Here is a 72,089-nt window from a genome sequence, read left to right as displayed (position 1 = left end):
GTGAAGACCATAATAAAATATGATTAGGAATTCCAAAAAAAGTTCAACAAGGTTACAGACAACAAGGTCAGTACACAAAAATCAATTATAATCATAATGAAATTCAGGAAATGATTCCATTTAAAACAGCATCAAAAAGAAAACATATTTTGGAATAAACTTAACAAGCTAAGTGTAAGCTATATACTCAAAAAACTACAGAATTTATTAAAGAAAATTAATAAAATCCTAAATAAATGTAAAACCTTCATTGTTCATTGATAGAAGGGTAAATATTGTTAAGATAGCAATACTTTCCAACTGGATCTCTAGTATATGCAACCCCTATCAAAAGCCTAACTTTTCTTTCTTTCTTTTTAACCAAAATTGACAAGCTGATTCTAAACTTTGTATAAAATGCAATATATTCAGAACAGCCAAAATAATCTTGAAAATGAAAAATTATGTTAGTGTAGACATAGACTCATAATTCCTGATTTCAAAACTTACTAAAAAGTGATAGTATTTAAGATTTATAGTTTTAGTATAAGAATGATCATACAGGCCAATGGAATAGAATTGAATGTCCAGATATCAATGTTTAAATTTATGGTTGAGTGATATTATAATGTTGTGAAGTCAGTTCAACATGGAAAATTATTTTCATCAAATGTCTTGGGATGGTGGATATTCACATGTAACTTTTACTCCTCTCTCACATCACAAACATAATTGTTAACATACAACTAAATATAAGTGCTATAGAGACAAAATCTACAGAAGAGAAAATAGGAATACATCTTTGTGGCCCTAGGTTAAAAAAGGTTTCTAAAATATGACATCCGAAGCACAAGTGACAGAAGAAAATAATGGAATATATATATATATATATATTTTCCTTTTTGTCTTTTTTCATGACCGGCAACGGATCGCAACCCTCAGTGTCGCGCCCGTACCAGACCGGGACCGGCAACGGGATCGCAACCCTCGGTGTTGCGCCCGCACCTCGCTCAGCCAGTGAGCGGCCGGTCTGTATGTGGGATCCGAACCCTCGGCGGGAGCTACTGGGCCGGCCCCAATAATGGAATATATTAAACCTCATAAGAATTAAAATAATTTGTGATTTAAACTGCACCATTAGGGCCAACCCCATGGCTAACTCAGGAGAGTGCGGCGCTGGGAGCGCTGAGGCCGTGGGTTCGGATCCTATATAGGGATGGCTGGTGTGCTCACTGGCTGAGCGCAGTGTGGGTGACACCAAGCAAAGGGTTGCGATCGCCTTACCAGTCACAAAAAACAAAAACAAAAACACTGCACCATTGAAAGAAAACAAAAAATGGAAAAAAAAAATCTTTGGAAGTCATATATCTGATATGGGTCTATTATCCAGAATATATGAAAACATTTTATAACTCAAAAATAAGAAGGCAAATATCCCAATCAAAAAAGGGCAAACTATTTGAATAGACATTTCACCAAAGAAGCAATTGTCATGTAAAATAAGCACATAAAATGGTGTGCAACCCGTCATGTCATGTGGGATAAGTACATAGAGTTTTAACTGTTAATAAATACATGAATAAATAAAATGAGGAAAAATGCTCAACACCTTTTTTTCACTAGAAAAATTAAACAACCATGAGAAACACTTCACATATCTAAAAGACATACTGCTAAGTGAAAAAAATCACATTGAAAAAGAAAAACTACTGTGTAATTTTTATTTATATGACCCTCTGGAAAAGGCAAAAGTATAGAGATAGTAAATAGGTTAGTGGCTATTAGGAGCTTGGGAGAGACGGACGTGGAATAGGGGAAGTACATGGGGATTTCTTTAGGGCACTGGAATTACTCTTTATGGTAATGTAATGGTGGATGCAAAATACTGTTGTAAAAACAGAATTGTATACCACAAAGAATGAATCTAAGAGTATGCAAATTAAATACAGTATTAGCAGTTGGGGGATCCCAGAGAGAAACAGAAACTAAATAATTTAATGCTATTACAAATACATGAAATAACCTCACTGAAGGCAGGGAGGAAAGGGGACTGAATTAAGTAACTTAGGAAATAAGTGGTAAGTATTATAAGTAAAAAGGCCAAAAGATTTGTTTTAGCATTGAACTTTAGTTGGTGAAGTTGCTTCCTATGGGGGCAAATTACATTACCAATTACATTACCACTATACATGTATTTCAGAAGGTATGATATGTGAACACAGTCAACTTTCTCACTGTTAGAGCGGTAGGCTACATACAAATAAGTAGGAATGGGCAGATTCATTCATGTGATACTGAATTAGATCATGTTGTCTGGAGACATTAGGAGGAATTCATATTCAATTAAATATAGATACATATGAATGCACATTGAAATATATTTATAGATATGCATATATTCATGAGTCAGTACCCACAGATATGTTTATGTGTTCTGTCAGTCCACAAGGCCTTGAATCAACAAACACCTCGGTAGCAATGAGTATGCCTGGTTCTCAGATTTGCATTTCTAATTCCATTTTACAATAAAAGGAACGAGGGCTCTGTGAAGAAATGGAGGATACTAGGCTTGATCAGAGAATCAGTGCAATTATACTGGAGCACCTTGTAGTGCCAGAACAAGAGAAAAATGCTAAACTAAAACACACCCAACCAATCTACCATGCAACAACATCAAACCTCAATTTTGGGTGTATTTCAAAATGATATAGGAGCCAACAAAAACCCTTCCAATGGTCAACACTGGAGGGATTGGGCAACATAAATAAAGTAGGATAAGTAAGGTGTAAAATAAATGTTCACATTTGCAGACTGATATAAACAAATTATTGAATAAATTTATAATGAATGGAGGACAATAAATACATGCTCATGGTAAAGAGTCCAAATAAACTTTAAATATTCTGCCCATAACGTGGTGAAGCATGACTTCCCACTTCTTCAGTGGGTACCCTGAATAGTGACTTTATTCAAAAGATACAACATGGAAAGGGTGAAAAGAGTAATTTTATACTGGAGAAATCTGTTAGGGACTATGTCATCCAGATGATCACATTAACCTCCACAGTGATAAGTATGTTGAGAGGACAAGCCACTGATGTGATGTGATGAGAACAGCACCTCTGTCCATGGTCTTTCTCCTGAAAATTCACAAATCCAGTATAATCAGGAGAAAAACATCAGAGAAAGGGCCAATTAAATATGCAAATATCATTAAAGACAATACTGGAGAAATCTGTTAGGGACTATGTCATCCAGATGATCACATTAACCTCCACAGTGATAAGTATGTTGAGAGGACAAGCCACTGATGTGATGTGATGAGAACAGCACCTCTGTCCATGGTCTTTCTCCTGAAAATTCACAAATCCAGTATAATCAGGAGAAAAACATCAGAGAAAGGGCCAATTAAATATGCAAATATCATTAAAGACAAGAAAATGCTGAGAAACTGGCACAGAAAAAAAAAAAAAAAAAAAAACAAAAAAAAAAAAACTTAAGGAATAAGATAACTAGTTGCGATGTACTATTCTGGATAAAATCATGGAAAAAGAAAATGGATGTTAAGTGAAAACTAAGGAAATCTGAATAAAGTGTGAGTAGTTAATGATAGTGTATGATATTGGTTGGGTAATTGTGATAAATGTCTCATTAATGTAAGAGTTCAATGATAAAAATTAAATGTATGTTATATGAAATTCACTGTACTATATTTGCAATAGTTCTGTAAATCTAAAACAATTTTTAAATTAAAAAAAGTTTATTTTCTTGTAAAGTCACTGCCACAATTGAAGAACATTTTCAATACTGTCAATGCCTGCTTAGTGCATCTCCCCAATTTCATCATCTTTCTGTTAATGCTGAATGTAACTATCACAATTAACTCTCTTTTTCATTCCCTATTTTTATTTATTCTTTCCTCTCTCTGTACTGCATTTTTAAATGGCATATCATTCATCTTTCTAGTCTTCGAACTTAGATAATGTTAAGTTAATCCATATTCCTGGTCTAATCATAAGAAACCATCAGACAAATCCGTATGGTGGGACATTCTACAAAACACCTGTCTGATACTTTTAAAAAGGGTCAAGGTCATGATAAATAAATGAAGACTGAGAAACTGTTTCAGACTGAAGAGGACCTGATGTGGCAGGCTGACATCAAGATGACACCCAACATTCCCCACTTCTTTCTATGCACAGCATTGTATTCTAATCCCCTCTCCATGGGTGTGGTCAGGAACTGTGACTTGCTTTGAAACAGTAGAATACTGCAAATGTCGTAAACTCTCTCTTGGATGATTATGTTATGTAAGATTATGATTTTTGTCTTTCTAGAAAACACTCTCTTTTGATGGATTTTATGAAGCATTTTGCTATGTGGGAGAAGCCCACTTGACAAGAAACTTAATTCACCTTATGGTCAAGAGCCAGCAAGAAACTGGGGCTTTTTGTGGTAGCTTGCCCTAGAGTTTGCAATAGTACATTTAAAACTAATGCAAACCCCTTTTCACATAACACTATATAACTTAACAGGTAATGTGAGTACGTTACAATAACAAAATAATCCTGATTCATCTCTCATACTTTTGCATTTTTGTTGTTATTCACATCACATATATGTATGCCTACATGCACAATTACATGTATCTATACACATATTATTTATATATACACATAAGATATATATGTAAGCATACATAATCAAATATATTTTGCTATTATTGTTTTCATGAAACTGTCATCTGTTATAATAAATCAAGAAAATGAAAAATTCTTATACCACTATAAAAAATAAAAATGGTATGTAACTGATATGCTAAAAAAGTAGAATGGAATCATATAAAATGCCAAATTAAAATCACAAAAGATAGAAAATATGTGAAAGACAATAATAGAAAGAAAGAACAAGGATAACAAACATAAAAATGTAACAAATATGGTAGATAGTAATCCAACTACATCAATAATCACTTTGAAAGTCAGGGGTCTAAATACACCAATTAAAAGACAGAGATTGCCAGAGGGGATCAAAGGAGAAGATCTAACTATATGTTGTTTACAAGAAACCACTTTAAATATAAAGACACATATAAATTAAAGGTAAATGGGTGGGGGAAAATAGACTATGCTAAACTAATCAAAGAAAGAAAGAAAGAGTAGCTGTATTAATTTCAGACAGAGTAGACTTCAAAGCGAAGAAACTTAAAGGAATAAACTAGGGCATTACATAAAGTGGACAATTCTCCAACAAAACATAGAAGTCCTTAAAGTCTAAATGCTTAACAACAGAGCATCAAATAATGAGGCAAAAACTGACAAACTGCAAAGATAAATAGATTAATCCACTATTATATTTGGACACATCAACACCTCAATCAAAAATCAAGACATCTGGGGCCGACCCCGTGGTGCACTCGGGAGAGGACGGCGCTGGGAGCACAGCGGCGCTCCCGCCGCGGGTTCGGATCCTATATAGGGATGGCCGGTGCGCTCACTGGCTGAGCATGGTGCGGGCGACACCAAGCCAAGGGTTGAGATCCCCTAACTGGTCACAAAAGAGGAAAAAAAAAATCAAGACATCTGGTAGGCAGATTATAAGTGAGAACACAGCTTAACTGAACACCAGAAATCAAGTGGATATAATTGACATCTACAGACTACATCATCAACTACTACAGATTACACATTCTTTCTAAGCTCCCAAGGAACATTCACCAAGGAAGACCACATTCTGTACTATGAAACACACCTTAATGATTTTAAAAGAAAGAAAATCATATAACATATGCTCTCATACCAAAATGGAGTTAAATTAGAAATTGAAGGTTCACTGGAAAGGTAACTGAAAAATCCCCAAGTGCATGAGGATTAGAAAAGACATCTCTAAGTAACATATGGGTCACAGAATAAATCTCAAGAGAAATTTAAAACATATATTTTGGACTAAATGAAAAAGAAAACATAACATCAATGTTTATGGGATGCATTGAAAGCAGAGATTAGAGGGAAATCACTGAATGCTTATATTAGAAAAGAAAGATTTAAAATCAATAATCTAGTTCTCTACCTTAGGAACCTAGAAAAAGAAGAGCAAATTAAATCCAGAGTAAGTAAAAGAAAACACATGATATTGTAAACAGAGTTACAACAAAGAAAAAGTTAAAGCAACTGGATTTTTCAAAACGTAATGATAGTTTATCAGTTCTCAGAACACAGGAGTATCTAAAATTAACAGGGAAAACACAGTTCCCCAAACAGTACCCTTGCTTCAGGGTATGCAGAGGTAACTGACTTATGAAATGAGGAGCTATTAGTTTTCAGAAGTGATCGACCAAAGGAATGCTATTGTGGGATAATTTTAGTTGCTAAGTTGAACTGTGTATTTTTAAATTACTAAATAAATAGGCTTTTTAAGTTCTCACCACAAAAAAATAGTGGTAAAGTGATTAATATGTAAATTAGCTTGTTGAATCAGTCTACAATGTATGCATAGATCAAAAAATCACATTGTACTCCATAAATTTACCAAATTACTGTTATTAAAAATAAATAAGTTGGCAAAATTTTTTTTTTCCTTTTTGTCTTTTTTCGTGTCCGGCAACGGATCGCAACCCTCAGTGTCGTGCCCGTACCGGACCGGGACCGGCAACGGGATTGCAACCCTCGGTGTTGCGCCCACACCTCGCTCAGCCAGTGAGTGGGAACCGGTCTGTATGTGGGATCCGAACCCTCGGCAGGAGCGCTGCCGCACTCCCAAGCGGTGCACTGTAGCAGTGCGCCACCGGGCCGGCCCAAATTTTTAAACTATGAATAATCCACCAATAAGAAATTTAGGTAACTATTACTATGTACACAATGTAAAAGGACATGTGATAGAAAGAATGAAGTTCAAATATATGTAAAGGTCTGAAACACTAGAAATTCATGAGGTTTGTATAAGAATACTAAATAATATATAAAAGGACATGCAAACAAAAATCCATGACATGTGTATGTCCTCAGAGAAATGTCCTGTAAAGCCAGCTCGCCAACTGCTGCCCGCCTCCCCGTACCAGCTCCTGCCCCCTTGTCTGCCTCTTCTGTGTCACTGGATTGAGGTACCTTTCCTGTGCAGGTTGGGACCCCCTAATCCAGACCTTCATGTAAGGCTGCTTTTAGCCTCTGATGTGTGATCATCAGATGGTCATGAGCTTGGCCACTCTGAATTTTCTGTTCCTTGGATCACACCTACACCTGCAAAATGAATGAGGGAACCAGAATCTGCAGGTGTGAGGAATGGAAAAAGGGAAGCAAACAGGACCATCCAAGGTCCCTTTTCCTACCAGTCTGCCAGCTCCCCACTCCGCAGAATTTCCTCTGTGTTCTTCCTCCAAGAGGCTTCCTTGTCCTTCCCACTCCAGGTCTCACACATGTGCTCTGAGTTCCAAGTGTAGCTGTTCCACCTACAGTTTAGATTTCTGTGAATTTCTCTGAATCCCCACTGGACTGAAATTTCAGAGAATATGAAAACATTGTTTACTTTGTTCCCCTGTGAGCCCCACACAGGTAGGGATTAAAATGCAATACAGAAGATTCTTTGATAATCTAAAATGTCGTAAGCATAACATCATTTTATAGTACTCGTTAGCTGATAAGAGAAAATAAATTATAGATCGCAATTCCCCTCATACAAGATCATATTATAAAATTATGTGATGCCTGAAGACGTGTATACTATTTTCTGAGTGGCATATTCTTTTCTGAAAGCTGAACACATTTTAGTATTCACTAATCAGAAAGTAAGAAGTGAATACATATCTACATCGTGGGCCACCTGGACAAGGAAATGTCACGCAGTCATTTATGAAAACTGTGTGGAAGGAATCAGAAACATCAGCCAGTGTCTATAACTTTTGGGTAAGAGAAAATCAAAGAATATTATGAAATCCATTCTTGCATAGTAATAAAATATATGGTCTCTCTGTTCAGAAAGTAAGTCTCAGGGTTCTGCGTACACAAATCAATGCTTCATGAAAATCACAATTAATACAAAATAAACCATATAATGGAAACATTCACACCTCTGTAAAGGCATGAGATTCTGAGCAAATTTTGTCTTGTGGTTCCCAGAAAAGTCTGTTTCTCAACTAATAGTATTTTAGAGGAAATTTCTGGAAAACACTAAATCAGAGAATGTGTGACATCTGTCTTTCCTAGTAAAAGTGAAAAATAAAAAGTGATGATAAAAATGATTCAGTCTATTAAAGAGCGATGCTTAAAAAACAATGATTCACTGCATGTTATCAAATGACTAGAAAGATCAAATGTTCACATCACAAAGAAATGATCATTTTTTGCAACGATGAATATGCTAATTACCTTACTTAGATTTTCAGACATTGTATACATGTACTGAAATATAACTGTACCTCAGAAATATGTATGATCAATATGTTTCAATAAAAATTATTTTAAAAAGAAAAGGAAATAATTGAAGAAATTTTGAAAATATTATGAACATGGGAATGAGGTGTCTTTTTGATATATTGATTTAATTTCCTTTGAGCATATACCCAGTAGTGAGATAGCTGGGTCATAAGGTAGGTCTATTTTTAGTTCTATGAGGAACCTTCATACTGTTGTCCACAGTGGCTGTACCACTTTACATTTCCACCAACAATGCAGGAGTTCCTTTTTCTCCTCATCCTCACAAGCATTTATTTTCTGTCTTATTTACAATAGCCATTCTTACTGGGGTGAGATGACATCTCACTGTGGTTTTAATTTTCATTTCCCTAATGATTAGTGATGTTGAGCACTTTTTCATGTGCCTGTTTGCCATTTGTACATCCTCTTGAGAAATGTTTGTTCAGGTTCTTTGCCCATTTAGCCAAGAGATGGAATGAATCTAAATGCCCATCAATGGATGAATGGATTTAAAAAGTGTGGTATATATACACAATGGAATACTATTAAGCTATAAAAAATGATATCATTTGAAGCAACATGGATACAAGCAGAAACAATCATGTTAAGTGAATTAAATCAGGCACAGGAACACAAAAACACATGATCTCACTCTTATGTGGGATCTGAAAAAAAAATTGTGTTTTTAAAAGTATAGAGTAGAATAGTGGTCATCAGAAACCAGGAGGAGAGTACGAAGTGGGGTTGGGGTAGGAGAAGGGGAGGACTAAGGGGTCCAAAATTATGCTGTCTACCCTAAGTGAATCGTTGTGCTATGTATGCACGTACAGCACAGATGCATGTACATCAGATGCACGCCACAAATATGTACAAGTAAATATGTACAAGTAAAATAAAAATATATGATTTGAATGCTTCATTAAGTACAGGGTGAAAGACATTAATACACTATTCAAAATTTGGTTTTAGATGATGTTTATGTAATTTTTTTAAAAAAGGAAAATTATATACAAATGTTAAAGACATTTGCAAGCCAAAACAAAAACCAAGGACAAATATTACAAGTCAAGGCTGAAAGTGGCAACATGTCATCGGTCAGTAGACAGAATGAACGCTGAACAAACTCAGTCTTTATACAAGAGAACTGAATGCCCCACTAGCCCCTGAGGGACGGCAGGGAGCAGTTGGCCTTGCCCATGCAGACCCCACAGAGAGGATCTGAGCTCAGCTGTGCCCGCCGTGGCCTTGACCTTAGTGGGTAATTATGAGGAGGAAGACCACAACCACTGGGTACTCAGCACTTCAGCAGGAGGCAGCCCAGGGTGTCTCTACAGACTCCTATCCTGCTTGCTGTTGCCATTGGAGAGGAAAGATCCCCAGGATCCAGGAAGTAGAGAAAGGAAATTAGGAATTACATTGAACGAAGTTCCCTGAAAATTTACTAAATATATAATAATGGGAGTGGTGAAGGGGACTGCCTGAGATTCACAAAGACATTAGAGACATAAGCTTCAACAGCAATGTTCTGAAGTTGTAAACCCTCCTCTTTATTATTCCCCGTGGGGAATAATAAAGCTGGAAATATCGTCGTAGGTGCAAGTCACATCGGTTTTCATTTTTCTCTGTCTTTATTACAGGGAAACATAGTGATTAAGATAATGGGTTCTGGGCCGGCCCGGTGGCGCACTGATACAGTGCGCCGCTTGAGAGCGCGGTGGCGCTCCCGCCGAGGGTTCGGATCCCACATACAGACCGGCCGCTCACTGGCTGAGCGAGGTGCAGGTGCGACACCGAGGGATGCGATCCCGTTGCCGGTCCCGGTCTGGTACGGGCACGACACTGAGGGTTGCGATCCGTTGCCGGTCACGAAAAAAGACAAAAAGGAAAAAAAAAAAAAGATAATGGGTTCTGGAGGTGAAATTCTTGTGTAAAATGAACTATTTTAATAATAAGAAGGCGTGGTATTTTCCCAGAGATAGAGAAATAAACCAATGAAAAAAAGAAAAGGTTTCTACTCTTCTCTCTTTTCATTACAGAATAGCACAGTGGTTAAGGGAATGGGCTCTGGAGGGGCAATTATTGTGTTAAATGAACTCCCTTAAAACAAGATAGTGTGATATTTGCACAAAGAATAAAATCAACAAAGAAAAGAGGGCTCAAAAACTGATACATGCATTTGTAAGCACATAATTCATAAGAAATTTATTGGAGTATAGATTAATTTTCAGTAAATATCCCAGGATACTGTATAACCATTAGGAAAAACAAAATCTACCTTTAAACTCACATTACACACAAGATCAATTCAAGATAGAATATAAATCTAAATCTCTACCTATCTATGTATATGTTATATATATTATATATACATATATTTAAATACAGTATTTAAAACCTAATTTAGGAAAATAATTTCATGACCATGAGTTTCAAAAATAATTCTTGAACTAAACCTCGAAGGTATTTACCATACAAGAGAAAAGATATTCTCTCAGATCTGATGTGAGCAAGGACTCTGGAGACAGACTGAGTCAAGCTTAAGGTTCTTCTATTCCCTTCTTGCAGCTTCAGCTCAGATTCAGAACTGAACCATGGAAATGGTAATAGTGCTCCCTCTTCAAATGTTGGGAGGTTTGAATGAACTCATAATACATAAAATGTGTGGCTATTAGTAGCTTTAAATTAAACACTAAGTCAGTACTTGCTAATGCTGACACTTTATTACAAGTAACTGCATGATGTATCATTTGTGTCAATTGTAAAATGCATCATTATTTGATGTCATAGTGAAAGAACATAACCATTGACAAGCTATGACATGCATACTTCTTACTACTTAGAATTTTTATCTCATAACTATTGAGAAAATAACTCTTTTGAACTTATATAAATGTAAACATTTGTCTTTCATCACTTCTATGATTAAATGAGACGGAAAATAAAAGCAAAATACATCAATAAAGGTATTCTAAATTCTTCTCATTCAGATTAAACACTTCTGAAACACTGTTCAATGTATCCATAACTTTCACCACATTATCATCATCTCTGCTAATCAGAAGCTTTGTTGATACCACGTTTCTTATGAGATTACTACTCTCTGTGAGATTTTCTAAACTACTGACACCTGCTCTGCAAGTTTTGATTTTGATGATATCTTCAGATGATATCGGAAGATTTTAACACCAAGTCTGTGTATGTACAAATGGGGTCAATTACATTACGACTGCCTTATGGCACAGTGTTTTCACAATATCAATTTTAAGATGTAAATATATTTAAAAGATGTGAAAATGTGCACTAAAGAATCAACGGAATACACTATTTTTCTCTATTACTGCCCATTTCTCATGGTGGCTCATTGACTGTATCCTGATCTATTTTGAGGAAATATGCTTAAATATAATTTTATATTAGTTAACCAACCCCATTTACCTTCTACCTGGAGATTAGAGATATTTGAACTAGCAGTGGCCTACTGGAATTCCTGTTTTAATGGTTGGAGTGAATTCCTTGGCATTCGTTTTGAATATAGGTGACAGATGCTCACACCAAAAGCTGGGTTCAGTAATTTATGACACAGTGCCCTGCCTTCCACCACTTCCAAGTTCTAATGTGGTCGATCCACATAGTCTCATCACACAACTCCTCTTTCTGACCACTCTGTATAAGACAGACAGATACAACATTTGACTCGACCACGGAATCCCATGCAGACAGCCCTCAGTGAACTCCGCTCAATCACAGAGTGACTTCACAAACCTCATGCACTTGCCAAGAGAAACCTGTTTGGGTAATGTCCTGGAAACCAATGAAGACTTCACCTACAGGTTCCTCATTCTGTCTGTCTCTTGATCTGGTACCACACTCCCCTTTCCTTGCTGGCTGTGGGTGTGCATCCAAGACAGACCCCACATCCCCTTTCCATTGACCCTCCGAGGCACGCTGCCCTCTTCTCTGTGGGATGTGTAAGTAATATGCTGCTTCTGTTATTTCATGCATTTTGTCGATTTGCTTCCTGTGCCTGAACTGGCCAACACACCACAACCTAAATTCTTTCTCATTCAAGGCTCTCCTAGAGAGTGGCTATCTTGGTAGGACTAAACGGGTCACATGTCACATACGAGGTCTGACCACAGGGAGTACGCCAGTATAAACAAGTTTCTGGTGAAAAGGACAGCTGGTTTGGGTCAGACACTTAGGCATTTGACTGTCTAATGGGATAAAGATGTATCCCATGGAAGGCACATCATAAACATCCACAACCAAGTTCCCTAAAGTGTCACCGGGCAGGGCTAGAGTGTATAGCCACTGTCCAGAGATAAACCTCAAGAATAAATTAAACATAGCAAAAATGAAATACATGTGGAGAGGTAATCTTATAAACTATGTTTCAAAAATCAATTGAGAAGGGAGATAAAAATGCCAAACAGTTACTTGAAAGTTTGCCCTGGAGTGGTAGCTCTGACTTAAAAAAAAAAAGTCTGTACAGTGAGCATTTCTGACCTACTTTTAGAAATATGAGCAAGGCTCCCTGTAGGCTGCATTCAAAATCCAATTCTCCAATCCAAAACAATTGGATATCTGTCTTTTTCTGCTTTCCCATTTGTCTTTCTAGTCACGTGGATGATGACTATACAAATCACACTATGAACAGTCACTGTGGATGTAGATGCATCATGCATTTCATAAGTGTTTTGCTCCACCCACTTGTCACTCTAGTTAGCTCTACTTTTAGGTACTCGTAAAATGAAATAGGCTTTGTGTTCCCTGATAAATATATACAACATGAATTAAAAAACTCACATAATTTAAAATTTCAGATGCTGTGTTTATGTGCACCTAGACTTTCAAGGTCCAAGAAGGCTCAATTAAGTTAACAGCAGGTGCTGATCTGAAATATGAGTTGTTCATCCACTGAGCTCCAGCTTCCATTCAGACTGGAGTGTGAAGACAGGGTGATGGGCTCTTGCCTCATGATGTGGTCTACTTACAGTGGCAACTTTCTGAGAATTCTGATGGCCACTGCGGTTTCAGTGAAATATGATTACAGGTGGTTTAGAAGGTTGTCAGAAATTATATCTTCTCTGCTATCAGAGAGTAATATTTGGGGACTCCGTGCTCAGCACTGTGTCCTCTGAGCCTGTGACATCGTGTTAGTATAGTTCTGTGTCTACCCCTGTCCTCTTCTAACTCTAAGTACTTAGAGCTCATTGACTCTCCTGCGACTTCAAATGGGTCACTCCTTGTCCACATCTACTTATGTCTCCTTCAAACTCTGCTTTTCCTTTATAGAAATTCTTATTATAATGAAAGGAACAGAATAAAACACCATGCTTTAAGATGTCAGTTCCAACAAAGCTATCCTTTTTCAGGTGAAGTATGAACTTGGAGGGGTGAAAAGGTTTTCTGAATTACAAACACCCAAAATAATAGCAACTGAATATCTGCTATCCCAATCTCAGAAGTAAGAGACGTGGTCCAAGACAGCTGAATTTGTCCCTCTAGCTCTCCAGGTTGCAGGAGACAGTTTTCTCACTGAAGCTATGAATGTGATGTTAAGAATGTACCCCACAATTATGGATCATAATAGCAAGAGCCTTGACTTTGTTTAAATCCTTGGGAGTGCACCATGCAGCCCATGGCTTTGTACGTTCTGTAGACACAGTTCCTGGACACGAGAGAGCTGTGGGCTGTGAATAGGCAGCTGTGTGGGGAGAAGTGGACAGTCCTCCCTGCTGTGGGATTCTCTATTTAGCCAGCACATGTGCAGAGTCATCATTCAGCCTGTGTCCATCTCTTAGATAACTACATGGAGGGCTGGGGATATGTTGTTTCCTGCTTGTTCTTTTGTTTCTTTGTTTGTTTGAACAGGCTTTCTTTACCTGTGCACAACACATTCTGAATCACTACCTTGCTTTCACCCTCAACACCTCATGTGTAAGGGTTCATATCTCTCGGGCTGCATGAGCAGCAACTGGACTAAACCCCCACAGTTATAATTGGACCCAGCTCAAGTGTTACCTTGAGATCGTCCCTATTCAGTTTTCTTTGATCTTGGGCGATGGGTAATATAACTCCACAATATGAGTGTCAACAGAATACATGGTCCCAAAGATTGATGATGGAATCTGGAGAATGAAAAAAAACTTAATTATCACAGAGTTTTTCAAAGGTTTATAGGTACAGTTGTGCCTTGAAAACTTGCAGAAGAATCCTGAACCATGAAAACACTTTCCTAAATGTAGAAATGTGATTTCTGTTCCCTGTCATTAACATTTATCAATCCAGTATAACCATGAGAAAATATCATAGAAATAATAAATGAGGGATGTCAAAATCATCAAAACAAGGAAAGTCTGAGAAACTCACAGCCAAAGGAGCTTAAGGAGACATGACATCTAAATGTGATGTAGTATTATAGACGGGATTCTGGAAGAATAAATGGACATTAAGTGAAGACAATGGATGTGTGAATAAAGTCTGTATGTTAGTTAATCATAATGCTTGACATATGCCCATTAAAGTCACTGCCAATCTTAATAAACAGAACATTAGAATATGGTTGATACCCTGATTACACTCCCTCATTCCATCCTCTTCCTTCCCCACTGAAGGCAACTATTATTTCGAATTGTCTGTTTGTCCTTCCTTTATTTTTCTTTACTATTGTCCTAAGTTTGCATTTAAGTAATATACTGCATAGTTTTATCAAACATAGATAAATGCGCCTAGTTAATCTATATACTAGTCAAATAATGAGATATTATCAAAGAAAACCATATTGTGGGATATTCTACAAAATGCCTGGCCAATACGTTCAAATGGGTCAAAATCATGAAAACTAAGTGAAGATTGAGAAATTGTTGCAGATTGGAAAGGACCTGATGTGTTGCCTAATGATCCCCACCTCTTGGAATGCTCAACCTTGTATTCTAATGCTCTCTCTGTGAGTGTGGTCAGGAACTGAGACTTGCTTGAAATCAACAGAATACTGTAAAGGTGATGGGATGTCACAGAAGACTGTGATTTCTGTCTTGCTAGCAAACTCTCTCCCTTGATGGCTTTGATGACACATCTGTCTTGTGGGAGACGCCAACATGACAAGGAACTGAGGGTAGCCTCTGGCCAATAGCCAGCAAGGAACTGAGACCATGGTCCAACAGCCTGTTCTACAGTTTATAATGTACATTTGCAAGTAACCCAAGCCCCTTTTCATATAAGAGTGTATCACGTCAGAGGTACTGTGACATGATAGCAAGTAACAAAATTTGTATAATAACAAAATAATCCTATTTTTCCATCTTGTGCCTGGTATTATGGCTGTCACTCATTTTATTTATATGAGGGTACTTTAAAAAGTTTGTGGAAAAATCAAACTGCATGACAAAACAAATCTCCCTGTGAACTTTTTGAAACATCCTCATATATATGGGCATAATCAAATACATTGTTGTCGTCACTGTTATCAATAAACTGCTATTTATTAGATCATTTCATAATATGAAAAATGAGACTTTTTATTCTGTAGGGCAACCACTAAAAAAAGTTAAAAAAGTAAAAAAAAAAAAGAATTGTAACTGATATGCTAAGAAAGAAGAGAAAATGGAATCATGTAGAATGCTAAATTAATACCATAAAAGGGAAAAAATGAGTGGAATTCAAAAATAAGAACAAGGACAACACATAGAAAACAGTATCAAACAATGTAGATCTTAATACAAATATAAATATAATCACTTTGAATATCAATAGTCCAAATGCACCAATGAAAGGACAGAGGTTGTAAAATGGATTGAAAAGAAAAATCAACTATATGTTGTGTACAAGAGACCCACATTAGATATAAAGGCACACAAAGATTAAAAGTAAATGGATGCAACAAAGTAGAACATGCTAACACTAATAATAAGAAAGCAGAAGTACCTGTATCAAGTTCAGACAGTACGGACTTTAAAGCAAGGTAAAGGGGTAATCTCTCATAAGAAGTAACCATCTTTAAAAAGTGTGCACCTAGCAACAGTGGATCAAATTATGAGGCCCTAAACCTGACAGAACTGCAAGGAGAAATAGATGAATCCCCTACTGTCATTGGAGACTTCAAAACCCCCTATTAGAAATGGACTGATCCAGCTGGCAGAGTATCAGTAAGAACGTAGTTGAGCTCAACAGCAGCACCAGTCAACTGGATTAACTGACATCTACAGACTACTTCATTTAACAAGGGCAGAATGCACATTCTTCTCAAGCCCACATGAACCATTCACCAAGAGATCATGTTCTTTTCAAAAACAAAAAACAAAAACTTAGCAATTTAAGATAATCAAAATGATAAAGATGTCTGCTCTGAGACCACAACAGCATTAAAGTAGACACCAACAATGAGTGTCATCAAGAAAGATAGAAATCGCACAGATTATTAAGAAATGCCCCACTGCCATCACTCTTTATACCACAGGATGTGAAGTGAAGATACCCACAATTCTGGATCAAAATCTGCTTCAGAACCATGAAAGCCAAAACATCAAGATATTTGTGAATTAATTTATGAATTAATTTCAATATTTATGTCATTTTACGTGGATGAAATGTATGCTTTTGTAATTCTAAAAAATTTTTCTTTTTTTTTTTTTAAAAAGATGACCGGTAAGGGGATCTTAACCCTTGACTTGGTGTTGTCAGCACCATGCTCACCCAGTGAGCAAACTGGCCATCCCTATATGGGATCCGAACCCGTGGCCTTGGTGTTATCAGCACCGCACTCTCCCGAGTGAGCCACAGGCCGGCCCTAAAAAATTTTTTTGAATAAGTATAAAATAGGTTATGTGTATAATAGTTTAATTAAAAGAGATATTATCCTTTCTTTTAGATCCACCTTAAATCTTTGAGTTATTGACATACATGGAAGACCCCATGGAAACCCCTGTAGACACTGCTCTGACGGATTCTGACCTATCCTTTAGTGATACAAATGCCAGTTCACTTACCTGTCTTTTTTTTTTTTTTTTTGTGATCGGTAAGGGGATCGTAACCCTTGGCTTGGTGTCTACCACATCGTGCTCAGCCAGTGAGCGCACCGGCCATCCCTATATAGGATCCGAACCCATGGCCTCAGCGCTACCAGCACCGCTGCGCTCCCAGCGCCACACTCTCCCGAGTGAGCCACGGGGCTGGCCCTACCTGTCTTTCTCCGTGAGTTTCATTCACACTGTTCCTTATTCATTATAATACTGCCAACCAGAAGCAGACAGCCAGGGTACAGTAATGGTTGTGTAACTGCTGGAAGAATGAATCAAGTTGTGGAAAAAATTACACGGATTGTATATGCCTTACCACATGCAGAAACAAAAAAAATTAACAAAATATATAAATCAGTGGTTTGCAAGACACTGTACCTTAAGTAATGAAGGACAGTGACACCTGAGAGACGTGAAACAATGACATGAGACTTATTACATCCTTGGGTTACCACACTGAGAGAGTTTCCTGGAGGTGGTGTGGCAAGGATGTTGGCATACTCTGAGTGGAGAAGATGAAACCAAGGGTCTGGAAAACAAAGTGGCTGAACTTCATCAGGTCATTCTCCACATCCAGTGTTAAGAGACAGAGTGATCATGCCAGCGCCATGGAGACAGGGATGCCTTGTGCCATTATTTCTCTACTGAGACACAGGTCACAGAACTAAGGGAGCAGTCCAGGAAAAGGCAGGCAAAGATGCAAGTAAAAAACATTTGAATGAACATGGCCTTCAATCCTTTCATCTTATTCCTGACTGCAAAAAGACACAACACAACCATCCTGCAACAAGCCCAAGGATGAAGGATGACCCATTAGAGATAAAGTATGTGATGTATAAAAGTGGGTTGAACCATCATACCTGGGTCTTAACCTGCTTTTTGTGTGATTTCTCATTATGTTGGCTGATAAACTTACATTATGAAATAAGTCAAATAGAGGTCTAAATTTATATGAGTAGACTGGGATTATCATGTAAAGAAGGAGAAACCAGTAAGGCTAATCTCCTCTACTTGTTTCTCCAGGAAACCTCCAGTTTCCTTTAAGCTTGGGGATAATTTTGTCTCTGCCCTTCACTGCATAAATGCAGTCAATGTAGTTTTCATGGAGTACAGGGTTCCTCTTTATGTGCAATGAAATTAAGATTGATGGTGTTGGAATCTAATTCAACAATACGAGGGCATGCCAAAAAGTTCGTGGAAAAATAGAATTTAAATGTAATATGAATTTTTCCATAAAATTTTTGAAGTACACTTGTAAAGAGGATGGGTTATTATTATTATTACTATTTTTTTATTTTTTTAAATTTTTAACCAAGATCCGGCCGTGAAATTCTCTGCATACAGTATTGAAGCTGATAGACCCTGACAGCAGTATTTCCTGGCAAAACAAATTCCCATCTATTAATTTGGAGTAAAAGTAACCATAAACTAACAATGTTTTTGCTGTATTTGTTGCTACCATCTCATAAATCTGAAAGAAATTTCTCCCAAATAGTTGACAGAGCATTCCACTGAGAATTTAATTACTTACATAACAGACTGCTATTGGGTACAAGAGACTCACTCTGTAGGAATGCTTACTTACAAGAGAACATGTTACCTTCAACACAGTCATGCTGGCATTAGAGCCCCCAACATTGCAGGCCATAAGTAAATTCAAGTCTACTTGTTTCTGCTCTCTTCTTGCTTTTGTGTCTTTTAGTAGTTTCAGGGTGAGGAAATCCCATTTTCACTAGTCAGGACACTCAGCCTTCTCTTCTCATACAAACTCTGCCAGAGATGTGTGAAAGCTTGAGACCAAAAACAATGAACATCAATGAATAAGCTCAGTAATAGAAATGTAAGTTAACAAAAATGGTAACCTAAAATAGTCATGAGCATGAGAACATTTTGGAAACACTATACTACTTGGTAAAAGAAAATAAGTAAAAGGTTGCAATTCCCTTTTTATAAGACCAGAACATAAAAACATATGACACCTGGAGATATACATACATATTTTCTGAGTGGCATTTTTCACGTAACCAAAAACAACTTTAGTACTTAATCATCAAAGAGTAAGAAAACACACATATTTATATTACGACCCTCTGAACAAGGAAATGTCACGCGTGAGGTGAAAGGTGAATCTACTGTTACACTTGGAGACTTCAACACCTGCCTACTAAAAATGAACAGATTCGGCAGGCAAAAAAACAGTAAGGACAGAGTTGAACTCAATAGCACCATCAATCGGCTCGATATGATTGATATCCATTGACTTTTTCATCCAACAACAGCAGAATGCGTATTCTTCTGAAGGCCACATGGACCATCCATCAAGATAGATCACATTCTTGGATATCACACAATATCTGCTCTCAGACCACAATGGAATTAAACTAGAAATCAGTAACAAAAAGGTAACTAGAAGATCCTGAAATACATGCAGGTTAAACACACTTCAAGTAACACACGGGTCAATCAATAAGAAATCTCAACAGGTAGTACAAAATATTTTGGACTAAATGAAAACGCATTTCCTCAGAATCTGCGGGATGTGACAAAGCAGAGCTGAGCGGGAAATTTATAGCACTGAATGCACATGTTAGGAGAGAAGAAATGTCCAAAATCTGTCAGCAATCTAAAATTAATGAATACATGTGTTAGAAAAGAAACAATCTAAAATCAAAATAAGTCTAAGTTTCAACCACAGTAATCATAAAAGAAGAGCATATTATGCAAATTAAACAGAAGAAAATATATAATGTTGTAAAGACAGTAAAAAATAAATAGAAGAGATAAAGCAACCGGATTTTTCAAATGAATATCGTTAGCCTAACAGTTTCCAGAACATAAAAGGATCCAAAATCAGCAGGAAATACTCCACATTTCTCTGAAAAGAGAAGACAAATTTTCAGAAATGATCAATCAAAGGCATACTAATGCGGGGTAATTTCATCTGTTTACTGAGCCAGTGAATAAATAATAATCCAGCAACAAGAAATGTAACTAACTATTGGTACTTACACAATGTAAAAGGAGGCATGCGCTAAAAGTGCAAAAATTTGTTACGCTCAGAGGCACCGGAGAAAATCATGAGAGAACACGTAAGAGGACATGCAGACACAGATGGGTGACGATGATTAAGTTTGCGGAGGATTGTCCTGTAAAGACCCGACCACGCCGCCTGCTCCTCACCCTTCCCTGCCGGTTCAGCCTGGATCACCGCGCTCAGGTCCCCTCTCTGCGCAGCTGCGGACCCCCCTTTTCAGCAGCTTCCTGTTAGGCTGCTCCAGCCTCAGATGTTTGGACACCAGGTGGCAGAGTGAGCTGGCCGCTGTGTATTTTCTGACCCACAGATCCCACGTACACCTGCGAAATTGCAAAATGACTGAGAGGAAAAGAACGTGCACTCATGTGGGGTGGGTGTCTGAGAGATGGGGAAAGAGGCGAACAGGAGCACCCACGGTCCCTGATACTGTCAGTCAGTCGCCTGGAGGTCCGGTCTGCCCCTCTCCACCCTCGCTCCTCCCCAGACACAACTCCCCCTGGTGATGATCAGGTACCTTCTCAGTGCACAGAGACCGTTCTCTCTCCTTCCGTCTTCTTGACAGGCAGATCTCATGGGCTGGGATAAGGTTTCCAGGAACAAGACCCAGACACTCAAAGCCCCTCCACGCAGAACGCGCTGCTCTGCAGCTGCCCCTCCGTCACTTCATGCCTGTCCTCTCTCACTGCCCAGACCCACCAAGGTCTGCCGTTCCTGCTTCTGCCACCCTCACCTGTCCCTGTCCCAGCGCCCTTCACATCGACGGCCTCTTCCCACGCCCTGGCCTGTGCCACGGACACACGTTTCCTCTCCTCTTTCCCTCCCCTGTGTGCTTGACTCGCTGCTCCTCACCCTGCAGATTCTCCTCCGTGTTCCTCCTCCAAGAGGCTTCCTCGTCCTTCCCATTCCAGGTCTCAACTGGGCTGAGTTCCAAATGCATCTTGTCCACCTGCAGTGCAGTGTCTGTGATGTTCTCGAATCCCCACTGGAGTGAAATATAAGAGAACATGAAAACGCTGTCTGTGCTGTTCCCCTGTGAGCCCCACAAAGGTAGTGGAAAAAGAGCAACACAGAAGATTCTACTTTATGTTAATTTTCACACATGTATTAATAAATCGCTCCAATTCCTCACCTATATTTTTGCCTAGTTGCCAATAATCTCCATCTCTATTTCAGTCTGAAGAGGGTTTGAACTTGATTATTAAAGTGTTTCTTCTGTTCTCAGGACAGGACGTGAACCCTGACTCCCCCTCAGCCTCTTTTCCCGTCTTCTCATTCTCAAACGACTGTACAGACCCCCTCCTGGGCCCTGCTGCTTCTCACCCCATCTGCACCTCTTCTTACCTCCTCAACAGTTTTCCCTCTTAAAAAATCTTCTTCTCTGGATTCAATTTTACCAATATGACCCCACTGATACATATTTCCAAATCCTTATTAGTTCCCTTATTTCACCAATTTTAGTATGTGTGCTCTTCAAATTTTATCCCAAACACTTTACCCCGGTGGCAGCCATGACATGGTTTTCATTGTCTGCGCATGGAGGAACTTCTCTTGAAATCTTCTGGTATCTCCTAATGCCACCTGCATCGATACTTGCAGAATCAGTGTTAACAGAAAAGGCAGAAATCACACTGACAATGGTGTAGCTAAACTCCAGAAAAAAAGCAAAGACACAAGGAGAAGCCATTTGAATGAATGTGACCTTCCACTCTTTCACTGTATTTCGGACTACAAAAAGACAGAGATGTTTATATGGCACCACCATCTTGTGACAAGCCCAAGGAAACAAAGGAAATTACATGTCTAAGGAGGTTGAACTACTTTACGTGGACCCGAAATGACATTTCTTATGATTTTTGTTATGAGTAGCTGATAAAATTAGTACCTTATTAATTAATTTAAATAGAGCTTTTGATTTATAAGAACAGAAGACAATTATCATCAAAATAAAGAAGAAACCAGTGAGTCTTATTTCCTCTATTTGTTTGCTCAGAAAACATCCAGTTTCCATTAATTTAGGGAATCATCTTGCCTCTGCTTTTCACTACACAAATGCCATAGTGTATGTAGTTGGCATGGAATATAGGGTTTCTTTTCATATGAACTTAAATTAAGACAAATTATGCCAGAATTTAATTCAAAAATAATCTTTCGCCAAGATCTGGTCTTGAAATTCTCTGTGTACAGTACATTATTACAGCCCAGAGACCCTGTATGAAGCCATGCCTCGATAAACAAATGCCCATCTATCAATTTGGACTAAAAGTACCCTTAAATTATCAATGTTCTTGCTCTGTTGTTTGCTATTATATCATAAATCTTGAGCAAATACTACCACCAACAACCACAACAGTTTTCATACCATTAGATTGATGATTTTGTTACTTCCATAACAGCATATGCTACTGAGTATAAGAGATGCACCCGGTAGGAATGCTTACTTACAAAAGAATGTGTTCCTCTCAACACGGTCATGCTGGGACTCTCCACCTTGCAGGCCTTGTTTGCCTGTTGGCGTCCTGAACTGTTTCCACCATCCTTTTGCTTTTGTGTTTTCTGGTGGTTTCAGAGGAGGAAATCTCTGTTCATCCCAGGCTGAGGAATCTCATCTTCACTAGCCAGGACACTCAGCCATCTATTCACACACAAACTACGTCAGAGGAGAGCCCAAGGTTCAGGCTAAAACAATGGAAGTCAACACAGCAGCTAAACAATTGAAATGCGAGTACATTATTGACTAAGTAAACAAAAATCATAATGTATAGGGGTCACAAGCATGAAAACTTTTGAAATATTATGATAGATAATAAAAAAAAAATAAGACTGCAATTTCCTTTTCCACAAGACCATATTACAAAAGTGTGTGCTGCCAGGAGATGAATGTTCACATTTTCCAAGTGGCATTATTTTCCCTGAAAACTGAAAACACTTTTAGTTCATTCAACAAAAAGAAAGAAAATAATATCTATATTATGGGCCATCTATCTGTATAAGGAAAAACCATGCAGACATTTACAAAAATGAGGTAAAAGGAATCAAGAACTCTAGCCAATGTCTGTCGCTGTTGGGTAAGGAGAAAACCAAACGATATGAAGAAGTTCACAGTTGCACAGTAACAACGTGGCTGGGCTGGGTATTCCAAGAAATTTTCTGGAAAACATTAAAACAGAATGTGTAACGTGTATTTCCTAATAAAAGTGATAGTCCCATTCAACTTAGTAAAGACTGATGCTTGAAAAGATAAAAATAATTGAAAAGTTTATTTGAGAAGTGATTATGAATGCATTTTTAGGGCAAGCATGAAAGGCATTACACAATACAAAACTACAAATTTGGTTATCAGTGATGTTTATGTGACCAAAAGGAAGTAAATGTATGTACAAGTATTAGAAAGATGTGCATGCCAATACAAAAAAACAGGAAGATATGTCACAAGACAAGGCCTGAGCAGTCACTTGTCTTTGGTCAACAAGCAGAATTATTGTTGAACAAACTGAATCTTTATGCAAAACAAAAACAAAAACAAAAAAACCCCCAAAACTTAGTTCTCCAAGCGACCCCAGATCGAGATGTGAGCAGCTGGCCTTGCCCAAGCAGACAGCACAGCCAGGCTCTGAGCTCTGCTGCACAAAGTGCGGCTGTGCCGTGGTGGGCATGGTGTGCATGGTGCTGAGGAGGAAGACCACACCCACTGTGGGGGGGGGGGCACCTGTGCTTCTGTGCGAAGCTCCCAGGGATGCTTCTCCCGGTTTTTGCCCTACTTGCTCTTGCTGGCAGAGTAACAATTCCCCAAGCCTCCAGAAAGCAGGGAAGGAAAATGAGGAGGCTGAGACTAAATTAAACTCAGTGAGAAGGCACTAAAGAAATAAAGTGGGGAGTGTGTGAGGGGATTGCCAAGATTCACAAGGACATTAAAGACATAAACTGTCAACAGCAAGGTGCAAAATCTTCCTTTTTGTTGGAGATACAGCTGGGAAGATTGGTGTAGGTACAACGCATGCAGGCTTTCACTCTTCTCTGTCTTCATTGTAGAAATGCGCTCTGGTGGGAAAATTTTTTAAGTGAACTCTCTTAATAAAAGAGATAGAAAAATAAATAACGAAAAAAAGGAAAGACAGGGCCGGCCCGTGGCTCACTCGGGAGAGTGCGGTGCTGATAACACCAAGGCCCCGGGTTCGGATCCCAAATAGGGATGGCCGGTTAGCTCACTGGGTGAGCATGGTGCTGACAACACCAAGTCAAGGGTTAAGATCCCCTTACTGGTCATCTTTTTTTTTTAAAAAAAGGAAAGACAGATCAAAAACAGATGCATGCAAATATAAGCAAATACACATATAAGCAAACAGATATATAAGCAAATAATTTGTAAAATAGAACAATGTGGTAAGATGAATTTTCAATAAATGTTATAGGAAATTGAATATTCATGATGGGGAAATAAAATCTGACCTTTGCCTTCAGATTACACACAAAATCAATTCTAGGCGAATTACAGACCTAAACATAAAAATAATCCAATACAGTATTTAGGGCCTAATTTAGGAAAATAACTACATGACCATGGAATAGGGTAAGAAGTTGGAAACTAAACCTAGGAAATATGTTTCATAATAATGACATAGTAACATAGCTGGTGTGAGCAAAGATTCTGGGGACAGACCCAGTCAAGCTCAAGATTCTATTCCTTTCCAGCACGGCTTTAGCTCAGATGCAGAACTGGACCATGGGAGTGGTAATAGTGACTACTTATTGAGATGTTGTGAAGACTGAATGAACTAATGATACATAATGCATGTAGACTGACAGCAGGTCTATACTAACTACTAATCAGTATTTGTTAATACTGACAGTTTTTTTCTAAGCAATTTCAGGATGTACTATCATTCACATCAATTGTAAGATGTATCATTACTTTATACATCACAGTGGAAGAATAAAACTACCAACAATCTATGGCACCATTAAGTCTTATAATTTATTTTTTTTATTTTATAATTATTGAAAAAACTATCTTCAACTTATATAAATGTGGAAATTTGTCATATCAATCCTGTGATTTCATGATATGGGAACTATAAGAAAAATACATTAACAAAAATATTCCAGAAATTTCTCCTATTCAGAGACAAATTCTGCAGAATCAGTTTTTAACTCATCCTGCCCATGATTTTCGCCACATTATCATCATATGTGCTAATAAGATACTGTGGTGATGCTGCATTTCTTGTGAGGGTCCTCATGCTTCTCTCTGTAAGATTATCTTCACGACCTACTGACACCCCCTCTGCAAATTTTGATGTTGCTAACATCATCAGAATGTGTCAAATAGACAGGTTTTAGACCAAGTTCGTGCATGTGCTCATGAGACAATCACATTATGACTGCCTTCTGGACAGTAATGCTTTTACAATATCAATTTTAAGATGCATTTCTATTATAGAGATATAAAATGTGCACTATAGGATCAATAGAATACACTATGTTTTCTCAGAGACTGCCGATTTTTCAGTGTAAAATGGTGGTTTGTCTGTTGTATTCTAATCTCTTATTGAGGAAACCTGCTTAAATATAGTTTGATATAAGGTGACCAACTCTATCTACCTTCCACCTAGGGATTAGAGCTGTTAGAGGTACTAGTGGCCTACTGAAATTTCTATTTGAAATGCTGCAGTGAATTCCTATAATTTTATATTGCCTTGACATCCATTTTGAATATAGGTTTAAATTGCTCATACCAGAAGCAGGATTTAGCCATGCATGACACAGTTTCCAGTTCTCTCCCCACTCTCAGCTGCCCAATGTGGTGGATACAGACATCTCCTTATACAACTGCCCCTGGTGACCACTGTCTCTGGGACAGCTGGATACATGCTTGCTTCATCCCACTGATCTCCACACGTCACATAGACTATTCAATTGTCCTGCAGTGACCACCTCTCAGTCTCACTGTGATGCCACACATCTCGAACATTTTTGTCATAAACCCACCAATTAGAACTCTTCCAGGGAAGCCTGTATGGGTAATGCCTTGTCCCTCAGGTCCCTCACTCTGTCTCTCTCTCTCTTGCTCCACACCAGCTGGTTGGTCGTGCCTGTCCCAGATGGCTTCTTCTTCAGGTTGGTCCTGTGAGGCTGCTACCCTCTTCTCTGAGACCTGTGAGTAACACTCCGCTTCTGTTACATCATGTTTTCTGTTGAGTTGCCTCCTCTGTGTCTCACCTGACCAACACACCTGAACCTAACCTCTTTCCCATTCAGGGCTCTCCTAGAGAGTGTCTATCTCAGTCTAAAAAAGTGGATAGAGGTCAGACAAGAGCCATGAGGGTTTCTGCCAGTATAAACATGTTTCCTATGAGAGGGACACTTGGTCACAGGTCAGACACTTAGGCATTAGGCCATCTGCCAGGATAAAGAAGTGTCCCATGAAAGGCACACTGTGAACATCCATGACCAAATCTGGTGGGTACCATGAAGGAACAGCCAGGGATTTCTCAGATAGAGGTCTCAAGACCAAATTAGAAAGGAAAAACACACACACACACACACACACACACACACAAAACACATATGGAAAGGTAATCTTATAAACCATGGTCCAAAAAACCTTTTGAGAAGGAAGATAGAGATGTCAAAAAGTTAATTGAAAGTGTGGACTAGAGTGGTAGTTTTAGAAGACTTTGAAAAAGCTGTATCTTGAGAATTTCTGCCCTAATCGCAGACATATGAGTAATGCTCCCTCTAAGCTCTGGTCCAAATCCAATTATTCAATCCAGAACAATTGTCTATCTCTCTTTTTCTTATTTCCCATTCGTCCTTCTAATCACATCAATGGTGATCATACAAATCACTTAATCGTCAGTTACTGCAGAAGTAGATACACTGGGGCTTTCATAAAATGTTTTGCTTTGCCTACTTGCTACTCTGACTAACTCTAATTTTGGGTACTTGGAAATTGGAATGGGCTTTGGTGGTCCCTGATGAATACATTTAATTTAGAAGAAAATCTTGTAATTCATGATTTTGGATATTTACTGTGTACGCATCTAGAATGTCAGGTTCCAGGAAGGCTCAATTAAGTGAACAGCATATGAGCCTGGTTCACATATATGAGCCACTCCTTTGCTGGACTTTGTTTCTATTCAGGCAGAATGTGGAGACATAGTGGTGGGTTCTTGCCTCATCGTGTGCTCTGACTCTGGGATGTTTGCAATGGCATGTTTCTAAGAGTTCTGGTGGGCAGACCAGACTCTCTGAAATCAAATAATGTTTGGTTCAGCAGGTTGTGGGAAACCACTTTTTCCTCGCTGTCATAGAGTGATGTTTGGGAACTTGGTGCTCAACACTGCGTCCTCTGTCTGTGACATCATGTTAGTACAGTTCTGTGTCTATCATCTGTACCCTCTTAACCCTGAGCACTCAGAGCTCACTGGGAGGGATGATATTGGGGGTAAATATCGTGATGGGTTTTTAAAGTATGCATTAATGTAAAAAGGAAAAGGGGATTTGACAAGTCACTTAGCTATTATAAGAACTCCAATTAAAATTAAATAAACAGAATAATCTCTCCATTTTAAGATGATTAATTTAATCAAGCTTATCCTTTTTCGAGGAATGAAATAAGAGCTTGGAGGGGTAAGAAGTTTCCCTGAATGAAAAATGCTCAAATAACAGCACCTATATCTGCTGTCCTGATCTCAGAAGTGAGAAAAGTGGTCCAGGTCAACTTTCTCTCACTCCAGGTCTCCAGGCCACAGGGACTCATTTTCTCACTTAAGCTACAAATGTGGGGAGAATATATCCCATAATTACATACCATAAAATCAATAGTCTTGATGGTATGAAGGTCCATGGAAGTGCCACATGCAGTCCCATGACTTCATAAGATTTGCAAACACAGTTCCTGGACACAACCCTGGTGGTGCCCAGCAGAGTGCTGTGGGCGGTGCACAGGGAGCTGTGTGGGAGGAGTGGACAGTCCTCCCTGCTGTGTGATTCTCTGTTTATCCAGCACATGTGCAGAGTCATCATTCAGCCTGTGTCTACCTGTTAGATCACTGCATGGAGGTTTGGGCATATGTGGTATCTGCTTGGTCTTTTTTTTCTTTTTCTTTTTCACTCTAGCATTTCTCCATCTGTGCACAACACAGTCATTCACTTGCCTTCACCTGCCAAAATCCTCAGGTCAAAATGTTCATTTCCACATGTTTAAGCAGAGGCTGGCTTAAATCATCATGTTTTCATTTTCTTTTTCTTCACACAGTCCACTTGCTATAATAACAATACCTGTGTTGTGGCATTGGAGTTGGGCAATGAATAATATACTGCCACAATATGAGTGTAAACCGAATGAGTGGTCAAAGAAGTCTAGATAATTGAAAAAAAGTAATAATTATCACAGTTTCCTCAAAGGTTTGAAGGTTGAATTGCCTTTAAAAAACTTAGGGAAGAATATTTGCCAAAAACAACAACAAAAAAACCTCTCTGCTAAATGCAAAAATGTGATTGATGTTGATTGATGTTTCCTGTCACTAATATTTCTCAATATTGACTTCTAATGTCCAGCAGGCATTTCTTCCGGAAAGTCTTAGTCTACAGATATAGTGCCCGAGGATGTCTGAAAATGGGGCTTTCTGGGTTATCTGAGGCACAGGCACCTGGTCTCTGAAGACATGGTTACTGACCCTCGAACTAGTGACTGGATAAATAGGAAGTACGATGGGGAAAAAGGAAAAGGAGGAGAGAGCATCCGCGGAGCTTGCGCACGTTTTTGTGATGTAAGTGCACCTGTGTTTGGAATGGTGGATACCTAAGGAAACATGTTCTGCTGTGCTCTGTCTACAGGTCCATTCACCTTCCAACTCTGAGGTTTTTTGCTTACGTCTTTGTTATTGCAGGTTTTTTTTAAAAAAACAATTCTATGTTGAAATAATTTCAGATATAAAGAATGTTGAAAAGACAGTATGAAGACTTTTATACACCCTTCAGCTTCCTGTAATGTTAACATCTTATATAACCATAGTATATTTATGAAAACTGAGAAATCGACCATATCACAAAACTATTAACTATGAAATTTCTTCATATTTTACCAGGTTTTATAATGTCACTTATTTGTTCCAGGATCCAACCTAGAATACCTGATTACATTCAGTTGTCAGTTGTATTATTTATTTATGCATAACAAATTACCTATAACTTAGTGACTTAAATCCAAACACACATATTATCTTACAGTTTCTCTGACTGGGGAATCCAGATGTAGATGCCCACCAAGTCCGAGGTATCAACGGAAGACTCAGTGGAAAAGAATAGTCTTCCAAGCTCACATGACTGTTGGTAACATTTAGGTCCCTGTCCCGGTTGAGAAGACTTCACTGCTGCAATATTCCAAACATATAAACAGTTAAAAAGAGAATAGAATAGATTACTCCTCAACTCATTCTATAAGCCAGTTTACAATGATACCACAACTAGACAAAGACATTACAAGAAAAAAACAATACAGGCAAATCCCATAGAGGCAAAAATCCTTAAGGAAATACTAGCAAAGCAAATTCTACAACATATTAAAGGATTATACACTACAACCAAGGGAATTTATCCCAAGAATGCAAGTTTGGTTAAGTATTAAACAAATTGGGTATAAAAGGGAACATTCTTAAGCTAAAAAGAGCATCCACAGAAAACTCACGTAACTTTGTGCATCTATCTTCAAAAGCTCACATTTTCCCAAAGATAAGAAATAATACAAAGGTGCCAACTCTCATCACTTCCATTCATCATTACTCTGGAGGCTGTAAATAGGTAATTTGGGCAAGAAAAATTAACACGAAGCACCCAGATTGGAAAAGAAGTCAAACTGCCTCTATTTGCAAATGATATGATTTTGTTTATATTTATCATTCTGTGTCTGGCTTATTTTACTTAACATAATGACCTCCACTTCCAGCTAGGTTGCTGCAAATAGCAGGAATTGGTTATTTATTGTGTAAATATAGAACATTTTCTTTCCTCATTAATCTGTTGATGGACACTTAGGTTGATTCTATATCTTGGCTGTGTGAATAGTGCTGCAATAAACATGGGTGCATTCTCATGAAAGTAGAGAGTAGAATAGTGCTAACCAGAAACTGGGAAGGCGGGTGGAGGATGGGAAGAGGTTGGGCAATGGATACAAAGTTACAATTACATGGGAGGAATAAATTCCAGTGTCCCAGTACACAGTAGTGTGACTATAGTTAACAATAATATATTGTATATTTCACAATAGCAACAAGAAAGGATTTTGAAATGTTCTCACCACAAAGAAATGATAAATATCAGAAGCGACAGATATGCTAATTATTCTAACTTGATTACTACATATTGTGTGCATGCACTGAAACATCACACTGTACCCCATAAACATGAACAATTATCATGTGTAAATTAAACATAAATAATTTAATGAAATTAAAAATAAACAAGGAAAGAATACCCTAAGGAATCTGCTAAAATATAATTAAAATGTCAAAAAAAATCAGCAAGGTTGTAGAATACATAGTCATTATTAAAAAATGCAATGATATTTCTATACTCTTATCAATTAAGAATCTAAAAATGAAAATAAGAAAAGAAATTAATTTAAACTAGAATCAAGAAAGAAAAATACTTACAAATAAATTTAAGAAAATAAGTGTAACATATGTACACTGAGAACTACATAAATTTTGAAAGTAATTAAAAGAAAGTAAAATTGAAAAAATGCCCCAAGTTCATTGATCAGAAGGCTTAACATTGTCAAAATGGCAATATTTTCCAAAGGAATTTACAGATTCAATGCAGTCCCTATTGAAAGCCCAGCTGTGTCATTTTTTTTTGTAGTAATTAACAAGCTAATTCTAAAATTCTTATAGAAATGCAAAAGATCTGGAATAGTCAAAAAAATCCTGAAAAAAAAAAAAGAACAAAGTTGGATACTTGATTCACACTTCATGACTTCAAAACTTAACTACAAAGTGTTAGTAAAAAACACATTGTGATACTGGTATAAGGACAGATATACAGGTCAATGGAATAGACTGTGGCCAAAAATCAACCCTTACATTTATGGTGAACTGATTTTACAAGGTTGCCAAGGCAATTCAATCAGGAAAACAATTTATTTCAACAAATATTGCTGGAACAAATGGATATACACATGTAAGTTGAACTCTTCCCTCACACCACATACATGATTGACTTAAAATGGATCACAGAGCAAAGCGCAAGAGCTAAAACTACAAAACCCATTGAAGAGAATATATGAATCAATCTTGGCAGACTTGGTTTAAACAATAGTTTTTATGATATGTCACCAAAAACACAAGTGGCAGAAAAAAATAGATATACTGAAATTAATCAGAATTAAAATTATTTGTGAATCAAAGTATATCATCAAAAAGTGAAAATGCAACCCAAAAGATGGGACAAAATATTTGCAAACTCTATAGCTGGTAAAGGTGTATTATCCAGAATATATAAAAGATTCTTACAACTCAAATAAAAAAGGCACATATCCCAATTAAAAATAGGTAAATTATTTGAATAGACATTTCTTCGAAGAAGCCATAGTCATGTCCAATAAACACATAAAAATATGCTCAATAGTTTTAGTCCTTAGGGAAATGCCAATCCAAACAACCATGAGATACACTTCACAAATCATGAGATACACTTCTTAAAGGCCTGTTGCTAAGTGAGAGAATCAAGTTTGAAAAGACTACATATTTCGTAATTCCATTTATATGTCACTCTGGAAGAGGCAAAACTATGGAGATAGTAAACACACTAGAGGTTAGCAAAGGCTTGGAAAACAGGAAGGTAAAATAGGCAAAATACAGGGGATTTTCTTAGGGCAGTGAAAATATTCCTTGTGACATACTAATAGTGGATACAAGATGTTTTTGAAATCCTAGAGAAATTTATAAAACAAAGAATAAACATAAATGTATACAAATTAAATATATGTATTTATGTGTGTGTGTATATGTATATATATATTTATATTTAGCAGGTTGGGGGAACCTCAGGAAGGACCCAGGAAGTAATGCTGACAAAATTATAGACCTGTATTACAAATGCATGAAATAACCTCACTGAAGGTAGTGGGGAAAATGGGGCTGACTCAAGTAACTCAGGAAATAAGTGGCAATTCTAAGTCTAAAGGACAAAGAAGATAGACTTAAGCAATTTATTTAATTATAAAGCTGTTCAGCATGGGGATATGGATTACCAATTCAGAAACCACTATGCATCTATTTTGGGATTGAATAATTAAGTTATTGGAGCCAATTTTCTCACTGTTCAGAGTAGGAGGCTATGTACAATTAAGTGGGAATGGGTAGACTGATCACATATTACTGGACTATATCATGTGCTGCTGGAGACACTAGTTGGAATTCACCTTAAACTTAATATAGGTATATATGGACACATGAAGAAATAGTTATAGAAATGTGCATAAGTGTGAGTAAGACACACAGATATATTTCTTTGCTCTGTCAGCTAAGGCTTGGAATGAACAGATGCCCCAGAAGTGATGAATACATCTGGTATCCAGATCTTAGTATCTAATACCACTCTCCAATAAAAGGAACCAAGTCTCCTTGAAGCAACTGTAGATAGCAATGTTGAACACAGAATGAACATCACTAGATTGAAGCACCTTGTAGTTCCAGAAAGTAAGAAAATGCTAAACAACAACACAACCCACCATCCAAACAAACAAAATCACATCAAAATAATGTAGATATTTCAAAATGTTACAGGAGCCAAAAGAAGGACTTTCCAGAGGTCAGCACTGGAACAATTTGAGCAATAAAATAAATAAGTACCAGAGTGTAAAATAAATATCCATGATTCCATACTGATATCGATAAATGAATCAATAAAAATAAAAAATGGTGGAGAATGCACAAATTATCCGTGCTAAAGAATTCCAAATATTTGTAGATTCTCTGTCCATAAGGAGGTGAAATATAACTCTCAATTTCTTAAGTATGTGTGTGCATAGTGACTATTCAAAAACTGCAACATGGAAAGGGAAAAAAGAGTAATTTGACAGTGAAAAAATATGATCAAAAATATTTCATCCAGGTGATCAAATTAATTTCAAAAGTGATAAATCGTGTTGATAGTACATACCCTTGATATGATCTGATGATAACGTCTTTTCCTGTCCATGGTCTTCCTCCCCAAAACACTTAAATCCAGTCTAATCGTGAGAAAAACATAACAGAAATTTCAAATGAGGGATGTCAGCGTCATCAGAAACAAGGAAAATTTGAGAAACTGTTACAGCCAAAAGGAGACTAAGCAGCCATGATATCTAAATGTGATGAGGTGTCCTCGATGAGATCGTGGAGTAGAAAATGAACATTAAGTGAAAAGTAAAGAAGTCTGAATAGTGCGTGAGTTTTAGTTAATCATATTGTATAATACTATTTCATTAATTGTGACAAATTTCCCACACTAATGTAAAAGGTCACTAATATGAGAAACTGTTTTGAGGGTATACAGAAATCGTCTGTACTATATTCGTTTTTGCAATTGTTCTATAAATCTAAAACTATTTTTAATTTTAAAAAGTTTATTTATTTAAAATCACTGTTGACCTTAAAAAACAGAACATTAGCAACAATGTTGATGCCTCCTAAGCACATTGCCCCAATTTCATAGTCCTCTTTACTCAGTTACTTTGAATTCTCTATTTGTCCCTTATTTTTCTTTATTTTTCTCTCTAAGTTTATATTTCTAAATAATATACTGTTCAGTTTGTTTTGCCTTCAAACATATAGAAATGTGTCTCTAAATTAATCCATATCTCTAGTTTAATTATAAGAAGCCATCCCACAAATCCAAATTGTAGGAAATTCTACAAAATACTTGACCAATACTTTTCAAAAGGGTCAAGGACATGAAAAACAAGTGAAGACTGAGAAACTGTTGCAGATTGGACAGGACCTCATGTAGGAAGAAGACCCAAAGATGGCACCCAACGATCCCCACCTCTTGGTATACACAGCCTTGTATTCTAATGAACTCCCTGTAAGTGTGGGCAGAACAATGACTTGTCTGAAACAACAGAGTAATGCAAATATGATGGGATGTCATCTGGATGATTATGTTACATAAGATCGTGATTTCTGTCTTGCTAACAAACTCTCTCCCCTAATGACTTTAATGAAGCATCTGTCATGGGAGAAGCCAACATGGCAAGGAACTGAGTGCAGCCTCTGATCAACAGCCAGCAAGGAACTGAGGCCCTGGTCCAACACCCTGTTCTATAGTTTACAATTTACGTTTACAGCAAATCCAAGCCTTCTTTCAAATATCACCATATCACTTTCCAAACAGTGTGAGTACATTTTAATAAAAATGTTACATATATAGCATATATAACATAATACTTACACATATATGATACTTAATGTAATAAATATATGATATATATGTAAATATGCATAATCAAATACATGTTTTTCTTATTATTTTCAACCAGCTCATATCTGCTAGACCAATTAACAATAGGAAAAGTAAAAGTATTTTTTTCTATAGAACTACTAAAAAAAGTGTAAAAATATAACTGATATATTAAAAAAGGAGAGAAATGGAATTATATAAATTATTCAATTAAAACCACACAAAACAGAAAGAGCAAATACAAAAATAGGAGCAAAAACATAGACAGCAAATACAAAACAGTAACTGGCATGGTTGATATTAATCCAATTACATCAATAATCACTGCATGTCAATGTTCTAAATGCACCAATTAAAATCACAGACTGTCAGAGTATATGGGGGGCAAAAAAGGACCCAAATACATGTTGTCTACAAAAAACCCACTTTAAATATGAAAACACATAAATTATCCACAAATGGATGGAACAAAACATACCTTTCAGTTTTAGAAAGGAAGGAAGAGTGAAAAGCAATCATCTAAGTTTCGACTTTATGAATCTAGAGAAAGAAGAGAAATTAAATGCAAAGTAGGCATAAGAAATTATATGGTAAAGACAGTAAAAACAAAGTAAAAGATAGAGCAACTGGATTTTTCAAACGAATATTGGAAGCTTAATAGTTCCCAGAACAGAGAAGTCCAAAATTAATAAGGAATACACGACACCCCAGACAGAATCCTTGCTGAAGCGCATGCAGAGGTGTCTCCCTCCAGAAATGAGGAGATGCTATTCTTTAGAAATGATTAACCAAACGCATACAATGTGCGGCAGTTCCCTTTGTTTTACAAAGAGCAATACTTTAAATATGAATAATTCACCAATAGGAAATTTAGGTATTGCTACAAATAAAATGTATAAGGGAATATGTCATAGAAGAACTTCAAAATGCACGATACACTCTGTCACGCGAGAAAATTGTACGGTTTGTATTAGGTTATCAAAGAACACGTAAGAGGACAGGCAGACACAGACGTATGAACTTGTGCATGGATGCGGAGAAACGCCCCGTGAAGGCCAGCCCGCTGCCCACCGCCCGCCTCGGCCCACCGACTCCAGTGCCTACCTCAGGGCCCGCTGCCCGCCTCACCTGCGCGGCCCCCTGGAGCCCCTTCTCTGCGCAGCCGCGGAGACGCGCGCTCTCGCCCCGTCACCCGCAGTTTCCTGTTAGGCTGCTCTCAGAAGCTGCTTGCGGACAGTAGGTGGCGTCCTGGGCCTGCCGCTCTGAATTTTCTAGTGCACGGATGCCACATACACCTGAGAAATGTCTGAGGGACTCAAGGTGGGTGGGTGTCTGAGCGATGGGGGATGGGAGGCGAACAGAAGTATCCAAGGTCCCTGAGCCTGCCCACCCATCAGCCTGGGGGTCCTCCCTGCCCCTCTCTACCCTCCCTTCTCCCCAGACACAACCTCTCCTGGTAATGCCCAGGGACCTCCCCAGTGGACAGGGAAAGTCCTCAGTCCTTCTGTCTTCCCGGCAGGCAGACCTCGTGGGCTGGGGTGAGGATTCCAGGAACAAGACCCCGACACTCAAAGCCCCTCCACGTAGAACGCACGCCTGTGCAGCTGTCCCTGCGTCACTTCCTGCCTGTCCTCTCTCACTGCCCAATCCCACCAATGTCTACCCTTCCTGCTCCTGCCACCGTCACCTGTCCCTGTCCCAGCGTCCTTCACATCCACGGTCTCTTCCCACGCCCTGGTCTGTGCCACGGACACACGTTTCCTCTCCTCTTTCCCTCCCCTGTGCACTTGACTCGCTGCTCCTCACCCTGCAGAGGCTCCTCCGTGTTCCTCCTCCAAGAGGCTTCCTCGTCCTTCCCATTCCAGGTCTCCTGCCTGTGTTCTGAGTTCCAAGTGCAGCTCTTGCACCTGCAGAGCAGTGTCAGTGACGTTTTCCGAATCTCCACTGGAGTGAAATTTCAGAGACTATGAAAACGTTGTCTATGTTGATCCCCTGTGAGCCCCCCACATGTACTGGACAAATAACAACACAGAAGATTCTCCTTTACGTTGAATTTCGCCCATGAATTAATGAATCTCTCAATATCCTCACTTATATTCCTGCCTATTTGCCAACAATAACTTCTCTCTTTCAATACGAAGAGGGTTTGAACTTGAAAACTAACGTGTTTCTTTTGTTACCTTCTGTTCTCAAGACAGGACATGAACCCTGACTCCCCCTCAAGTCTCTCCTCCCTGTTCCCCATTCTCAAACCACCCTACAGACCCTCTTATGGGTCCTGCTGCTTCTTACCCCATCTGCACCTCTTCTTTACTGCTAGATGGTTTTGCATTCCTAGACCAAGTAAAATCTTGTTCTCCAAGATTCACCTCTACTCATTCACCTCTAATGTGGCCCCCTTGGTAAATATTTTTTGTAAAATTCTTATTAGTTACCATATTTCACCAATTTTATTATGTGCATTTGTTTTTTCAAATTTTATCATAATCTCTGTTAGTATACTGGCAGCCATGACATGGTTTCTGTTGTCTACACATGGATGAACTTATCCTGTGGTCACCTGGTAAGATCACCTGCATCAACATTTGCAAAATGGATGTCAACAGTTAAGGTGTAAATCACACAGATAAAGGTTAAGCTTCTTTAATTATGACATGTCCATTGCCATTATTCTTCATATGACAGTGGAGGTATTAAAATACCCATGACTCTGAATCAAAATCTGATTCATAACAATAATTACTATAATGTAAAGGGCTGGCCAGTTACCTCACTCGGGAAAGTGTGGTACCAATAACACCACGGTCAACTGTTCAGATCCCCATACTGGTCAGCCACAAAAACAAAACAAAACAAAAAAGAATATAACTACATTTGTGAATTCGTTTACAAATTAATTTAGTTTTTGATTTTAAATTTACGTGAATAAAATTTATGCCTTCATAATTCTAGAAGGGCTTTTAAAATAAGTCTAAAATAAGGCTCTTATGTGTATAATCTTTCATTCATCGACATGCAGTGGCCGAACCCCATCAAGACTCCTACAGACACTGTGCTTAATCAATTATGTCCTTCCCTTTAGCTTTAGAAATGCCAGCTTGTTCACTTGTACGTTTTTCTATGTCGGTTTTATTACATTGTTTTTTATTCACCTTAATATTGCCAACTAGGAACATACAGCCAGGTAAATAGTAATGATTGAGAAGGAAGAATATATCAAAATGCCCTGAAAAAACTAACAACTATCACGTCTTAGCACAGGTAAAAGCAAAAAAAAAAAAAAATTAACAAAATATGTAAATAATGGTTTGCAAGATAGCATATATCAAACAATAAAGGACAGTGCTACCTGAGAGATGCAAAACAATGACATGAGCTTTACTGTTGCCTCAGGTTGCTGCTTTGAGAGCACTTCCAGACTGTGGTGTGATAAGGATCTTGGCAGACCTTCTTAGTTGAAATGATGGACTGAGAGTGTGGACAAATAAGATAGCCCAATTTTCTAGACCAGAGGTCTGGAGAAGAGAGAATTGCTCAGAGAAGAAACTCTGGAGGGCCGGCCTGTGGCTCACTCGGGAGAGTGTGGTGCTGATAACACCAAGGCCCCGGGTTCGGATCCCATATAGGGATGGCTGGTTGGCTCACTGGGTGAGCGTGGTGCTGACAACACCAAGTCAAGAGTTAAGATCCCCTTACCGGTCATCTTTAAAAAAAAAAAAAAAAAAAAAAAACTCTGGAGATTGGCAAAGAATACTGCAATGCATCTGGGTTTAGAAACTGAGGCTACAGAATTACCCGAAAGGATTGGACATGCCTCATGCTCACATGTGGTTGGGAATAAAGCCTCTTTCCATTATACAGACTGGTAAACTTTCAGGAAACAATTGGTCCTAGGTTATATACAGCATATGAGTCCCCCTAACTAATATGTTATATCTTGACCCACAGTCAAGATGTGAAAGAATAAAGCTGTTTCCAAGAAATGCCCCAGAGCAATGCTCAAGTATATTTACTGGGGGCCAACCCCGTGGCTCACTTGGGAGAGTGCGGCGCTGGGAGCGCAGCAGCGCTGGGAGCGCGAGGGCGCGGGTTCGGATCCTATATAGGGATGGCCGGTGGGTGCGCTCACTGGCTGATCACGGTGCAGGCAACACCAAGCCAAGGGTTACGACCCCCTTACCGGTCACCAAAATAAATAAATAAATAAATAAATAAAATAATAATAATAATATTATATTTACTGGAATACACAATGTACACACGCAACCCAACAACATAAAACTTACAATATCTAGCATTTAGTAAATAGTTACAAGGCATTCAAAGTAACATAGAAATATGATTCACCATGAGGAGATAATTTAATCATTTGAAACTGACCCAGAAGTGACAATTTTGCAAAAGTCAGAAAGGGAGAAATGGAATGATAGAATTTTAAGGCTCTTATACATTGCATAAAGTGGTAGAATATCACTTGAAAGTAAACTCTGATAAGTTAAATATGCAAAAATTAGACCCTAAATCAACCACTAGAGTAATAAAACAAAAAGTTATAGACAATAAGCTAAAAAATGAGACAAAACTGAATATTTAAACATACTATATTATTCCAAAAGAAGGCAGGTAAAAAAAAAAGAGTCAAAGATTATTTTATTGTTTGCTGTTGTTGTTGTTGGTTTTGGCATCTGGATTGTTTTCACATGGTTATTGTAAAGTTAAAGGGTCCAAATACATAAACTCAAAAACAGATCGTCAGATTGGATATAAAAGCAAGAGCCAACTAATTACATGTTGTCTGCAGAAATGCCTTTTAAATATAAATGTATAGATAGATTAAAGGTAAAAGCATATACAAATATATGCCATTGTAACAAATGAGAACTTTTATGGTTATATTAATAAAGTCAAAGTAGATTTTATATCAAAATAGTACCAGGCATAAAGAAGATTATTTCATAATATATGTCAATTTATTAAGAGGACATAGTAATTTTAGTGTTTTAGCACCAAATAACTGATCTTCAAAAGGTAAAAAGTAAAAACAGAAGAACCTAAAGGATCAATTGACAAATTCAAAATTACACCTGAAAATTCAATTCCCCACTGTCACTGTTTAGTAGAAATAGAGGAAAAAATATCAGTAAGAATAGAGAATATTTAAACAACACTATTATGTAATCGATTTAACTGCATTTATAGATTTATGTGTTCCACCGAGTTCACACAGAACATTTACCAAGATAGACCATATTCTGGGACAATAAAGTCTAAATAAATTTAGAAAGATTCATGGCATAAAAATTCTCACATTCATTCTGGATAAAGTCTGTTAGCAAAGCAGGAATAATCCAAAGTCCAATGAAAGGAACATCCTCAACCTGATAAAAACTATTTATCAAAAATCTACAGCAAACTTCATACTTAATGTAAAAGACTGATGCTTTTTCTTTAGGATTTGAACAAGGCAAAGCTATCCATTCTCATCACTACTTCAACATAGTACTAGATGTATCAGCTAGTGTAAACAGGGAGAGAGAGAGAGAGAGAGAGAGAGAGAGAGAGAGAGAGAGAGAGACGGAGGGAGGGAGGGAGGGAGTGAATGCCGGAGGGAAAGTTATACAGATCAGAAAAGAAATGAGATTATTTGCAGATGACATGATGTCTATGTAGACAATTTCAAAGAACTCCTAGAATAAATAAGTGAGTTTAGCCAGGTTACAGGTATAAAGTAAATACAGAATGTGCATGAGCATGGGTTTGTGTGTTCCTGCCTGTGTGTGTGTATAGTGAGAAGAACAATAGGAATCTCAAATTAAAAACACAATACCACAAACAATAACCAAAAAAAAGAAGAGAAGAAGAAACTTAGGTTTAAATTTTAAAAACCATGTGCATGGTATTTATACTGAAAATTACAGAACACATGAAAAAAAAAAAGACCTACATAAGGGAAAATACACCCCTTCTTCATAGAATAGAAAACTCAACACAGCAAATATGTCAGTTTTTTCTGCAATTGACTTACAGATGTAAAGAAATTCCTATCAAAAGCCAGAATATTTTTTGTAGATATTATCATTCTAAAATTTATATCAAAAGACAATGTACTAAAACAGCTAAAACAATTTTGAAAAGAAACAATAAATGGGAGGAATCACACTAGTGATTTTAAGACTTAGTGTGTAACTACATCAGTTAAGACATTGTAGTATTGTGGAGGAAAATATATGTATTTAAAAGTGGGATAGAATAGAGTATAGATATAAACCTAGACAATAATAGTCAGGGTTTTTATTTGACAAAGGCACAAAAGGCATTCAGTGGAGTAATATATTTTAAATAGATGGTATTGGTTGTATATCCAAAACACACACACACACACACACACACACAATTGCCCTCAACTCACACCTCACATTTTATGTAAAAATGAACTTAAATGGATCATTTATCTAAATTTAAGATGTAAAACTAAAATTTTTATAAAGAAAATGTAGGAGAAAAATTTTATATAAGAAAGTATAGGCAATTTATTGATCTAAAGTTAGGAGAAGAGATCTTAGATACGATGCCAAAAGTTGATCCATAGAAGAATGAACTATTTCAAAATTAAGTACTTATGCTTTGTGAAAGATAATGTTATGAGAATGAAAAGTCAAGGTCAAAAATGGGTGAAAATATTTACAAGTCATATATTAGACAAAGGACTCAGTAAGAAAACAATGTATTTAAAAATGGGAAAGTCTTGAACAGACATTTCACCAAAGAGAAGATATAGATGGCACGTCATTAACGATTAGGGAAATTCAAATTAAAGCCACTATGAGAGACTATCACATCTACTGAAATGGACAAAATATTTTTTTTTTCCTTTTTGTCTTTTTTACTGATCGGTAACAGGATCGCAACCCTCGGTGTCGCGCCCGTACCGGGGACCGGCAACGGGATCGCAACCCTCGGTGTTGCGCCCGCACCGCGCTCAGCCAGTGAGCAGGAACCGGTATCCACATGGGATCCGAACCCTTGGAACTCTCCAGTGCGCCACCGGCCGGCCCTGGACAAAATAATTTTAAAGAGGCAATACCAAGTGGTTGGAGGAATATATGATGGCACAACAACTCTGGAAAACAGTTTGTCAGTTTATTATAAGTCAAAAATACTCCTACCATTTGTCCTATAAATCTCTCTCTAGGACATTTACCCTAGAGAAATAAAACTTATATTCACACAAAAACTGTACATAAACATTCACAGCAACTTTATCTGTAATGTCCAAAATGATGAAAATTACCCAGATGTCCTTCAGTGAGTGAAGCAATAAACAGTGATACATCCACACAATGGAATACTCAGAAATAAACAAGAATACACTATTGCAGCAACTGGTTGCACAAAAATATACATATTGGTTGTTACACAAATATATACATGTGGTGTGTGTGTGTGTATATACCACATATATAATATATATAATATATTGTGATGGCTCTTACACAAATATATACACGTGATAAATTTCCATGTATATGCGCAAATGCACAGGAGCAGTCTTCAAAAAGTTTATGGGAAATGTGTATTAGGAAAAAACTATGCATGTATTTCAAAAAAAATTTACACCAGTATTAACTTGTACTTAATTTTTTATAACATATCTGAACAGAATCTAGTTTTAGGCACTAAGAAGGATAAGACATCAATTTGAAAAGAGCATGTATTGGAGTAACATGAGTTCTGCTAAAACTGAAATATTAAATTTAGGGTGAAGCTTGGGTGGAAGAATGGTGAAATCATGATGCTTCATAATAAGTTTACGAAGACAATGTCTTCTATGTGTTAAATGTGTCCCCCAAAGGATGATGTATTGGAAACTTAATCTACATGGTAACAGTATTAAGAAAGTGAAAAATCCTATTATAGTAATTGAAAGGTTGGGTATTTAAGATATGATTAGATTGTGAGGACCCTGTGCTCACAAATGGATTAATTCATTCATAGAGTAATTGGTTGATGGTTTAATGGGTGGTGATGGGTGTGGTTATGATGGCTTTAAAAGGAGAGGAAGTGTGGAAGTTAGCTCTCTCTTGCTCAACCCATTCTCCCCATGTGACACTCTGTGTCTCTGTGGAGAGTCACCACCAATAAAAAGGCCCTCACCAGATGTGCACCTGGACCTTGGACTTGTCAGCCTCCAAAATTGAAAGAAATAAATTATATATTTTTAAAAAATAAATTACCTCATTTCAGGTGTTCTGTTATAAAAAACAGAAATGGACTAAAGCAATGTCTCAAATAAATCAATTTACAAATGGATAACTCCTTTAAAAAGGGATGAGAAGATACTGAAGATGAAGCTTGCAGTGTCAGACCATCCATATCAATTTGCAAGGAAACAATCTTGTCTGTGCTCTAACTGAAGAGGAATGACGATTAACAGCAGAAACAATAGTCAACACCGTAGACATCTCAATTGGTTTAGCCTACAGAATTCTGTCTGAAAAATTACAGTTGAGCAAACTTTCTGCTCAATGGGTGCCAAAACCGTTGCAACCAGATCAGTTGCAGACAAAAGCAGAGCTTTCTTTTTTTTTTTTTCCTTTTTGTCTTTTTTCGTGTCCGGCAACGGATCGCAACCCTCAGTGTCACGCCTGTACCGGACCGGGACCGGCAACAGGATCGCAACCCTCGGTGTTGCGCCCGCACCTTGCTCAGCCAGTGAGCGGGAACTGGTCTGTATGTGGGATCCGAACCCTCGGCAGGAGTGCCGCCGCGCTCCCAAGCGGAGCACTGTAGCAGTGCGCCACTGGGCCAGCCCTAAAAGCAGAGCTTTCAATGGAAATTTTAAACAAGTGGGATCAAGTTTTTGAAGCATTTTCTCAAATAATTTTAACAGGACATGAAAAATGGCCTTACCAGTATGATCCTGAAGACAAAGCACAATCAAAACCATGGGTACCAAGAGGTAGAAGTGGTCAGTGAAAGCAAAAGTGGACCAGCCAAGAATAAAGGTCATGGCAGTGGTTTTTGGGGATGATCAAGGAATTTTGTTGACTTTCTGGAAAGCCAAAGAATGATTACATCTGCTTATTATGAGAGAACTGTGAGAAAGTTGGCCAAACCTTTAGCAGGAAAACACCCAGGAAAGCTTCAGCAGAGAGTCCTCCACCATGACAATGCTCCTGCTCTTTCCTCTCATAAAACAAGAGCAATTTGGGGAAAGTTTCAATGGGAAGTCATTAGGCATCCACCCTACAATCCTTACTTGACTCCTTATGACTTCTTTTTGTTTCCTAATCTTAGAAAAATATTTAAAGGGCACCCATTTTTCCTCAGTTAATAGTGTAAAAAAACCCAAACTACATTGACATGGTTAAATCACCAGGACCTCAGCTCTTCAGGGATGGGCTGAATGGCTGGTATCATCACTTACAAAATTGTCTTGAACTTGATGGAGGTTATGTTGAGAAATGAAGTTTATACATACATACATACATGTATGTATGTGTATATATACATACATACATACATATATATATAAATTCCATTTATCCACAAACCTTTTAAAGTCCCCTCACATATGAGTACATATAAAAACTGGGGAAAGCTGAAGATGTTGTGTAGTTTAGTTAATAGTATTACACCAATGTCAATTTCCTGGTTTTGATAATTGTACTGTACTTATATGAGACGTTATAATTGGGGGACTATGTAAAAGGTACACGATAATTCTGTTTTTATCGCTCAGGTGTGTCATGTTTAAATACAGCTTTCAGTTACATTATGCTAAGCATATTCTCAGCAAGAACTGACATGAGCTTTGTGTGCTCAATTCCTTAGTAATTTCATTCTCTCAAGTGCACTAAACATATACTTTGAACAAGATAAACTTTTCTCACTTCAAGACCTCAATTAGCAATGTGGCCTTTGATACCAAATTTTGCATCTCTGGTTTCTCAAAACTGAGGCTCTCTGTTTTACACTTGACAGCTTTGCATCCCAGTGAACATAATATTGGGATTTAACTAAGTTTGTAGGCTGAAACTCCCCATTCATAAACACATATAAGGATAGTCCCAGATGGGAATATTCAGAAATGTGTTCACCCATGGACAGGGCCAAAATTAGAGATCGAGGCAATAATGCTTCAGTGTAGTACCCCAAAGATGTATTGTTGCAGGGAGATGATGCTATAAGAAGCAGAGAATAGGGAGGCACAAAAAAGTATTAATGCAAAGCACTTCACAATAGCACTGTTGCTTAATGCTTAAAACTGAGTTTGGCTGTATGAAATTGTTTGGATTAATATTATCATCCTGTCACATAGAGTGTGATCTTAAGAAATATACTCTCGGTCTTAGTATTGCATCTCTATTTCTTTTTTTAGTGCTTATATGTTTTCTGTTTTTATCTTCTAGGTAAGAAGTATAAATCCAGGAACCCCTGTGTTATGCCCACAACTCAGTTGGCAGGTAAACTGAGCAAGCATATTTCACAACTGGACCAGTTATCCATGTAAATGACACCTGTCAAAAGTTGCAGGGGTAATCCCCATAGCCTTCTTCATCTCATCCTCTGAAATCAGAGGAATAAGAACACCTACATATTGAAGACAATGGAAAAGAAGGTGAGAAGGAAGATGAATTTCTGAGAACATTACTGAGCTTCTATAACAATCCAACTCTGCTTACCATTTGAATTTTTCACTGTATAAAAAAAATAAATCCTCATTGAATCTTGGAGAAGCTAAAATAGAATTTTTGTTTAATATCAAAATTCTCAAAGCATGGTCATTTATCTTGCATTACACCTGAACAGCACTTACTCCAAACCCCTACACCAATGCTCCCCTTCCATTCCTAAATGCCTCAACCTAAACAGCTCCTTTGTCTTTTGCTTTCTCTCTCCTCTCTTCTCTGGTTTATTGTCCCTCTGTGATGAGCCACTAATCAAGCCACTCCCGAACAAATTTGACCAAAGGAATGTGAACAGTTTAGCTAAAAGCAATAGATAGTATTTAAGTAGTCGCTAAATTGAAACTATTAAATTAAGAACTCTCATTTGCAAATGAAATGATACATATTTTTCAATATTAATTTTTTTTCTCTGTCATATACAATATAACTCTATAAGATGTTAAATATTATAGTAGGAACTAATACAACTCAGGTAGCACTTTGCTACTACATAGTAAGATTTCAGAGGTGTACATGCTATGACCCAGAATTCTACACAAATATTCTACAAAAATAATCAGCCTCTAGTGCAGATAAATGTACAGGATGTGTACTTCAATACTGTTTCTTTGGGCAGGAAACACCACCACAAAACCAAAAACAAACAAACAAAACATACTAAATATTGTATATACCTATCTAAGATTAATAGATTATTTGATAACTGTATTGTGGCACATCCTTACAACCGATGACCATACAAACAGGGGAAATCAGTAATTTCTGAATATTTAGCACATCCACAGTATAACGCAATGGGATAATGGGACAGTAAAACAATGTTTGTATTTACACAGTGGTGAAGAGGATGGTGTTGCAGACTTAGAGAAGGGGATAGTATTCTGACTACATCACTTAAGGCCTCTGTAACCTTTCAATTGTTACCCTACCTTCCCACTCTTTAGTGTCCTTACCTGTGCAGTGATCGTAATGGCAATAATCTTCTAATTAAAGGGACACTAATAACAATGCCTGACAATGCTATGACACAATATATCTAGCTGAAATTAACATGCGTATCACTATACGTTCTATATACTAAAAACAGGAAAACAGAAACATAAACCTATGTATTTTACAAGCATTCTGAAAAGGCAGACATCAAAGTATGGGTGTTTTTGGTGGTTACAAATGGCGGGATTCAGAAGGGAGATGGTGGTCTTTCTTTATGAAAAATTTCTCTACATATAATTTGAATTTTTGTCAACGAAATAATTTTTACCTTAAAAAATTAGAAAGTTGGTATAGCAAAATAATTCCTGGTTTATAGTTCTGAATATTCAATAAACAGAAATTCCAGGGCTATCAAAATAAAGTTGAATGTCATTCCTAAATATCACATCAGGATTTTGTTATTAGGATTTCTTCCTGTTTTGCTTCATCGTTGTCTTTGATAATGTCCTTCTGTAAATAATTCTAGAATACAGAAGAGCAAAGAGATCAATTTCAAATAACTTACAACACATAAGAAATAAAACAGACCTAGACTTGCTTATTTTGTGGAAGGCGCCAGTGAAGTAGTTTCTGCGACACACACAGAAGCCTGAGCTAGGAGACAGCACGGGAGCAACAAGGGAGGGGTAAATCAGAAAGAAAATTCTTAAGTGGGAGGTGGAGTTGCGCATAGGAGCGTTTCAAAAAAATAAACTCCAGTAATGGTTTTGATATTAATCAAGTAAATTAAGTCGCTTTAAATTAAATTAAAATATAATTTAAACGACTGACGGTCAAATCACAAAGTTTTAAATGAAAGTAAAGTTTTATACTGTCAATAGTCACAGGATTTTAAAGATAATGTGTAAAATTATGAAATAAATTATGAAATAAATGAAGCTTTTGGGGTTGATGAAAAAGTCTAAAAAAACACAACAAAATAGAAGCAGTATCCAAATTTAAAATCCTAATTAATGCTCACTTCCCAATAAACAATAAAACTTAACATCAATGTAAATGCAAACATCTGAAAATTACTAATTAAAGTAGATGCACTAATACGAAAACGGAATACTAGAAACAACTTCATTTTTGGATTTTCACATAAATATAAAATCGATGGAGATTAAAATCACACTTTTATGTTCTCTAGAAAAAAACAAAGCTTATGAGGAAAATAAAAAGTCGAAATCTGGACTCCCAAACTCCCATAAGGAACCAGCAGAGGTGGAACTGAGCAACGTCATCCACCTCCGCCTCGCCAGCGTAAACGATCCATAGGGAGTTCCGAGCGAGCTCGTTAAGCCTAACCGGAACCAGCTCAGGGGCGGCGACGGAAGCCTGGAGGAACTAAGGCGCTACACCTGGTGCCGCCTCACTAACGCTGCGCTGACTCTCACAGGATCGGCCCTTGCGCGCCGCCGTCCTCCTAGCTCCCCACGTGACCTTCCCACAGCGCACTGCGAGTGCGCCGGTAGCCGGACTTGGGCGTTTTTTCTGCGGCTGTGCGGAGCGCTGTTCGCCAATGGCGGCTCTCCCGGTACGGACGGAGCAGTCGCCCGGAGACCAGCGGCTAAGTCTTCACTCTCAGCTATTTATAAGTTACGAAAGAGCAGTTTCCAAAAAGCCCTGTCACCCCGCGATGGATTTTTACATCTTTGCTGTTTTTCAGCATAGTAGAAGTGCAAAATAAACTTTCACCACTGCTTCAGGGACAGAGCACTTCTGGTCTCATGGTCAAGAAAATCCTAGTTAATAGTTTCCGTGGCTGTATTTTCATTAGCAAAAATGTTTTTGCTAATGTAGTTGCTCACATGAAATAAGGAATATATTCATTTTTCTATAAAACTGTTAATATTTAAGAATAATAGGGTACAACTACAAAATAATATTATAGTGTATTATAGTGTCTAGTGCGTTATTCAGTATAATACAATATACGGTGACCTAAAATTAGCAAGAAAAATAAAAGCACCCTAATTGTAAAAACATATTAAGTCATATGAACAGGCAGTTTTCCAAAAAGAAAATAAAAACAGCAAACACTGTGTATTCAAAAAAAAAAAAAATCTAAAATAAACTAATTAGAGAAGCTATTTTAGGCTAATTGGAGGAAAAATGAATGGCTAGTATTCAGGCTTAAGAACTTTAATTTGGTACTTACACATTGTAAAGTAGGATATATATTGCAGCAGCCTTTTTGTTACCCATCAAGTTTATTATTACTGAGGTGTGAAATTTACAAGAATTATTTTCTGCAGCACTTTTGCAAAATTATAAAATAAAAAATGTTTATCAATGAGCCACAGACGAATTAAAAGGCATAATTATTTTGAGATAGAAAATGTTAACAAAAATAATGCAGCTGTTTAATGACATGGAAAGAGCACTGTGAAATACTGCAAGTGAAAATGAACCTGGAAAATAAATTGTGAATATCACATATGTAGCTAGTCCTATTTATTTATATTAAATATGTAGAAATATATACACAAATCAATAGGTAGATATAGATTTGATTGAGTACAATTGAAAATGTTATCAAAAATCTGTTATCTATCCATATTTATATTTACATCTATATCTACATCCAAATTTATATGCATTTAGGTAGATATGTAAATTCAGTTGAATAAATTTCTAAACGTCCTGAAAAATCTGAATGCATGCACACTTTTAAAAAGTAGCATGGAATTAAATTTTAAAAAGGGATATTATATATAAATCTTTTAATATTTAATTTGTAAGCTCTGTACTTTTTGAATATTTTCAGTAACCTTCTATTAATTCTGTAATTTCAAGGTATTTTAATCTGCTCTTCATTGAGGTCCATCACTGGTGCCTCCTTGGACTCTCTTCTTTCTGTGACTCTGATCTTTGTCTTCATAATCACCACCGCCGTCTTCAGCAGCTGCTGGGAGCCTGGTTTCTCAGGAATTTGATTTTAACATGCTCCCATAATTCCATTATTGGATGATAGATGGCACTGTAACATATGCTTCTGATAGTTGTGTACATTTCTAACACTGACACCTCACATATGAATGAAGTGGAATTCAACTAAGAAAATGGGAGTTGTTCTCAGGGCTCGTATATTTCCTTCCAGGAAGGGATATTAACTAACTTTTGCAGGCAGAGTTTAAGGGTTTTAGCAACTGGGGAGTGGGGCAAATAAACTCTCCTGTGACACCTCTCTGGAATGGTCTAAGGGCAGTTCCTCTTATAATGAAATATTTTATCTGGGCTCAGGATCTCTCCCAAACTCCAAAGCCCCAGCAACATCAATTTAATAAACAGTGAGCCTGGGAGGATGAAGTTTTTTGTGGTACATCTTGGTTGGAATATGCAGAAAAAAGACAAAAGAAGTAGTGGAAAGGGGGCTGGAAAATTGTGGGTTATAAAAAAAAAGAAAATTAAAGTAAAAGACTTGAAAAGAGAATGTCGACAACTTGCCAAATTATTTTTGGAGCAAAAGCATATTTCCTAAGCCTAGCAATTTTTAAGCTGTGAGCAAAGTCTTCCATTAGCCACTTTGTTTTAGGATGTTTCCAAGGGTTTATGGACTTAAAGAATTCCCTGCTTCATGATCATACTAATGCATTTGTCACCTCTGGATGGTCCACAAGTGCTGGTGAAGATTGGATAATAGGAAAATAGTATAAAACTAATTGTAACCCACATGTGTATAAAAAATCCATATGTCATAAATATAAGATTTCAAATAAAAACCCCAAGGACTGAAGAATTTATTTTTGAAGAAAAATAATATTGCATTAAGGAAGTGCTTGAAGAAAAAAAATTGGGAACATGTCAAAATGTACAGAAGCCAGCCTGAAGGAGCCAGAATTTGTGCATCAAAAAAAGGAAAAAAAATGTAGCACTGGATTATATCCCAAAATAGAAAATAAATATCCATGAGTCCATGCTTATATAAATAAATAATTTAATAAATCAATAAATAAGGGAAATAGACAACTATCCTATGCAGAAGAATTCCAAATAATTTATAATTAATTTAAATTTATAATTAATTTGAGGGGGAAATTATAATTTCCCCCTCAAAGAGGTAGAGCATATCACTTCACTTAAGTGTGGGTTGCTCATAGTTACTTCCTTCTAAAGAGTATAGTATGGAAATGGGGGAAAAGAAGTAAATTTCCAGTGGAGAATCCTGACAATCATTACTCAGCCAGCTGCTGAAGGTCAATATCAACAATCAGAAGTTATGTTGATAGTTTGCACCATTGATAGGATGTCAGAAAAATGGCACTTCACCTCTGTGAACCTTCTCCTCAAAATACATAGCCCTGGTCTAATCATGACAAAAAAACATTAAATCCCAGTTAAGGGATTTTCTACAAAATATGTGACCAGTACTTCTCAAAAATGTCAAAGTTATCAGAAACAAGAAAAGTCTAAAAAAACTGTCACATTTTAGAGGAGCCCAAGGAGACATGACAAGTAAATGTAACATGATATTCTGAATGTGACACTAAATAAAATACATTAGGTGAACACTAGGGGAAATTGAATAAAATTTGGATTTTAGTTAATAATAACCATACAACATTGGTTTATTAACTGTAATAAGTGTAGAATACTCATGTAAAATGTTACTAATAGGGGACACTAGGAGTCAGACTCTGTACTATATTCAGTAGGAACTGTGAATAGCAATATAGAATCTCTCTGTACTATATTCACATTATTTCTGAAAGTTTACAACTGTTTATTTTATTTTTTAAAAATAGATAACGAAAGTAGTAGATTCCAACCCCGTGAGTAAAATGAGCATCATGAGTCCATAATGATATAAATGAATGAATGAATGAATGAATGAATGAATGAGAACAACGGGAAAACCTTTCTTGACAGTCAAATACCAACTAATAACTAAAGGTTAAATGATAAAGGAGTTAAAAAGTCATTATTTATGCTAAAGCAATGAGTGAAAATATGATTATTTCCCTACAAATCACTCATTAATTATGAGGAGAAAATTCTAATCATGGAGAAACTGAAGGTTAATTAACATCACTAATACCGGTACAAAACATCGTGTGCCTCTTGAAAAGATGCACTGAATAGAACACAGCATCACTTCAATAACATGCTTGCTAAAAATGCTAATGTAAATCTACTCATGGGGCAACATCAGACAAATTAAGAGTTATTTTATGAAATAACTGATTTGTATGCCTCAAAAACATAAAAGTCAAGAATCACAAAGAAACACTGAATAATTATTCCAGATAAAAGATGACTAAAGAGACATGGCAATTAAATGCAACATGTGATTCTGGATACTAAAATAATAGCTGTAAAGAACGTAATTGGGACAATTGCAAAAAAAATTGAATATCGACTGTGAATAAGATAATAGCATTTGATCAGTCCTAATTTTCCTAAACTATCATTATGTAAGAGGATGTCAATCTTACTGTAAATGCACTCTAAAGTATTAAGAGATAAAAGAACATGCTTTATCCGACTTATTTTTAAATGGCTTGGGGGAAAAGTGTGTGTGTGTCTGCATGCCCATGCATGCATGTGCATTTGTCTATATCTGTCCATGTCTATATGTTGAGACAATGATGAGAATGATAAATCAAATAAGGCAAAACGTAAACATCTGAAGCATCTGGATAAAGAGAACATAGGTGTCCCTTGTCCTATTCTTGCAACCTTTTAAAGATTAAAATCATATCATAATAACAAAATTACAAAATAAAAAAAAAAACTTGGGGACAATCCGCTATTTCATAAATCTAGAAGAAAGATGTCTATCACAATATTTATAAAAGTGAGTTTAAATTAACAAAGAAACACGGTCTAAAAATAGTGAGGAAATCCACCTACTGGGAAGAAATAGTTGTAATGTGTAACTGACAAAGAGGTGGTCTCCAGAATATAAAAGAACTTCTACAAATGATTAAGAATAACAATTGACCCAATTGATGGGCGAAATAAGCAATTTATATCCAACAGACAATTCACAGAAGATAAGACACAAATGTCCACAAAACATATGAAAAGAGGCTTAATATTACGTAGGAATCAGAAAAATAAAAATATACTATTTTTGACCCATTGAAATGGCAATTTCAAAAAAAAATTCATTTATATTGTGTGGTCAAAGGAATGAGAGAACAGGTACTCTATATTGGTAGTAAGAATGTAAATGTATGAAGTTTCAATATTGCACATAATGACCATGATAACTACCCAGAAAACAACTAGCTGAAATTCTGGAATCAAATAATGCAAATATAGTCTTATTTACTGGAAGTACAGGATTACTTTTATTTTTCAAAGTTTTATTTATTTAATATGTATTTAAAGATTGTTTTTGTTTTATAAAATCATGCACATTTGAAGGGAATGTTCAGAAAAGATTGGAAATAATGCCAATGTGAATAATAAAATAATTTACCACTATTATTAACTGGTAGGGCTGACTAATTTGAGTTATGACTGATGAAATATTTGTGAAAGGAAAGACTACTCCAAATAGTTAGAAGAGTTTTGGAATGTTATCAGAACATAATAAATTCTTGATTTTCAATCAAAAGGGAAAAAAATAACAAATTTTAATTTTATGTATAATTTTCTCTTTGCCTTCCAATACCTCAAACATTAATAAAATTTAAAGAAAATGCTTTGAAGGGTCATATACTATTCATGGTTTTCCCACTCTAAACATAGATGTCTACCTCAGGTGCTTGATGTTGGAGCTTTCAGCTGGACCCATCCATCTACCAACTGCATCACCAGGACTCTGGCCAGGACAGGAATAGAGTCTGGCATGTCTTTTAAAGCCATAGAAATATATTGGAGATTATCATGTGCCCTCTGGCTGCCATAAATCAGGAATAGATACTGTGATTATTTTTCATGTGCTTGAAAATATTTAGAGTGTTTTAGGGTTAGAATTAAAAAAAAAAAAAAAACCCTGCCCCACACAGGCTGTGCATAATAATGAAAAATAATAGGTCATTTTACAGACACAAACTATTGACATCTGAGTCTCCACCCTGCTCTGGGTGGGTTTTTCCTTTAACTCCATCAAAACAAATCTTTCAGACATGATTATGGACCTTCATGCTGTTAAACCCAGTAGACACTTCCCACTTCTCATCTCATTTGGCCACTTGCCCGTATTCAAGTGTTCAAGCACCTCCTCCATCTTTAAATAGCCTCCTCTCTGTTTCTGAGCCTCCATTTTCCTTGTTATCCACTGAACTCTCTGACTAGTCTAACTCAGTCATGTTTATTGGTTCTCTGTCCTCTGTTCATGATCCTAATATGTTGGAATCCTTAAGCCATGGTGATAGCCCCTACATAAATCCATTTCCATGTGTGCAAAGTGGCTCTAATAATTTTACTCCTGCATCCAATCCATTTGGTAGTCCCCAGCCACACTGACTCTGGAGCTGGCCATGTTCATCGCTTCAGCCAACGGGACAGTAGCAAATTCACACAACCAGAGATGCAGAAAAAGTACTTGCATGTTGGGGCTTGCCTTCTCTTGTTGCTCTTGAACTATGTGACTATACCCTGCTCAGTGATAGGAGACATATGGCCAAATCATCCCTGTCACCCAAGCTGCCACAAGCCAACCTTCAAATATGTATGTGAGGCCATTCTAGAATATCTAGGCCAAGATAAGCTATCAAGGATCATAAGAACCACCAAGCTGGCACACAGAATCATTAGAAATAGTGAATATTTTGTTTATGCCCCAAAGATATCTGATACATTCATGGGTACCTAGAAGTGGGTACTACAGTAACAAAAATATTAAGCTTGTGGCACTGGCTTCAGACTGAAGCAGTAGATAAAAACTGCAAACAGTGAGAAAACTGTCAGGAAAAACTGGGAAAAGGTGAGCAAACTTTTGGGTGGAGGCAGGAAAATGGAAAATTGATAAAACTATTGCCATTGGTAAATCGAAGGACCTATCCGCAGTTTTGTGGACCTTGGCACGATGATTTCCAGGTAGAGTGTTTCAAATGTCACAACAATCACAATTCTTTGAACTTGTTAAGTAAGACAAGTGAGCAGATATGATGTTGCGGGGAGGGGGGGAGAGGAGGGGAGAAAGAGGATTTGGTAAAGGGACACAAAAATCAACTACATTGTATATTGATAAATTAAAATAAAATAAAGAATGAAAGAAATAAAAAATAAAATGTCAATTGACTTACATAAATATGATAAGCACAACAAAAGTGATAGATAAGCTAAGTAATTAATTGCTCTGTACATAAGCAAAATTTAGAGGAAATATAGAGGAACCAGAATGTGCTGAGTTGGAAAGACAAACTATTTCTCATACACAATCTCAAGCAAGTACAGAGAATTGAAACAATAAGGTATTGTTTGAATCAACTAAGTTTTGATATGGAAAAAAACAACTCATAAACCATAGCTTTAAATACCATAGGCACATAAATAACGCCTATTTTTTTTATCCCCAGCCCAGACGTCTTTTGAGGTCCACATGCACATATCCTACAGTTATCTTGAAATCCACTTGAATTTTCACAGATTTCTTCCATACATAAAAAGTCAGAAATCAAACGTTCTTTCTTTTTTTTTTTTTTTTCTGTAAGTTACCTCACCCAACTGTTCTGCATCTTGTAAATGGCATTGTCCTTAACAATGGCTGCTTAGGACAAACATCTAGGTTATCCTCCATATTTCTCCGTAACTCACTCCCTTTACCCCGCTCTTCTCTGTCAAATTCCATCTCCAGTGAAAAAATGCAATTCAGACTCATGTGCTTTTCGTCTCTAAGGAAATTCAAGTAACTGTCACATCTTTTCTGGATTACAGCATAAACCTACCAGTTCATGTATCAGGAAAATATTTTGGGATACTAATGTATTTTATTCCTCCTCATACTTTTTTCTCTTCATTTCCTCCATTCAAGGAGATAGTCACCCTCTGCTTATTAAATTTGGGGGTGGGGGGGCTTCAGTAGGACTAAAAGCTGTGATACCCGTTGAGGTTTCCTAGTTTCTCTTCCCAAAAGCCCACACCCTGGATGGGACAGATTTGGTAGTAACACAAAAAACTCCAGTGAGAAGCAGGGAAGAAAGTGAAGCGTTTCCACCCACCAGATCAGAAAGAGAATTCGGAGGACTGAACACAGGTGAGCGGAAGAGGAGCAACCATAGGCGAGATCTAAGGACCACGGGACTGGCAGGACTTCTGCGTTGTTTAGTGGCGTAGTGTGCCTTAATGGGCACACAAGACACTGTCCCCAAATCATGCTAACAGGAGCGCAACGACACTGATGATCATACGATACAAAACAAAAACTATTGCCATGCTTGAGAAGACACCTCTTCTCAGACCGCTGGATTTCCTCTCACATAGGTATACCGGTTAGTGCCAGCTTGCATAGGCACAGGTTTTGTCGTGAAAGTGCCCTTGACGACATAACCATCTGTTCCACCCACTGGGGAAACATCTCAAGCTCTCATTCTCTCCTACTTGAGAGAATGGTACACAAAAGATTTGAGGCCCAATTTGAGAAGTGTATTTGACTTTCTAAGTCACTGCTTTCCCAAAACTTTAGTAAGGAGGGATTACACCTCCTAAAGCTCCCACTTCATCCTTTGTCACATTAGGGCTTATTTCCCATTCCATATTTAACCACAGAGTCCCATGAACCATAAGCCCATCAAAAACCCTGCGCCCCACAAGAATGTCTGGAGAGGTGCCTGGTGGCAGAATCGAGGCAGAATATGTGGAGCAATATTTAAGCTTGTCTTTAAGCTAAACAGCCAGAAAACAAGTGATTTTCCATTAGTAGCTTCAGAGAAAAAACGAGCATGAGAGGCCTTGAAAAAAAAAAAATCATTATCCCTCCTTTAAAGTTCCCTCAGGATCTTTACCTATCACACAGCCACAGGGGTATGGGGCCCAGAGAAGGTGCTATACGACACCAGCAACATGCAGGCTTCAGGAAGACCCATTTCAGCTCACGGGCTGGTAGCCTGTATCTGTCCTGCCTCCATGCTCCCCCCGAAATGGTGACACCAGCTTAGTTCAGGCCGTGAGGGAGGGCAGACTCTTCAGAGTCAGAGACTGGAAACTAGTTTTCCTGGGGTGCAGTGAAAAGTTCCTGTTCTTTCCGGGCTGTTTCCACCACAAGCTCTCAGCACCCCGTCCCCGTGTCTAACTCAGGGTATGCATCACCGTCCTGCGGAGGGCTTGCCAGACACCGGCAGGCTCACTCCCACAGTTTCTAATTGGTAGGACAGAAGTGGGCTGAGAATCTGCGTTTCTAGCAATTTTGCCCCGATGCTGGTGCTGAGCTCCCTGGCCCAGGGAGAGAGTGGGCTGAGAGGGCGCGGGGCTCAGAGCGGAGGTGAGACCTCGTCAGGACGGCGCACCTCTGGCTTGTCAATCTGCCCAAACTGCCTTCATGCAGCTGTTCTCATTCCATAATTAGGGTCTGTGATTTGACTCTAATTCTACTTTGGAGACCCGCACAGCATATCTCCAAGTCCTAACAAACATCCCAGTTAGATGCTGTCAGAGAACTGAAAGGGCCGATACCTGCGCAGCTTGGTCGCCGCCTGCCGGCGAGCGCAGTAACAAGTCAAAAAAGACCACTTGTGGCCTGTGCGCTCCAGCGGGGGGAGGAGCTGGAGGAGAGTGACAGGCCAACAACCGCTCTTATCTCCCCGCCCAGCTCAGCCCTCGAGCTTTCTGGAAGGTGCCAAACTGGCGCAGTCGCAAAGCAGGCTCTGCAATGCTGCAAGAAGAATGCGCAGACGCAAGAAAGCCCCCTCCCCGCGCGAAGCTAGCCCCTGCAGTGTGTCAAGAGTGCGCGTGCGCCAAGAAACCCCTTCCCTCCTGAAGTCGACCCCTGCAGCGCAGTGGAAAAACTGCGCATAGGCCAGGAGGTCCCCTCCCTCACTGGGTTGTGAGCTGGAGTCCACCCATCCCCTCCCACCTCCCATTCCAGGTAACTGACTCAAGAAGTGGCCTGGGCTTTGAAGATGTGCAAAATAGTGGACCTGGGAGAGCGGTTTCCATGCACAAATGCGTCTTAAAACTTCTGTGTTGCTGGGACATAACCCAGGCACATGTCCCTGTCCCCAGGCCTCAGATCTTAGAACTGGGAAGTGAGATAACAGTGTGCCTAGGTCAGATGAGCTCAGGTTTCTGAAATCAGCCCTTTCTTAGACTGCAGTTCTCTCTTCACTCCAATTTCGTGAAAGCTCTTCACCGTTTCAGTCTTCAGATGGCATTTTGGGGCCTTCCAGCTGACCTCTTTGCCTTTTCTGATTCTTAAGTGATGGGTTATCAGTGTTACCAGTTTCTGAAGTTTACGTACCCACACCAATGAGGCGTTGAGCGTTGCTAAATCTTAATATGTCAGATATAGGAAGTCAGGGTGGGAGCAGAGCAGAGTGCCTGTTGCTCTATGGTCCTGGTGAGGGAGCCGTCTCAACTCAGAAGCAGAGGTCTGGACAGGAAAAGAAGAGGCAGAGAGCTCAGGAGCCCCTGCTGCCCACCCCCCGCATGTCTGCCTCGAATCCCCACCCTGCTGTTCCCTGTGTCTTTTCAAGTTAAGAACTACATTAGCCAAATACACCGATGTTCAAAAAATCTGCTTTCAAACTGGCATTGTTATAAACCACACCTTCAGCATCCTGACCCAGAGCCCCTGCTAAACTAGACCTCTGGGCAGTTAAGATCTTATTTCTCACATTAGTTCAATACTTTAAAGGTAACAGCGTTTGTTTTACTCAGACATTACGTAGAACTTCCATAGATTACTCCTTCACACCTCCATCAGGACTCACATCACCCCAGAGATGTCTGAACGGCAGGTATACAGAACCTGACACGCAGGGGAAACCAGCTCAGAACGCCATCATCTCTCCCTTGGGCAGCTGTAGTAGCCCCTGCATGTGCCTTCAAGCTTCCACCCTTGACCCTCCCCTAGCCCGTATCACCCGCATAGCAGAGTGAGTCCAACCCTGTCCAACGTCTCTGTCCAACCCCCTGCAATGGCTGCTTATTGCACTCAGAGAGGAAGCCTAAAGCCACAGCATGAATGACCCTCTGACTTCAGCTGCACTCCAGCCACACTGGCCCCTTGCCATTCCCCTGACATATGAGACCACTAGTAGGACTTTTGCCCTCTGCCTGAGAAACTCCACCCACTCTTCCGCTCCTGTTGATTAACTCTTTCATCTTCAACTCGGCACAAAATTCACCTGAACCGAGTCCTGTCACCTCTTTACTTTTGAAAACTGTGGTAGCAAACACTCTCTATTCACCTTATCTTCATGCATATCGTATTTGTGCTTATCACCTTCTTACACACTATATAATTTAATATACATAATATATAAATATATAGTAATATAAATTCTGATTGTAAACTCCATGACAGCAGGTAGCTTTATTTTGAATACTATTTTTTCTTAAACTCCTAGGATAGTACTCCATATATAATGGGTTGACAATCAATATTTATTAAGTAGATGAATAGCTAGGTGTCAGAGGTAAGAAACTTTAGATGAAATGACAGTTTAGGAACCTTGAGTGGAGTGGGAGAAACAGACAGCAAGAGAGAAAAGTGGAATAGCAAAATTCTTTATATCAGCAACAGTCTTCCCAAACTCTCTTTTGGGTTGTGAGCAAAGAAGGCAATGAAGACTTTGAAGGAAGCAAAAAGAGCGTACAGGAACCAGGGAGAGGCAGATGGAGAGGCTCACTTTGCCCCTCAGGATCTCCTTTCCGCCTTTGTAAACAATCCCACAAGATGCTCACCAAGCTCGCCCCTGGAACGACATGAGTACACATTTGGGCATGAAGCTTGTTTTCCCTGGAAGGCCTCAATTTCACAATTAGTGGCCTCAGTTTGAATATTTTGGTCCCTACATCTCTGAATCACAAGGCCTGTCCTCAGAAGTCCACCCCTGTCCCGCTGCCAGGGAGGGCTTCAAGGGATTAGCTGCCGAGAATGAGCAAGAGACTGGCAGGAGTTGTAGTTCCCTTTTTGAGATCAGGGCAAGCCTACCCGGGAGCCTCAGTTCTGTTCATGTGAACTCAGAGAAGCCTCTTCTGGGAGAGATATTTTTAATGGCTTTCAAAATGTGAAATATGCCTACACTTAGACTTAGCCATATTATTTTTCTGTAAATAGATTTAAAAAAAAACAAAAACAAGAATGCCCACTTCTGCATTATTTGTGATAGTGAAAAAAATTAGAAATGATTTAATTATCTATAAATAGATGGCTGACAACAAAATGAGGTACATATGATATTGGATATCATAGAGCTGATAAAAAGAATGAAAGATCTATATATGGTGATATGGAAAAATGATCTGATATTTTTAAAAGTGAGAACTACTTCAGATTTCAAAAAGTTATATAAAAGCAACTTGTGTATTTGTGTAGCCACCTTGGGCTATATTTTTAGAGGGATCAACCTATCATGGATGCTGATTAACTTGTAACAAGGATCACATCTATTAAGTTAAATGAGGGAGAAGAACTGGGCATAGGACTTTCAGTAACTTTAAATATACTACCCTATATTGATTGAATATTTCCAGCAACTATGATTTTTTTTGTGTGTGTGTGTCATTTTTAAGTTCCTGTTCCAATGACCTCCATCATCACCCTGTCCTCAGCCTCCCTGCATCGAGTCTGAATCTGGTCCGACCCCCTTCCTCTCAATTCAGCAGCTCCCAGCGCTCGTATGAAGTGTTTGCATCTCGGCCAGGACTCCCAGTTCTGGATGCTAGATGGCGCTGTAACCTGAGGCGAAGACTGTCCCAACAAAGATGACTCAAGTGGGGATGAAAATCATTGTAAAGCAGCCAGTTCATATGTGTTTGAGATCCACTCCTATCCTTCAGGGAAGGGGTGTTGGTGCCATCGTTCACAGGCAGGTATTAGTGGATTCAGTTGAACAGTAGGGTAGGGCACCCTCCTGGAGCTGAAAACGCTGCCAGGCTATACAGCAAGGACCTCCAGACCCTGAGGTGTTTACCCCGCTTAACTTACCATTTTCCCAGACATAGGATCACACCCAGCAATCAAACATTTGGAGAAATGATCTCAATGTACAGAAGGTCAGTTATAAGAACTTTTGGGGGGACTGCCAAGTTGGAATCTACAGAAGCAAGCCAAAAGGGAAAGCCTAGGAAAGATTTGCTGAAATAAATGACAAATAAATGGTTGAAATTTTGCATTGGGTGGGGGAGTGCACACTGAATAATAGACTTAAATGACAAGAATGATCAATTAGAAAAATTTTTTCTCAAATTTTAATTATCCTCAATTTAGCTGTTTTAACAATATGAAAAAAATACCTGCCACACATGTTCAGGTTTCTCTTGGTGGGGTGGGGAACAGAACTTTTGACTGCTGGTACTTGTAAAGATCAAAATTTAGAGTTTTTCTTGTTGATTGCTTCTGGACAAACTATAAATATGAATGATGATTTAAGATAAAAACAATTTAGATTTGTTTTTAATGTAAGTGTACATGGACATGGATTCAAACTAAAACATTCAAATTGGATAAAGTGGATACATTCAAAATATTGTGTTGCAATGTTTGGCTTGCATATATTTAGGGAATGTAGTTAAATTCTCAAGTCATTTACAAAAGTAAATCCCAGCGGTCTAAAATCAGCAAAAGGTAGTGAAAAAAAAAAAAAAAAAAGGTAAAAAGATACGCCACAGGCTTGGTGAAGACATTTGCAACGTCTACAACTAAGTTATAGAATTATGGAAGGGACAAATCAGTAAGAGAAAAAGCAATGTGAAAATGGACAAATTACGTGAAAAATGAAATCACAGCAACACTGGATAGATTTAAACATGCTTACTGGCAATTTGTATTTCTATGTTGTATTCCACAACAATGTAATCAAACAGAAGTTGCCACCCTGTGGCCACCTGGGGACATCTGCCAGAGGTCAGGGTCACAAGGAAGCTGAAAATCTGGAAGCAAATGATGTCAACGGAGAATAAGCAAATCATTTTATTTTCCAACATTTAATTATTTTGCTTAATTGTGAATAAGTTTTATGTTTTAAAAATTCCTTAGCATTGCGGAGAGATTAAGACAACAGATAAATGAAAAATGTTTCATTACTTTTATCTGCAAGGAGCTGGAGTTGGTCACAAGTTATAAATATTGGAACATTTGTGAAATGGTATCTTGAAACAATTAAAATGTTACAAAACTTTCAGAACACATATTCCTCATATTCAACAGTAAAAATGGAGATGCATATATTTTTCTAATACAGAATAGTTTTATATTCATTCTAATCAAACAACCCTTGATCAAATATTTAGAGAATATGAGTTTGAGGGTCACCATGGCATTAGCTGCTCATGGTTTTCTCACATCTCTTTCTCACGCAAACATAGAAATGCCTACTGTAGGAACTAGCTACTATTTCGGTTTCCAGCTGGACCTATCCATCCACGAAGCCCACTCTGGGCTCCTGGCCAGGGCAAGAATAGAGTCTGGGATGGTATGTCTTTTAGAGGCACTGAAATATGTCAGAGGTTACCATGTGCTCCCTCAGGATCGTTGGGGGTTAGCAATAGAGCACGAGAATGCTTCTTTGTGGTTTGTAAGTTTTTTACAGGTGTCCGAAACAGTGCTCTCTTCCTCCTCAGGAAAGAGTGTGGCATAGGGGGAGAGAAAGAGTCTTTCCCCATGGTCACGGAGCGTTCACTTTCCAGCTTGCTTTTAAGGAATTTCTGCTCTTGCCCCTCCACCCAAAGACTCTTGCTTAGGTCTCTGCCCACCTTCATGTTGTTACACCTTAGGATGCTTGTCACTGGTCATGGGACATGACTATGCAGCAGCCCTCACCAGCTGGGAAGCCTTACCCGCTCCTACCCACACCCACGTAAGCTCGTGGTCTTCCAAACCTCCCTAGCCAGGCCTTTGCATCCTCTATTTCCTGGACGACTGAAGGCTCTGCTGTTTTTAAAATTCGTACTGAATGAAGTCATATTCCCCTCTGAGCTCATCATTCACTCCTTGTCAAACTCCAGCTTCTCTTTTGTTCATCAGTGCAAATCTTCCCCTATCTGGGTCCCCCTCTGCGCCTACATCAGGGCCCCACTGAGTGCATTTAAAACTCTTAACTCTGTTATATCAGGGCAGGCTTCTAGTGGGCATATTGAGGTTAATTAGCAGGGGCTGCATTTAAGTCTGTATGTAAGAACCAGAAGATGAATTAGCCATCCCGAGTTCAAGGGAGGGGTAGGAGTCAGGCGGGGAGGAAACAGCAGATGGAATTCTCCACCTCTGGAGCCCCCCTGAGCCCTCCCCACCAGGACTGGGCGCAGGCGCAGAGGATACCCCTGCATTGCACCTAGGGGACTGCGCAGGCTCTGCCAGGGCTGAGGGTGGGGGCGAGAGAGCAAGGGCGAGGGGCGGGGCGTGGGGGGAGGGAGTAGTCCCCTCTCTGCTCCCCTTGGCAACCCTTTTTTCTGGACGCCTGATGTGAGCTTTGCTGGAGGGGCGGGAAGCCTGCAGGAAAATGGCTCTGAACGCCAGAGTTCCTCAAACAGATGTAGTTAGAACATCCTGGATTATGCTAGACCCTGTTTGACACCCGCCTACAGTCCCCTTCCTCCTCACCCCAGGTCCATGTCCCAGCTGATCAGGGCCTCTGATGGTCACAAAGGAATGGAGATGACTAGGTGCAGATATTGGATTTTTGTTCTTTAATTTTTGCTGTTCTGTTCATTCAGCCTTCCAGAATCTTCTGGTCATCCACCTTTAAATACTCCCTTATGAAAGAGGCGACTACTCTTGCTTTCTGTCATTATCACGGTCCATTTTTAAACCAGCTTTATTGAGATATAATTCACATCTCATGCATTTCATCTGCTTAAAGTGTACAATTGGGGCTGGCTGGTTGGCTCAGTTTGTTAGAGCGTGGTGATGATAACACCAACGTCAAGGGTTTGGATCCCCTTACCATCCAGCCACAAATAAATAAATAGAAAAGTAAATAAAATAAAGTGTACAGTCCAGTGGTTTTTAGATTGTTCACAGGGTTGTGTAACTATCATTACAATCCATTTTAGAACATTTTTTCATCACCTAAAAAATAAATTCCATAACCAATAATAGTCATTTCCCATTGCTTTTCCTCCCACCTATCCTCTCCCTCCCATCTCCCAAAAATGTCCAGAAGAGGCAAATATATAGAGTTGAGGTCCATTTTCTACTCTCTGAGATTCTAGTATCCCTTCCAGGTTTGCAATGGCAAGGAGGTAGTTTCCCTCTGGCTACAACTAGGTTTGTCTCTGCTGATGGCACGTTAAAACACTCTATGGAAGGACAGGGGTATGCTCCAGGTGGGGACATCAAGACGGGAGCACAACGGGCTTATAGGATGCTAATAATGTTGTCTTTCTGGATCTGGGTACTGGAGACACAGGTGTGTTTACCTTGTGAAAATGCAAACCAAAGAAAACCAAAAAGCAAATGAAGTAAAAAAAAAAAAAGACTGAAACAAGAAACAGAAAAACAAAATATTACTTAGGAGCCATCTATGAGCTTAAGTGGGAGGATGGTCCAACATATGCATGCACACACCATAACCCTCTACTGTCCCAGCCCCAAATATCGGGAGGGAACACAGGAAAGGGAGCAAGTGAGATCCTCATGCTGCAAAAAGAAAAAGCATGCTTGACCAAGACCCCTCTCAGCCCAGAGAGCTCTCTTAGATCTTTGCCCCAACCCACCTGCCACTGACCAATACATCCTCCCTTCTCTTCATCACCCAGTATAGGACTGGATAATTTTTTTTTTTTCCAGACAGGCTTAATATAAGACATTCCGGTTTCTACCTGGTCGCTTCATGCATCTCATCAACCCCAGCTGTGCCAGTCTTCCAGACATCAAAAGCCCTAGATGGGAATTGCAGCCAACCACAGCAAAACTCACACGTATGCACTCAAAACCTTTATACCTGAGGTCACGCTTTGCCTTTCAGGCTTCCTGAAGCCAGTCTTTAAGCCTTTTGGTTATAACTGTCAACATCAGCTTCCTAGTCCTTCCAAAGGTCATGTCCTCAATCAGCATTCGTTGTGTCTCTGTTTACTGTCTTCACTGTTGAACATGCATCACGTTTTCCTGTTTCTCACTATGTTGAATATTTTGGATGTTGTCCTAGACGTTCTGAGTGATACATTAGAAACAATCTTGTTTGTGGTATGCTTTTCTAACGTATGAGGATACTTCAAAAGGTTCATAGAGGGCCGGCCCGGTGGCGCACTGATATAGTGCGCCGCTTGGGAAGCGCGGCGGCGCTCCCGCCCGAGGGTTCGGATCCCACATACAGACCGGTTCCCGCTCACTGGCTGAGCGAGGCGCGGGAGCAACACCGAGGGCTGCGATTCCGTTGCCGGTCCCGGCCCGGTACGGAGGCAACACTGAGGGTTGCGATCCGTTGCCGGACACGGAAAAAGACAAAAAAAAAAAAGGTTCATAGAAAGAGTTGTATTGTCTCTTAATTCTATTTTCCCACGGAACTTTTTCAAGTACCCTCATGTACATGTATATAGTTAATATGTAGGTATATAAGTATAACATATATGTATATGCATCACGTATATATGTATGTATGTGTGTGTGTATATATAATATGTGTATGCACATATATGACAAAAACTACAGATGCTGTCTCCCCTGCAACTGGTAGGAACTGAAGTCTCTGTTTAGGTCTTAGGTGGGTGGCTTGGAGCCTGCTTTGTTTGTGTATTTCAGGGACAGTCAGAAAGATGGGCAGAGAATACAGCAGAACTTAGGCCCCCCCTCTATGACTCTCTTCTTTCTGAGACCACATGCTCCCCCCATTTTCTAGCTCTTGTAACTGCCCCAAACTCTATCCTCTGATTTTTTCATGCCAATAAAACTGCAGGTTTTTCCATTGGAATTTAAGCTGCCCTTCACAGCAGAAACTTGGAACTGCCCTTAGGCTAAAAACCATAAAGCAATGGGAGGCTGACCCAGCGCCACACCCCATAACCACGTGTCACCTCCCCTCCAGAGTCTGCCCACTTCTGATGCTCTCCAGAGATTTCAGAGAGCTGCTTTTATATTTTATCTTATATTTCTACTTAAAATTTTGTATATTACAATATTTAAAGATATATTATAAAACATCTTAGATGTCCATAATATTAATGTTAGCATTACTACATTATTAATGTCAATATGTATATTAATATAAGATTAATATAAAGTATTTATGATATTTACATTTAAACATTTAAAACTAAATCTGTTTATTTAATGTGTATTACCTGCAGGAGCTCCTTGGCCCTGGCCTGAGGCAGAACCCCAGGTTGGTTGACTTGATGCACACTTGGAGAAGGCCATGGAGTGCTCCAAAGATCCAATCAGAATCAAAAGCATGCAGGGGAGAGAAGAGATTTCTATGAATGCACATCGGGGGCTCCCTCTACATGGAAATGTCATAAAATTGCATTTTCAGACACCATGAACTTTGGTGTGAGGTGTGGGAGAAGGGCTGGTGAAGAGGCACAGGGGATGGTAGAGCCTATAGAACCCCTCCCCATGCAGCTGTCTGAAAGGGGGACAGAGGATCAGTGAACACCCTGTGGAGGCCAGGAAGCAGGTGTGAGCCCAGGACAGGGTGCCCCTCATGGAGGCCCTCCTGCTCACCCACCCAGTGTGCCTCCTTGGTTGTCCCTGTGTGCTGGGGAATGAAACCTCAGGTTCACATGACTGTCCACCCTTGTCAAGAACACAAAACATTGTCCTTGGTTTTAATAAACAAAACAAAACAGCACATCGTCCAAACTGTATTCCAGGCTTCAGGCAGAACCCCCTTTAGGGAGTTGGGGACCTGGACTGAGGAGAGCAACAGACAGGAAACACAGCTCTGTTTTTCTTTTCTTTTGTTTTTTTGTAGAGATAGCTGTTCTTTCCATTTAGGCTTCATAAAGCATCAGGGCTCTCCAAGTGCTGACCTCACCCCTTAGGAAAACGCAGCATCAATTTTATTCAAGGCTTAAATTGTGGAAAACTTTTTTTTTTTTTTTTTGCTTCTTTTAGTATGAATTTTCTTTCCACACTACCTTAAGCTCTTGTGATGTCTCGTCCCCCTTTCCATTCAGCATTCCTCATCTTAATGCATAACATGTATTCCATTCAACTGGCACCTGCCCTGAGGACACCTATAGACCACTGGGGTCATCGATGGCCACCAGCCACAAGAGGACAGGCGAGAACAGCATCTTGGTGGGAAGCCTTGCTCATTTTTGATCAAGGGGTGATTAGAATGGTGGTGACGGAGGATCAGTGAGCAGGGTGGGTTCTAGGTCATGAGGTGGCAGGAGGGGGCAGCATAGTGCTCACCATGAGGCTACTACAACAGCAGAAGTTACCACAGTGCACCCACCTGTCTGCAGGCTCCAGAGGCTTCCAGACCCCTCCTGTCCTACACTCCTTAAGCCAAACTGTAACGATTTCTTAAAATGAAAACTCCAAATCTACTTTAATGGCTTTCACCAGAGCATGAATTAATATTTGAGAATCTGGGGCACACTCTCTAGAAGCTTAAAGGTGGAAATATAGATGTCAGGGCACTTCGCTGATAGTGATGTAATTCTAATCCCTGCCTCCAAAGTCATCCTAAGAATCATGTGAATCTTCAGATGCCATCTCAGTCAACTATTCATACCATGAGTTGTTAATCACTCAATATCTGCTTCAAATTTCCCCAATAACCATGTCCAACCCTAACACCCCAGAGTTTCACGTGGCCAGAGTCACTAAGAGTTGAGCAGGACGGTTTCTGCAGAATCCTATTAACTCAGTCTCTACAGCGACAAATCATAAACCAGGAAAGCAGCAGCTGAGAGGGAGCACTACTCATATTTCTCAGATCTGGGCAAAGCTTCCTAAGATACATCTGTTTTCTTAATTTAGTCTTTATGAAGCCATTACTCACCTCCAAGGTCTTAACTTCTTGCCAAATTCCAGGCTCTTCCCCCCCGCCACCCTCCCCACCACTTCTTAAGCCATAAAAATACTGAGGTTAACTCCAGACCTAAATCAAGGAAATCTTTACCCCAATAAAATAACTGTACCACATAATTAAGGCTTTAGAAGATAATTAGTGTGCAAAGCAAGCTACGCATATGAAACTACACTAAATCTGATTTCATTCTTTTAGATAAGAAAAATGGTGAGTTAGCCATAATCTGTACGGATGGAGGAACAGGCACGAGGAAGGGAGTAAGCAGGGATGGAAGGGAACGCCTCCGTACTGCTCAGTCACCTCTGTCCCAACTGCCCAACGGGGCTTCCAGCAATAGAGAGGTGCCAGTGCTGAGAAGGTGCCCATATCACTCTGAGAAGAGGCATGTGTTCCAGGGAGATCCTCCCCAACTTGTCTGCTGCCTCTTCTTGCTTCCCTCCCAACTACCCGCTAACAGCTTTATTCTCACACAGATGAAGGCCTGGGTCACACGTTTCTGCCAAAAGCCCTGACACCCAAAATGCTATACATCATCATATGCTCAATCATATCTTACACTTAGCACCCCACCCCTGTTCCTGGAGTGACAAGGCTTTTGGGACCAGAGACTTACATGGAGGAATGCAATGCAGAGAAATCACGGCACATGAATCTGACAACTGATTGGTGCTGGGAGAGCCAGGCATGGCTTTTTTCTTTATTCATTCCTTGTGAATCCTCCTTGTTCCACCCACCATGGTTTTAGCTCAAATCCAGTCTTTTATTTTCCATCCTACAGCATGGAATATCAAGTCTACCCTTACTTCACAAATCTAGCCAGTAATCACCATATCCCAGCCCAACACATCATACTCTGATGTAGACACAGTAGCAGGTAGGCAGGGCAAGGAAGTTTCCTCTTTGTGGAGTTATTTCTTAGTCAGTGAGATTTTTTTTTTCAATTACTGTTTAAGAACCCTAGGTACATAGGTTGACCATATTTATTAACTTTTTCTTAAAAATATCAACTTTAATGTTATAATTTACATACAACATAGTTTACCCATTTTTAAGTGTACCATTTAATGAGTTTTAAAAATTAATTACACCCTTGCAAAGTCCATAATCATTGAAATATAGTACTTTTTTTCCCCTTTTTGTCTTTTTTTGTGACCAGTAACAGGATCGCAACCCTCGGTGTCGCACCCGTACCGCGACCGGCAATGGGATCGCAACCCTCAGTGTCGCGCCTGCACCGCGCTCAACCAGTGAGCAGACAGGTCTCTATATGGGATCTGAACCCTCAGTGGGAGAGCCGCCCTCTACTGAGTGCGCCACCGGGCCGGCCCTGAAATATAGTACTTTTAATTACCCCCCTAAGTTTCCTTCACCTCTTTACATTCACTGCCCCACTAGCCCCCAGCCCTCAGCAAGCATTGATATGACTTGTCGTCAGAAAGATTGCTGTCAGAAATTCGTATAAATTAATCATACAGTATGTACCCTCCTGTCTCACTTCTTCTACTTAGCACAATATTTTTGAGATCCATTCATGCTGTTTGATCAATAGTTAGCTACTTTTCATAGCTGAAGAATATTCCATTCTATGGATACGATTAGTTCACCCACTCAATTGTTGATAGAAATTTGGATCATGTCCTATTTTGTGTTATTGCGAATAAAGCTGTTATATAAATTTCTGTAAAATTCGTACTGCAGGGCCGGCTCCGTGGCTCACTCGGGAGAGTGCAGTGCTGGGAGCCCAGTGGCGCTGGGAGTGCCAAGGCCACAGGTTCGGATCCTATATAGGGATGGCTGGTGCGCTCACTGGCTGAGCGCGGTGTGGATAACACCAAGCCAAGGGTTATGATCCTCTTACTGGTCACACACACACAAACACACACACACACACACAAAAATTCATACTGTAGACATGTTTTTATTCTTTTTGGGTACATACGTAAGATTAGAATTGCTGGGTCATATGGGTAACTAACTATATGTTTACCTGTATAAGAAATTGTCAAACTGCATTCCAAATGGTTGTACCATTTTATGATCCCCCAAATAATATATAATAATCTCAGTTGTTTTGCATCTGTACCAGCAATTGGAATCGCTAGTCTTTTAAATTTGAGCTGTTCTACTGGGTACATAGTGGTATTTCACTGTGGTTTTAATTTGCATTTCCTTGATGTCTAGTGATGTAGTACATCTTTGTAGAGTGTATTGGCCATTCATATATCTTCCTGGGTGAAATGTCGGATTAAGTCTTTTTCTCATTTTTCATTGGATTGTCTGCTTCATTACTGAGTTTTAAAAATTCTTTACATAGTCTGGATACAAATCCCTTGCCAGATATATGTATTGTATATACTTTCTCACAGTCTATTGCTTCTCTTTTTATTTTCTTAAGGATGTCTTTCAAAGAGCACAAATATTTGGTAAAGTTTAAATTATTAATTTTAAATTTATGATTCATACTTTGAACCATAAATCTTTGCCTAATCCATAGTTATTATGAATATTTTCTCCAACACAAATACTTTCTCCAAAATGAATATTTTATCCAACATTTTATTCTAGACACTTTTAACTTTAGCTTTTATATTTAGTTCTATGGTCCATGTCAAGTTAATTATTGTTTATGATGTGAGATAAAGATCGAGGTTCGTTTTCCCAGTGTAAATGACCAGTGTTCTAGCATTTGTTAAAAAGACTATCTGTTCCTGATTGCCTTGAAAACTTTGTCATAAAACAATTGACTATATATGTATGAATATATTTCTGAACTTCCCATACTGTTCCATGGAGCCATATGTTTATCGTTAGGCCAATAAACACACTGTCTTGATTAGTGTAGCTTTACAGTAACTTGAAATCACAGAATATGAATCCTTCAACTTTGATCTTCTTTTTTCAATATTGTTTTTTCTCCTTTTCACTTCCAAATTGCTTTTATAATCAGACCATCATTTACTGCAAAAAGCCTGCTGTGATTCTGATTGAGTTTGTGTTTTATGCATATATCCACTTGAAGACAACTTGCTATCTTAACAATAATGAGCTTTTCTGTCCATGACCATGCTATGTATTTCCATTTATTTACGTGTTCTTTAAATTCTCACAACAATGTTTGAAGTTTAGTGCAGAAGTCTTTAAAATATATTGTTAAATATATCCTTCTAATTTCATGTTTGTTTTGCTATTATAAGTGGTATCATTTTAAATTTTTTATTTTCAAATTGTTTGCTGGTAGTAAATAGAGATACATTGAATTTTTGTCTTTTGAACTCATGCCTTGTAGTCCTGTTAAATCGACTGCTTATTTCTGTGGGATGTTTTGTAGATTCTTCAGGATTTTCTATATACACTAGCATGTTATTTGAGAATAAGGAGTCATTTACAGCTTTTATATTATCCATTTAAAAATTCTGGTTTGCTAATTCCATCATGTCTGAGTTTTTCTAGACTGACACATTTTCTCCTAGTTTTTGGTCACATTTTCCTGCTCCAAAGCATGTATAGTAATTTTTGAGTGAATGTTGAATATTGTGAATGTTTTAGTGTTGATCTGGATTCCGTTGGGCTTTGTGCTGATGGGCAGTTAAGTAACTTGCAAATGAGCTCAACCATTTTGAGCCTTCCTCTAAGGGTAGGTCTGGTGTTACTCTAGGAATAGTTTGATGTTATTTCTAAGGAGTCAACCTTTCTGCACCTCCACTGAGTGTCATGGCGTTTGAATGAAATTTTTTCACTCTGCCTGGTCTGTACTGGAATGTTCTCCAGCTCTGCCTGATGTCTAGGAATTATCCAGCTTTCAACTCTGTTATTGTGTTCTCCCGCATATACGTGGCTTAGTAACAGACTCAATGGGACTTCTAGGCAAATTTCTGGAGCATTTTTCCTACATTTTTAAAAAACTTTTTTACTATATTTCATAAATCACAGCTATCTCATCCTCCCTGAGTCCTGACCTCTGCCTCCTCATCAGAGTGATTCTACTATTACTTAGAGTCCTTCTCTCTCTATTACACTTGGAAGGTGCCTCCAGGTAGAAAGTGGGGCAGTTGTTTGTTTCTTTTTTGTCAAGGACTAAGTTTTATGTTGCCTGTTTCTAATATTTAAAAGCAAATTGTTTCACATATTTTTCCCAGTTTTGTAGTTGTTTATGACAAAAGGATAAGGTCCAGTCTAAACTATGGATTAGTAGTAAAAGACAGATGTCCTATCACCCTTTTAATTCTTTTTTTGAATCCACTTGAGCTAACTTTGAGGGCACCTGATTTCAATTATAACATGGCACAAATCTGGAAATACCCTGCAAATTCAGAGGGTGACCCTGTTCTTGCTATCCCACCCACACACATCACCCCACTCAGCACTAATTTTAATAGTCTGCCTTCTCTCATTGTGTCACCTAGCATATTCTGAGCAATATGTTTTTAATTTTCATAGTCTCTTGGAGGTGTAGATGAGGAATGTAGGTAGCAGAGAGCACAATTCATCTTTCTCTGCTCTATAATTGA

General features: G+C 38.5%; 1 long non-coding RNA gene across 1 annotated transcript; it reads right to left on the bottom strand.

Moving 5' to 3' along the window:
* Positions 1-30,144: 30,144 nt before the first annotated feature.
* LOC103585254 lies at positions 30,145-36,132 on the bottom strand. Its single transcript, XR_550047.1, has 3 exons — positions 36,006-36,132; positions 33,600-33,669; positions 30,145-30,229 (listed from the first exon to the last, which is right to left on the bottom strand). It is a non-coding gene; the product is annotated as an uncharacterized LOC103585254 (long non-coding RNA).
* Positions 36,133-72,089: the final 35,957 nt, after the last annotated feature.

This window comes from Galeopterus variegatus, unplaced genomic scaffold, assembly GCF_000696425.1.
Source record: "Galeopterus variegatus unplaced genomic scaffold, G_variegatus-3.0.2 Scaffold226, whole genome shotgun sequence".
In the NCBI taxonomy this organism is placed as follows: domain Eukaryota; kingdom Metazoa; phylum Chordata; class Mammalia; order Dermoptera; family Cynocephalidae; genus Galeopterus; species Galeopterus variegatus.
The sequence above is the reverse complement of the archived record's forward strand: the minus strand, read 5'-3'. Positions and strand labels throughout refer to the sequence as shown.